The following is a 71403-nucleotide window of genomic DNA, read 5'->3' on the forward strand; positions in this document are numbered from 1 at the left end:
GAGGACGAAGCAGAGAAACAAACCTGCACCAAGGTGAAGTGGGGAGCACTGCACGGGGCTGCTTTCTGCTGCAGCACTGCTGCTAACGGCCTGCTGACAGCCACTGCAGTCGGACACAAGTGATGCTTGTTGGGTCCCCCAGCACCAAGCGTGCCACAGTTAGTTAACTGATGGCGGTGGGAAGGGCTGGTAACACCCAGCAGCAGCACAGCCTGGCTGCCTTAGTGCTGAGTTCAGCTCTGTACACAGCAATGGTCAGAAACGCCCCAAGTTTTGCAGAAAGGAACCCCCTTCCTCCCCTCTGCTTGAATGCAAGTGTAATCTAACACAGGTGACCGTCACCTTGCAGGAGACTGCTGTGAAAACATAAGTGAGCAAGGCTTCCTCACAGAGCAAGAGTTCTCCTCTGCCTTCATCTGGAGAAAAGGAGAAGGGAAAAAAAAAAAGACAAACTCAGCACACAGCTGCAGTGGTGGCAGCACCAGAGCACGGGTACTGCTGGCTCTGTGGGTCTGTGAGCTGCTGGGCACTGCTGTGCTGTGCTTTGTGCCAGGCAGCAGCCAGGGAAGGAGCAGAAAAGCTCGAGCTGAGCACAATGTGAGAACTCCTCGTTGCAGTGGGGAAACAACGCTCACTGGGCAGCAAAGGCTCATTCTTCCTGAAGAGCACTTTCCCTCCTCACCAGATGCAATCGGTTCCTATTTGACACAGGAAACACCCAGTTTGAGCATCGATGCTTTAATATTAATGCTGCTATGATATTCCGTATCGTATCTCCAAGGCAGGCTGCGGTGTGCTGGGAACACAAGGTGCCATAAATCAGCGTTTCTGAGCGCACAAAGGCAGGCAGCCCGCTGCCCAGCGCCGGCTGGAAAAGCTCCCGTGGATTTCCGTGTCACTTCAGCACTCAGCCCGGATCGCTGCCCACGGCCATTGCAGTGCTGCAAAACACTCGAGACAAGGATGATGACAGCAAACATTTCCTGACATATTGCTCGCACGGCGCAGATTAGATAAAATTCAGCATCGTGGTTGTTCCCCTCCAGGGTACCGGCACTGCTCACTCCTGGGCCAGGAGGGGCTGCTGGGCTGTGCCCCACACCCTCAGCACTGTTATCACAACAGGGGAACGGCCCTATTGGGAGGGGAAATTCAAACCTATAAAATGATATACAGAGATTGGACCGTTTGTGTTAAAAGTGGTACCAGCTTTACTGATTTACTGAACATTTATCAGCACGTGGCAACCTGGGGCGAACCTGACAGGTGAAACGATCCGAATAGATTGTGAAATCTCTTCCACTCATTTCTATTGATTCCAGTTAGGGTAAAAATCCATCGGTGTGCCGAGCAGCGCTCAGCCTCAGGTCTCAGTGCAGACAAACAGCTGGCAGGACAGCAGCGCTGTGCCACACCATGCCTGCTGCTGACCCCTCACCTTCACATCCCCACACAGCACGGAGATCTGGGCTCAGGTGGGAAAACACAGTCAGGGTGATGTCAGGTGTGCTGACGAGTGCCTGTGTGAGCATTCTGCTTCTAAGGAAGTTGTGCAGGGCTCGCTGGAGTTGTTTCTGAGCCGCCGTAACAAACTGCCCGCGAACGGAGCGCCTTTCATCGCTTTTATTGATTCATGCGTTTGGTTCTTCCCCAGTCAAAAACAAGGCACATTAAATACATCCTCTTATTGCTCTATAAATGCATGCGGCTCATTCTGGATATCAAAAGTAATAAATAACGGCAATAAAACACCAGGACAGTTACAAAAACGACAACCCAGCCTCAAACACAGCGCCGCACAGCTCAGCACAGAGCATCCCCCCAGCACAGCACAGTAGTGCCAGGGTAAGACGTGTGTACACACACACACACACACACACACACACACACACACGCTCCCCAGCCAGGCATGCAGCTCTCCAGGCACCCACCACCCAGCACAGCTTCCCCACCCGGGATCAGAACAAAGCAGGGCAGCAACATCAGTGCAATCACATGGAGCAAAGCAGAAGAGCAAAGAAAAAAACCCAAGCAGATCAAAACCAACAACCGACACCCCCTCTTCTCCCCCCCCATGACATTCCTGAAAGCAGAGGCAAGGTGCTGCACTAAGCAGCTGTGCCTTCCCTGCGTGCAGGCACAGTGCTGTAACCAGCACTCAGCCTTGTCTGCACTCAGGGCAGCTGTACAGGATCCTGCTGTGCTACACAGGAGCAGAGATCCATGACAGTAAAGCACCCACGATGCAAAGCAGACTCCTACAGAGGACATGTGCGTAGCCAAGTAAACCCCAAAGTCACATTCTGCGTGTGGCATTACCAAACCAGCAAAGGACATAAACCTGGGTGCAAAGCAGAACATCCTGGCTTTACAGGGAAACTTGCAGCGTTCGTTCTTAACAGTTCCATTTACAGAAGAGTGGAGGAGAATTTTTCTTCAAACCATACAAATGTTATTTAATATTTTAAACCTTTTTCTTTACGTGGTCTGGAAAAGGTCTCACTACTTTCACAGATGCATCTGTTTAAATAATACAGTGAACCATGGGCTCCCACCCTGCCCCCCCCGCACCTCCCTCCTGCTGCTGAGCCCAAAGACACCCAGTTCCACTCCACGCCGTGCTGTGTGTGATGTAAACTCTATTGCCATGTTCTTATTTGAGAAGGGTTTTAGAAAAGCGAAGCTGCATGGAGTATGTGCACACTTTACTTGAATCTTCTGGAACACACTCAAAAAAGTTAACAGTAGCACAGAAGCCATTCATAAAACACCTCGTCAAACACTCACTCACCGATCCCTCTGGGCTGCGCCCAGTGCTACAAATCTCACAGCAGAACGGCCAGAACCCACAGCAGCACAGTTCTGGTACAAAGCAGCTCTACGACATCAACTCAACATGCAGAAACCATTTGGAAAGCATCTGAGCCAGTATTTCTGGAGAGAAACCTGGAGACGTTTCACCACTCGTTCAGACTGACAGGAACTCAGGTGACGCTCAGCCCATCTCTGGTTTGTGTTCGTTTTAAAGATCTGCTTCTCAAAGCTTTGTGTTTTATTTATTCCTAAAAGCACTCTCCCTGTCCAGCCCCGAACACCCGACTCGCTCAGCCACCAACACTCCTCAGTCCCTCCATTTCACACATGCAGTCATTTTCCCTTAAGATACAGAAGTAATCTTTGCTGGCTGTTACCACGCCGTTTCCATTAGTGAAAGTGATGACATCAGTTAAAGATCAGATTTTACACAAGGAGGAATCCTGAGCCCTTGGAATGGAGGGTCCTGTTTTGTCAGCTGGTATTTATACTCAAGAAATCTATGAAATCTAATCTGAGTTTTTAAATAAATTAAGACTTATGTTATCAAAACCATCATATTTTACATATTTGTCCCAAACTGGAAACAGTACAGAGCACTTTACAGCATAAAACACCCCCTGCAATAGAATGCTGCCGACTGAAGGAAGCTACTTGTTATTAATGTGGAGAAAGGGAAGCTGTCCCCTAGCTGCTCACTGGGTTATTATTGGAGTGTTGGTTATGTGTTGTTTTCCAGCTTTGTACTGCTGATACTTGTGTCTGGCCAAGTACTGTACTGCTGAAATAACTACACACCCCAAGAGAGCAAAGCCCAGCACCTGTGGAAGGGCAGTCACTAACCAGCCTGCTCCTTACTGTACCTGGTACCCTCAGCAGGTGAGTTTCTGCTCCTTTTGTGAAGCTATCTCAAATCCCAGGCACCAGCCTTCCCTCTGCTGCCCTTTGTTGAAGCAGACAGATCAGCAGCTTTTAAATACTAAATGCCTATTTGCAAATCTCAATGCAACGCTCCCTTTAAAGGCAGGAATCACTTTTTTTTTTTTAAAGGTAAAGGTGATCTAGAAGTTAATGAGCAAGGCAGTACATGCCATGTGCTTGTGCGTGCACCAGTGTTTCCAGACCACATTCCAGAACCCCCGTTGATAAACTCATATGTCTGAAGCGTACCCCATCCAAAAGGCCACATACTGGAGTATTAAGAGCTGTACAGAAAACCATTAGTACAGAAAACAAACGCACCCACGTGTTTTTACAGATATCAGTCACCTTGAACGAGCAAGGACATTCGGGAGCACTGGAATGTTTGTCAGCACACGCAGCTGTGCTGAGCTACAGCCCTCCGCCGCTGCGGTCCACCGGGATCACCACGCGCTGCCGCAGGTTCTCCTCAGCTGTCTTCATGAGCACGGCCAGCCTGCTGCCGGAGACGTAGCCCTTCTGAATGGCACTCATCAGCTGGAAGAAAAGAGAGAGCAACTCAGCTTCCCTTCCACACAGAACAAAGGTGGGTGGCACAGCCCCAGCTGCGCTCCCAGCTCCTTGGCAGAGCGGCGGGGACGCCAGCCCAGCCCCACAGCACGGGCTCAGCTCCACACAGCTGGTCAGTTTGTCCAAGGGCACGTGGTACATGGCAGTGACAAAACCATTTGTCTACCGAAGAAGAGAAGGCTCTGCGGAGACCTCATTGTGGCCTTCCAGTACTTGAAGGGAGCCTATAAACAGGACGGGGAACGGCTGTTTGTGAGGGTGGACCGTGATAGGATAAGGGGAATGGTTTTAAGCTGAGACAGGGCAGGTTTAGGTTGGATATGAGGAGGAAGTTTTTCACACACAGGGTGGTGATGCACTGGAACAGGTTGCCCAAGGAGGCTGTGGATGCCCCATCCCTGCAGGCATTCAAGGCCAGGCTGGATGTGGCTCTGGGCAGCCTGGGCTGCTGGTTGGTGACCTGCACACAGCAGGGGGTTGGAACTCAGTGATCACTGTGGTTATTTTCAACCCAGGCCATCCTGTGATTCTATGATACCAATAAAGCAACACTGCTGCATGCTTTGAAAAAAATCTCACATCAAAGCCCATTTTCATTTTCCAGAAATACCAACAAATGTGACCTGTCTGGAAGCAGCAATGCAGCATCCATTAACAGCGGTGCCATTTAACCACGTGGGATAACCCAGCTATTCCACAGGCTTTCCCCCACCCACACTTTTTTTCTATTCCCCTCTCAGTCTGGAAGTAACAAACAGAAGAACATCACTGCTGATCCAGCACTGACCCCGGGTTGCACCCCTCATATTCACAAACCCTTCTTTGCAGTGACAGGATACTTGACTTCCACAACTCTGTCAAATCCAAATTATTTTATAGACTTTAAAACTAATTTGCCTTTAAGTCCTTGAAACTGGACACAGCACAACCTTAACGAACACACGCTAGTGCTAGGGCTTTAGTTAATTCTTCTTTATCCCATGGATAAAGTGAGCATTAGACTTGAAATTGCACATAGTCAGCTTGCCAAAGACCACTATGCGAAGCAACCAGCACTTACAAAAAGCAGTTTCTGAGTCACAGTGAATGCCAGGAATCCTTCAGATTTCTTCCCTTCTGTAGGAAAGTCTATTACTTCTGCAGCCAGACCTCTATAGGTTCGTACTGCATCTGAGAAACAGGAGTGACTCCCCAGGGAGGGAAAGGGACAGATCCAGCCAAGGTTGAAGAACCTCCAAGGCTGTTGGGGACATTCTGGCCACCCTGTGAGCCCCGAGCAAAGGCAGATGCTGCAGTCAAGAAGCAGAGCCCCAGAGCTTCCCTCCAGCTGCTCCCCTTCCCCTGGTGACCCACACCAACACAAAGGCTCCAAGTGGGGCAGCCCTTCCATCGCATCCATTCATTCTGCCTTACCACGCACTCCACAACCAACTTGCTGTGGTTTTTCCCACTACGCTGCATGCTCTGTGGGAAAGGCACTCCTGGAGGAGCAGGCTGACCCTTCGGCACCACCACAGGAACAGAACTTTCATATGCAAGCCTTCCGAGAAGCAATCGCTGCCATCAGACAGCTGCCTGTGCCAGAAGGATCCCTGAGGAAACGTGGGCAGTAACGCTACAAAGCAGGTGTGAATAAAAGCAAAACTGGCTCGAGTTCTCAATCAGAACCACCTGTTTGCACAAACTGAAGACCAGTTCAGCCTGCGCTCCATCTGTGAAACACCTGCAGCACCTGAGCAGTTCTCCCAAGGCGACCCAGGCAGGCTGGCAGGCTGCAGTGGGTCAAATGCAGCCACTTGGCATTGCTCTGCTCCCACCTGGATAGGGAAGCAGCCACTCTGATACAATGTGTTCCTATATTCTAATATAAACGTCCACAAATATTTGCACACAGCTTTCCACAAGCGTTCTGGCAGTACAATGTAATTACTTGAAAGTTTTCAGAGAGCAAACACGAAAGTATTGAGAACTGGCTTAACAGATCCATTAAAAAACTAAACAAACACCACGTGTATTTTGTTCTTTCCATGGCAACCCGCTGTTCCTCTTATTACCACGCTTCCCACTGTGCTCTGTGCAGCACAGCAGCTCCCTGTGTGCAGCCCTGGCTCCGCGTGAAGGAAGTGCAAAGTGCAATGCAACCTCGCTGCAGTGCTGGGGGAGCAGTGGGAAACACTCAGGACGAGCCTGCAACCACAGAGCCACTCAATTTAAAGTAAAGTGACTTTGAAATGACACCAAAACAGTGACCTGTCACTTGTATTTTAGAGTTGGGGCAGGAAACTCCTCATGAGACTGTTCACCAGAGCAAAGCAAAGCAAAGCAATCCACAGCAGGCTGTGTTAGTTGCTTTGACTTCTTAACCACAACGTCTCCAAGTGAACCCAATTTTCAATCTACCCATGCCATTACAGGCAGTGTTTTGGTTTCCCCCCTCCCCCCCCCCAGTCTGAAGTTTTCACATGCAAAAGGACACAAGAGGGAGACCCTTCCCAACAGTCAGAAAGCCACCTGTGATATTCACTTATTTCAGTCAGATGGCTCTGGGGAGCTTTTATTTCATTTTACAACTAATGCACATTTCAGTTAGCCAGCTAAATCGCTGCATCTTAGGTAAATAAATAGTCCTTTTTTCTAATGCTGGACACAACCTGTGAAAATTTTCTGCATTTAGATTCAACAATGCTCCTCTTATCTACAGCTCATCTCAAGAGAGACAATTACCATTTCCTCTGCCTTGATCTTGTTTGTTTAACTTGACACAGTGAAGAAAGGGCTGACATTGACCAAAATCCCCAGCATTAATTTATCTCATGTTCAGCATTCATCATTGCCACCACGTAGCAAAGACATGGCACTCACTTGAAATACCACACCAAGAAAGACTCCACAAAAACAAAGCTGATTAGCAAACTGCTTATGCAAGAGGAGGACAAACATTCAGTAGCACCTTTAATTTTCTTATTTTAAAGCCCTGCAAAAAGCAGACATACAGGTTGCCAATGCAATGTCCATACAAATGGGGGTATCGTTTCTCAACCCAGCAGTTACAGTGGGATAACATGGACTACATGTCTTCTGACCATAAGCTCCTCCTTTGCCATTTTCCAGGCTATTTTGAACACCGCAGTCATTTCTAACAGGTCAGGTATGTGTCAGCATGCACAACTACAATATATCTTCCAAACAAACAACCATCTTACTTGGAAGGTAATTAAACATAATTTCTGCATAAAAAAAGCCAAGTTCAGATCTGCACTGTGGCAGACTTTGAAAATCTGACCTGCTCTTTGGGTTAATTGCTTCTGCCCAGAAAATATCCTTGAATTTGGAAGGTGCTTAACACTAGCTGTGTGCATCATTCTGTGCTGCGCTCTGGCAAACTGCATCACCAGGTCTGTGGTACCCAACAGCACCCACCTCCCCCCCAGCACAGCTCTTCTGCTCGGGAGGAGGAGGGGGACTGAGCACCTGTGCCTACAGCCACAGCACTTACAGTTTCTTTGCAAGAGAGAAATTCTTACCTGCAAAAACTCAATGAGCTCCACCTGCCCGTTCTTGTTCAGATCTACTTCATTCAGAATATCGTGGAGTGTTTTTTCATCAATCTGCACACTGATGCTCTAGACAGAAAAAAAAAAAGACAAACCCAAAAAACCCAACTTTTAGCAGCGTCAGGTAAGTGTCAATGTACATAACTACCACAAACCTTCCAAAAACCAACCATCTTATTTTGAATATAATTAAACAGAATTTGTGTATTAAAAAGCCAAATTCAGATCTGCACCATGGTACACTTTGCAATCTGGACCTGTTTGATGGACAAAGTACACCAGCTGCATTGCTCAGCACTACTTAAGCCACGCTGCAATTAAAAACAAAGCAGAAGGAAACTTTACCTCCAAGACACGCTGCACATCCAGTATAGTAATAAATCCTTTCTTGTCCTTGTCAAACATGTGGAATCGCTTCTTGTACCTGCAAGATAAGGATTATCAGTGGAGAAAAATGACACTCGATGTTGCTAACTCCCAGCAACCCAGGAATCCCTTATTTCACTTACCTTTCAATATCTGAAGGCACTAGAGTGATTTCAGAGCTGTCTGTTAATTGGTCAGATTTCACTTTGTAGCCCATTTCATAATACAGAAATTTTCTTGCAGCTTCAAGTTCTTCCTACAACCAAAAGGAAAAGTCTTCTTGTATCTGAGGAAGAACAAGTTCTTCCTTACACAATTTATTTGCTCCTTCCACTTCACAAGAACTTTCCTAAGGTCCAAAAATTGAGCAAGCAGTAGCTGAAAAGTATTAGAGAGTTCAACTTTGGCACCTTTTAATCTTGAAAAGGGATATCAAGCCTAGTAAAGACTTGTAATTGCTGTGTAAATGCTTTTAGGATTACAGTGCATGCACGAGCACTGAGCAGAGGAAGCAAATGGGGACCTTCCAAATAATTTAGAAAATAAAAGAAGTTAAGGAACTCCATATCATCACTTTTCAAAACTGCCACAGGCTGCCCAGTGAGGCTGTGGATGTTCCCTCCCTGCAAGCACTCAAGGCCAAGCTGCATGGGGCTGTGAGCAGCCTGGGCTGGATGGAGGCGTCCCTGCCTGTAGCAGGGGGTTGGAACGAGATGATCTTAGAGGTCCTTCCAACCCAACCATAGAATCATTCTGATTCTATGAAAAAAGAGTGGTGCAGACTGCAAAATCCTTCTCTTCTGAGACAGACCTGTAAGAAGTGACGCTGAACTAAATACTCACTAGAAGTAGGACTGTAATGCCAAGTCTGCCTCATTTTTAAAGTTAAGGAATGCTTTCACTCTTCCCTCCACCTGGCCAATACCAATTCATTTCACAGCTATTTCGATGAAGACTTCAAAACACCAAATATATCCATTCTCTCAGGAAGCAAGCATCACTGAAATTTTCCATTAATTTCATTTGTTAACATGGAAACGACTTAAGAAAAAACAAAACAATTCCAGATGAAAAAGGCCCTTTGTACCTTTTTTTTCTGCTCGTTCCAGTTAAGTTCTTTCCCCATTATGTCTACGATCCTTGGCAGAGCTTCCTCAGCAGCCTGCACGTTCAGGAAGGCCAAGCGAGTCCGCCGGGAAATGATATCCACAGCAGTGCGGGCATATTCCTTCACACCATAGATGACCTGCAGGAACAAGGCAAGGAAAAAACATAGGTGAGTCCATATTAGATATATTTCATGTTACGTTATGTATTTGTAGTAAAACATTTCTTTCACGTGGGATATTAGAAAAAAGTTCTTCTCCGAAAGAGCGTTCAGCTGCTGGAATGGGCTGCCAGGGAGGCAGTTCAAGAAATATCTGGATGTTGTACAAAGGGAAGTGGTTTAGTGGGAAATACTGGTGGTAGGTGGGCAGTTGGACTGGGTGACCTTGGAGGTCTTTTCGCCTCGGTGATGCAATGGTTCTACAGAAAAACATTAAGCACGATCAGGTGAAGTGGAAAAATGAAAACATCTGAATCTCAAAGGAAAGGGCTTGTGAAGGTGTTTTTCAGAGCGAGATGGCCCTGCTCTAGAATCTGCTTCATTCCCAAGTAGCACACAAGCATGATGCAGTTTTTCCACATACCTCAGCTTCGATATAAGGAAATTCAGACACAAGACGTTTTCCAACAATAGGCCATCTCTTTCCTGTAACTTGGGCTATTTTGGCCACCTCGAAAGCCTTGTCACCATATGTAGAAGCCAGATGTTGAGCCACCTATGGAGTTGAAAACAAGTTCAGTACGCTTTCGAAAGCACATCAAATATATGCATTTTCTATTGTCTCTCATCACTAATAACAAAGATGCTGAATTGGGTTCTGATGGTGTGAGAGGAAACTGCTAGACCTTTGAATGAGTTAGACCTATGCTGATGAGGTTGGTGGCCCAGCACGTGGCAGGGGGTTGGAGATTCATGGTCCTTGAGGACCCTTCTAACCCTGGCCATTCTGTGATTCTGCGATGCTGCTATGTACGTATCCAAATAAATGACCATGGTGCTTCAACTCTTCTGCTTCAGATGTGATCAGAGAGCAGCACAGGTTTGTCGTGCCTAAGGAAAGGAACATTCTAGCACCTCATAACATTTTAAAGCAGAAAACAGTTAAGACATTAGGAAAATATTGCCTTTAGGGAAAGAACAAAACCATCCAACACAGAACACACGAACAGTAACAATGGCTCACCTCGCTTTCAAGTCCATAGTCCTGGACCAGCCTAATGTAGAGCGTGGGGCTCCAGTCCTCAGCCCCTTGGAGCAGCAGCCCAATCGTCCTACTGGAACCCGCAGGCAGATCGTGTGCCTGAATAGCAGCATCAATGGTATCCTGAGCCATGGCACGGTACGTTGTCCATTTCCCACCTATAAGCACACATTTACTTCTTTATTTGGGGAAAGCAAGGGAAACATGACGTTGGCACAGGCCATGTATTTTGTCATATTACTCTTACTAGAGTTGTTCTGACAAGCCAGTCACACTGCTACAGACAGATCACTACCTAGCTGTAGCAATGCAAAGCGTCACCCTGCAAGAAGAAAGATGTTTGCACATAATGCAGTGGGGAAGCCCAACAAAAACAACAGCTGAAATGAACCTCCCCTACCTGCTATGGTGACAAGGCCACTGTCACTAACAGTAACAACGTGGTTCCGGCATATCGACTGCGTGTCTTTGGAGTTGGGGTCGGTGACCAGAGGACGAATGCCACTCCAGGCTGCCAACACGTCTCCTCTTCTCACTGTCCACAAGAAAAAGGTAACCAAAATCAGTCAGGAACTTTGTATCTGTATTCATTTCCCACCGTCTTATGGTCTCTGTAGCATTACCTCCAAGCAGTGTGACAAACAGCACTGCCCTTCTCTGTATCAGTACTGCTGTCTGACCCAAAACAAAGCCCAAGAGAGACAGACCTGTCTGTCACACTGGTTAAGAATTCGACAGAAAAGAGAGATTCTGGAACTGATCCACCATGAGACTCAGCTATCAGAGTCACCGATCAGCTCAGAAAACCCTCAGTCCAGGACAGAAATCCCACCACAAACAGCACCTAGTGCAGCACCAAGTCTTATTCTCCTTGCTTCTGTGGGCAGGGCAGTCACAGAATCACAGAATCACAGAATCACCCGGGTTGGAAGGGACCTCAAGGATCATGTAGTTCCAACCCTAGCAGGGCCACCAAACATACACATTCAGATCAGGTTGCCCAGGACCCCGTCCAGCCTGGCCTTGAACACGTCCAAGGACGGGGCATCCACAACCTCCCTGGGCAGCCCGTTCCAGGCCCTAACCGCTCTCCTTGGGAAGAACTTCCCCCTAACATCCAACCTAAATCTTCCCTCCTTCAACTTTGATCCATTTCCCCTAGTCCTGCTGTTGTCAGCCCTTCTGAAGAGTTTACTCCCCTCCTGGGTGTAGGTTCCCTTCAGGTATTGATAGGCTGCAATGAGGTCACCCCGCAGCCTTCTCTTCTCCAGGCTCCGGTCCTTACATGGCACTTCAGAAACCAAAATAAAGTCTGCTCCTACGACATTTGCTTTTAGGACTTGAAAGCTTTTAGCATAGTGTGGAATTTATCAAGAGGAGAATCTGGAAAAAATAAGTGATCTTTATTCACAGCCTCTGTCAGAAGCACGCCTGCATCTGCTAGGCTATAGCACATCCCCTAGGCCTGTTGCTCCCCCAGGTCCCCAGCATTAGCACAGCAATCCCAGAGGGCCCAGGTGATCTGTCACAGATCATCCAGAAGCCCACGCTGTTCTGAGCCACCTCCTCCAGCCCTACCTTCCTAACCATACCTCTTTCAGAAGCATTTTCCCTCTTTGCAAGAAGCCCAACTCAATGGCCATTTTCATGCCCCCATGCTACTCCTCTGCTCCCTGGCAGTTACTGCATCCCAACGGCCAATCCTGGCCTTCCACTGAATGTGAAAGAATAAAATATGAAGGCAACAAGTAGTAAAAAGAGGTCCTTAACAGTTGCAGGAAAAAGCCCTAGCCTCTGAAAGGGACTTTCTTCAGGAATATATAAAACATGGAACCAATAATCTCATGAAATTCATTTTGTTGCTTGTTAAATTCACAATAGTAAAAATTGACCAATTTACACCGAAGCCCCAAAACAACTTTTGATGCAGCTTTCAAATAACTGATAACTTCAAAATCAGTAACAGGGTGTAAAAATATCCCCCAAGAACACAAAATAGATTTCAGAAATCAATGGTGCTCTGCCAGCATGTTTAACCTGCCAAAATGAAGTGTTAATCACAGAAATAAGATACCATATTACATTTATAAACTAATGAAACTAGAAAAAGCAGCATGCGTGACACTATAATTAAACAGTTGGAACACATCCAAGCCTGTGTAAGTTGATAACCCTGGCACTGTCTCTGGCAGCAAAAAGGCAGGTCTGCAGTGAGTTGATATGGCCAGCACAGTTGTTAATTCAATAACAGGCAATCTATAAACACTGCTAATTGCAATGTGAAAACCAGTGTGCACACCTAGGTAGTTTCCTTCAAAAGAACTGAACACTTCATAATGCACTTCTGTGAAAAACCTTGCAAGATTTCTGCCTTATTCAGTCTGAACACCACCAGCTACCTGCCTGCCCCACCGTGCTGACTGGCATTGGCTTCTGCACCAGAAAAGTAAGGGTACATTTCCTCAAGGCTGTTTGTCCCAAAGCTGTACAAGAGAGCCACCAAACTGTTCATTTCAGGAATCTGGTAATCTAATATTTCCAGCTGCTGGACAGCAGGTTTCCTAAATCCCAGAGATTGCAGTGCTGCTGACAAACAGTGGTTTTCAGATTTCTTTTAGCACTACTACAACAGGAGCACAGATGTTTTCACATAACCATTAAAAAAACAACAATAAAAAGCCCCAACAAAACAGTAAACCTCACTACAAAGTAAGGAAATCTCTCACCTTTAAACTAGCACTAAGGCCAAACAAGCCAGCACGTTCCAACACAGGTGTTCTCAGCTCAGTTACCGAGGTCAACCATCACCAAGTGATTTTGATGAATTCCCCTTTCTGCCCATCATACTTCCCTCTTCAACCAAGAGCTGAACTATCAGGTATTTACCACACCAATAAGTAATTAAGAAAGCATCAAGAAAAATGGAAGACAGAGGAAAAGCCAGAAGAAGTCTTCCTACAATCAAAGCAGAGGATTCTACAATACAGCCGTATGGACATACAACCAGCCCACCCACTTCAGCCAAGCTTTGTATCTGCCACCCAAAAAGGCCAGAATGAGTCATCTGACAGCAGCTGCCTGTTAGATGAGAGGCACATGAAATCTGCTCGTTCAGATATCAACTGATTTCCATTTAAATGGTCCAAGTAGAGAGAGAGTATCTGGAAAAACATCAGCGATAGCCCTGAAACAGATTGAGATGACGCTTACAGCTCACAAGTATTAGAGGGGCAAGAACACAGTTGTCAATCACTGGAGGAACTTGAGACAGACAGCACGCATTCAGACTGAAATACTGCAGCTATCCCTCCCAGCACAACTGACACTCCTACCTTCAACATCAACACTGAGGTAGTTGCGCACTTCACTCAGAATGAAGTTGATATCTTCTTCTGTCGGTATGGGATGGGAGGTGACATCAGTGGGGCTGTCTGTGGTCCCTGCAATAGTCATCTTCTCCCAGGGCAGGAAGAAAATCACTCTGCCGTCGCTGGTGGCTGGGTCGAGCAGACCCATGTTTTCAGGGCTGAAAAAGAAGGGACGTGATTCAGAGCGGATGAGGCATCCCCAGGGTCTGTTCCTGTACACGTTCAACTATTACATCAGCACCTTTGCTCCTGTGCAAAAAGAGATCACCACAACCCAACCTTAAAATGTATTTCTCAAAGCTTCTGTGGCTAAGGCCTTTAAATGTGATTCCCAAAATGTAACTTCCTACATCAGACAGCAGGACACATCCTTAGTGAGAGCAATCTGGTACCTCCCTCCTCCAGTCACTGGGATTTCAAAGATAAGGATTTGAAATTTAAAACAGCATTTACTGGAAACCCCTATTGTGGAAGGAACAACTGGTTTTAGTATTAACAAACAGACAATGACTTAGTGTCACAAAGAACAGCTAAGGCTCAAATACTGCACAGGCAAAAACAAAAACAGAACTCTGGTTTGTTTGTGATGTGTCTAAGAGGAGAGACAATCTCAGACCAAACATTAGTAACCCCATTTATCAGGTAACTGATGTCACTTACTTAGGGAGCAGATAAGACACCCAGTGACTTCTGCAACCTGTATTCACAACTATGGTGGGGCGGGAGGGAGAAGGCAGAGTTAGGAAGAAGTAGAAAAAAGGAGAGAACAGAAACACTGAAATCATAAGCATTATAAGTACATTAAAACAGGAAACTTCCAATGACCCAACAGCCTGAATTCAGTAAGCACCTGCCATGAGAACAGGAACTGAAGCCCAGACTGCCAAGGGATTCAGACCAGAAATACATTCCAAATGCTTCCAGCAGCATTCCTGAACTAGGAACCATCTTTGGAGGGGAAATGGCAGAAGATACACCTCCATAATGACTAATCAGATGCCAGCACCTTCATTCATTTGTGCCAGCGCTGTAGAATGATTCAGGAGAAAGATGGTAGCTCTTTGCACATGAAATTTTAACTAACTTATCAAGGTTTCTGGTAAATAATAGTAAAAAAATAATAGTAAAAATATCCATGTGAACAAAAGAAGAAGTTGTTTTAATCACTCACTAAACAGCACTAGGAGAATATTCAAAGCTGCCCCTTCTTCTATTAACTTCTATTGAAAGGAAAGACACTGACTTTGCTACTAGGTACTGGAAGTCCTTGTACAATCATCTGCAGGCAGTTTAGCAGTCTCCAGGTTTTGCACCTATTGCTGGTACTGGAAGGAGGATACAGGAAGGATCAGCAGAGGGGATAACTCAACAGACCAAGGTAACCACTAACAACAAGCTGAAGGGAGACAAAGACTGGAGGTTGGATAGAATTACCTATTTAAGAAAGCTACAAGCTGAAACACTGAATATTTCATTTTTAGGAAGTCCAAACTGATTGCTGAAGGTAAGTTTGCAATATCTGGAAAGGCTAGGAGCAGCTGAAAATTTCATATATAGCATGTATATTAGAACATTTTTTAGATGATATTTATAGACAGCTTAAGCATACAGTTGGAAAAGTACAATTTAATAGGGGAAGTCAACACAGGTTTGTGAAAGGTAAATCACGTCAGCCAAATGATTACTTTTTAAAATGAAAAAGCTATTGATTTAGAGACAGGAAACGAGAGATTTAATATACAGCATCAGAATATTCAGATAACTTCAGACATTCTCAAAAGAATAATATATATTTTTAACATGATTTAAGTAAAAAACTGTGAAAGAGAAATGAGTAAAGATGAAAGCTAAGCTTCACCTAACACCTACAGACTGAAGTACGTACGATAGGGCGACAGCAAGAGATGAGAAAGAATGAAGAAGCCTTCTGTACGTCAATTCATTTACTGACAGTGACCACCAGCTGTCCTGGGAAGTTCTTCTCAGCCTGCCTTTGCTCTGTTTATTCTGTCTTATAGAAGTAACTGCAGAGCAACCAAAAAGAACCAAAGCATCCGTCGACAAGCACTTGGAACACTGCTCAAAGCGTGTGGTTTTAGCACACAGCTTCTGATGGCAGTGGAACCGGTGTGACCACGCAGCACAGCGCTGTCACCCACTGGCACGTTCCTCTGGCGATCCTTCAAGATCACTAAAACGGGACAGATTAGGGTCTGTAAACTCCAACAGGAGACAGAAATATAGTGGCAAATAGACAGAGCCTAGGAGTCTAATACAGATGGATCAGAAGTGCCTGTTGGCAGAACAAACATCAGCACGCCCACCCCTCTGTGAGCTAATGACACAGCAACAGCTGACTTCACCGAGCACTCGGAGCCTGCCTGCTCCTCAGCGTGCTTCTGCCTCGGGAACAGCAGCACAGCTGTACTGAGCAGTGCACAGAGCATACCACGAATGAGGAAAGAAACCTGGGTGCTGATTACTGAAGTACAAATAAGATGGGAGAATACGAGCTACAGACTACCAAATTAAACACAACTTCATCTCAAAGACAGATCTGAACTCTCGAGCTTGAAGTCAGTAAGTTATTCATTCTGGGCGTTACATCAGGAACATGGAAGATTCCTCGTGGAAACATCATACGTGCAATTAAATAGAAAACAGGTGACTTCCAAGAAAGCAGAGCTAAGGTTTAATAGAGGGGATATAAGGAAAATGTTCATGCTAAGGGCGGTGAGGCACTGCACAGGGTGCCCAGAGAGGTGGCAGTGCCCATTCCTGCAGACACACACGGTGAGGACTGGGCTCTGAGTGCTGATGGAGCTGTGGCTGTCCCTGTGCATTGCTGGGAGTGGGACCAGATGGCCTTTAAGGGTCCCTTCCAGCTCAAACCATTCTCTAATTTGAATTTAACTGGAACCTGAAACACAGAAAGGATAGGAAAATCTAAGAGGACTGTAAATACCTGAAATTCATGGAGAGGAAGTTATTATTACTGCACACACAGGCTTCCTGCCTGAGATGTGCTAATCAGAACAAAGGTGGCCAGAATCCTCTCTCTTTTTGCAGATATTATGTTTAAACAATAGAAAGTGAAAGAGTTATTGCAGCTACTAGAGCAGATACGTATACTAAAAATAGAATTAATGAGAGGAGGAATACTGGGACTATTAATGAAGAACACAAACGAGCAAGGATCCCATGGGAAGTGAACGCATTACATTAATGTTAGTTTTACAGAATCTTAGCTGTGTCTAGATATAAAACTCTCTTTTATACAATATTGGCCCAACTCTCACAAATTTTACAGAGGCAAGCAGATGCAATTAATTAAGTCTTATTTGTAAGGAATATCCATCCACTTGGAATCAGGAATAAAGATTCCATACAACTGAGGTTAAATACCATGAGCATCTCTACGCAGTTCCTTGCATCAGGCTTCCCCACTGAACGGAAATCGGTTTTATTTCATCAGCTGCACTGCAGAGGCAGCACGTGGGCAGCCACTATTTTACAAGAAAAGCAATGCCCACACGCTGACACACACAGGGGAACAAGGAGGAGAATTTTTCTCCACATTAGCAGTTACAGTTATTAGGTATTTACAAAACACGTAATTAGAGCCCTCGCGTGTATGAAGCCATCTTCAGCTTGGAATCTTCAAAGCCATTCCAAGCCCAACAGCTGACTTGGTGGCCCTACACCAAAACCATGCAGTTGTGCACCTGCTCAGTACTATATGTGAACAACCTTGGATTGATTACAAAGCTTTTATCCTCTTTGCTGTTGCTTTAAAGCAACTGTCAAGTCACTTCCTGATTGTCATGGGGAGAAAACACACAAAAAATAGAGATTGCAAGAGTGATTTTCCACTAGGCCAGAGATGCCTCAATTTTATAGTCTCTGGTCATGTCCTATTGGGACAGCTCAGGCAACAACAACACTCTGTGCACTGAAGTCTAGATTTACATTCACAGAGGATTGCAACAGTCATATGGAAGGCATTACTGTAAGTGCACTGTATCAACAGAACTGGTATAAGTCTATAAATGTGAATTTCCATTAGGATGCTAATGACTTCAGGAACCAAAGGTAATATTTGAGCTTCAACTGAAACGGCTTACGTGTGTTAGAAGGGGATTTGGTTTGGCAGCAACAAATAAGGAGAGAAGCAGGAATGAGTCTGCAGAGCAAGCTCACAGAGGGCCCCAGGAACCTGTGGTGAGCTCAGCACAGGTAGAACGGTCCCCTTCACCTGAACCAGCAAGGGTGGGTGGGCACCTGCCCATCAGCACCCATCAGTGCCCATCAGCATTTAATGGTATTCTGAACTACATGCTACACTGTGTACATGTTGCATTCCGAACACCAGTGGCGTCCATCCATACTAATAGCAGGGGCAGAGCGTAATGGCAGATGACTGCCTAGATAGTACGCTATTTTGTAAGACAGAAAGCTTTCTAAGAAGGCTGGAAGCTCTCAGGAAGGCTTTCTACATTTCCTGTTCTCTTAACGGGATGAAGAAACAGTCAGCGTGCCCAACTCACCCCTTGTAGGAGAGGCACCTTACAGCAGTCCCTGCCTAAAGGCCCTTCTGCTTCAGCAGTTCTGCCCTGCTAAGGCTCACCTACAAAGCCACAAGGCTTCACTCTTCTCCACCTAGATAAAGCTGGTGTTTCAACACACGTAGTACCGGAGCCTTCTAAATAAGGAATAATAATTACTAAATCATCAAGCATGCATTGAAAGCTACCATAAAAACCACAACCACGTCCCCACAAGCTTATTTATTACAGCCAGCAGCAGAGATTGTTACAAATGGTCTGGGTTTGGAATATCGTTACCTGTAATAACCTGGCATCACGATGTGCACGCCCGCGCTGGGCTGACAGATGTTGGGTACTTCCTGATCATCCATTTTGCGCACCGAGTCTGTGAAAGGTCCTGTAGCATTGATAACACATTTGGCTTTGACATCAAATTCCTGCCCTGTGAAAGAAAACAGCATCAATCACGAGCCCCATTTGTTTCCCTGCTCGCTGACACTCGGCGTTATTAATCTGTGAACCTAACTTACTGTAACGCACATTCTGCTTGTCTGAAGGGAGCGGCTGCGGCTGTTCCCAAAAATTAACCAAGTTTGCATTTAAAGCCAGACTTCAGAGGAAGCACTTTGCAGAAAGTTCTGTGCAACCTGTGAAGGCAGAGCAGGAGGTAGGGGAGGAGCGGGCCGAGCTGCACCTCTCAAAGAAGAGGAATTGGCCGGTGGGCAGTATTACTACCATACGGCACACGGCATTTTGCAGCAGTGCCTCTGCTTGACAGGAGGGCTTGGAGGTGAGGCTCAGCCTACCTTGCCAAAACACCACGATCCGAGTGAGAAGCCTGACACAAGTTTGGCACAAGTTTGGGCCTGTCCTCTTCAATATCTTTATTGATGACCTCGATGAGGGCATCGAGTGCACCCTCAGTAAATTCGCAGATGACACCAAATTGGCTGGAAGTGTGGATCTGCCTGGGGGTAGCGAGGCCCTGCAGAGGGATCTGGACAGGCTGGAGAGCTGGGCTGAAGCCAATAGGATGAGTTTCAACAAGGCCAAATGCCGGGTCCTGCACTTTGGCCACAACAACCCCAGGCGACGCTGCAGGCTTGGGGCGGAGTGGCTGGAGGACTGCGTAGAGGAAATGGACCTGGGGGTATTGATTGATGCTCGGCTGAACATGAGCCGACAGTGTGCCCAGGTGGCCAAGAAGGCCAATGGCATCCTGGCTTGCATCAGAAACAGTGTTGCAAGCAGGAGCAGAGAGGTGATTGTTCCCCTGTATTCAGCACTGGTGAGGCCGCACCTCGAGTGCTGTGTCCAGTTTTGGGCCCCTCACTGCAAGAAAGATATTGACGCCCTGGAACGTGTTCAAAGGAGGGCAACAAAGCTGGTGAGGGGTCTGGAACACAGGGCTGATGAGGAGAGGCTGAAGGAGCTGGGAATGTTCAGCCTGGAGAAGAGGAGCTCAGGGGAGACCTCATTGCTCTCTATAACTTCCTGAAGGGAGGCTGTAGTGAGCTGGGGGTCGGCCTCTTCTCTCGTGTCATCAGTGATAGGAGCAGGGGGAATGGCTTCAAGCTACGGCAGGGGAGATTCAGGCTGGACATGAGGAAGTATTACTTTTCAGAAAGGGTGGTCAGGCAGTGGAATGGATGCCCAGGGAGGTGGTGGAGTCACCGAGCCTGGAGGTGTTCAAGGAAAGACTGGATGTTGTGTTGAGGGACATGGTTTAGTAGGAGCTATTGGGAATAGGTGAACGGTTGGACTGGATGATCTTTTAGGTCTTTTCCAACCTTGGTGATTCTATGATTCTATGATTCTAATGCTGCCCCACTGCACTCTGGGAAGACGCCCCTTTGTCGGCTCAGCGATGGTTACCATTAGCGCTTCCCACTCCCACCTCCATCCCCCAGCACAGCTCCGGGCCAGGCACACACCTGTGATGACGTCCCTGCAGCGTGCCCCGCACACGCGCTGCTTGCCGCTGCCCGGCTCCGTCTTCTTCAGCAGGCGCAGCACTTCAGTGTAATTGGCGGTGGCAGCGCCGTACCTGGCAGCGGTGAGGGCGATGGCGAGGTTCATCCGCGCGTCGTTGTGCTGTCCTGCAGCGGGAAGGGAGCGGGAAGGATGTGAGTCACCTCCAGCCATGGCCGCGCGGTACGGAAGCGTGTCAGAACCGATCTGTCACAGCTGTCCCTGTCACATCCGATAGCTGTGATGGCTGCTCGCGCCCGACATCGGTATTTAGAAGACACGTCCTCTGCACGGCCCCACCGTGCTGCACCCCTCATCGGTGTGGGGCCGAGGGCGATGGGCTCCGCCGCCCCACGGAGCGCTGCTGCTCCAACGTGAGAGCCTACTGCAGCTGCACTGCTCCTCAAAGCGCAGCTCAGCAGTGCCGCGGCAGCCCAACACCGGTCCCTGCTCCGGGTTGTGCAACACTACGTGCAAAACCCAAGAAATCTTTCAGGCTGCCCTAAATTAAAAGTTTCCCGTAACTTTCTTTTGTGTTATTATTTCAATAGGTATTTTAGCTTTCCAACGTACGGCACAAAATCGTCGGAAAAAGAAATAAGCAGACAAGAATTAATGAAGGATTCTTAACACATATCATTAAAGATTTATTACCGAAATTCCCTCGTTAAAGAAAACCAAGAGAGAGGCAGAGGGACCATGAGGGGAAGATGATTAATTACTTTAAAACACGGGCTTCACCTGAGACTTTTCCTATTTATTATCACCACTGAAGTTAAAGTCCAGGATGCTGGCTGGAAAGAATTACTATACATTGAAGGGGCCAGGCTCTGTGTGTCCCGAATAATTAATTTACAGCAGGGCTAAACTTCCTCAGATGTGGTTCACTTCCCCACGTGCCCGGACCAGTTCTATCAAAGATAATACAGGTAAAGTGATGAATTTGTAATAGATATTGTTGTTGATTTATGTTGCCAGCATTCTGAACGTTCAGTACAAATGGTTTATGCAAAGTCTGGTCCTTCAGATTCTGCCTGCGCATCTCGTATCGCCGCACACATAATCTGTTCCCAGCTAAAAGGGCAAAGTTATAAAGATGGGATCAATGGCCTGGAGGTGCCACCTCCTCTCTCCTCACCCTCATTCCAACCCAGCTGAGGCGATACAGTGCCATCAGTCTTCAAGCACAAGGCAAGCTATGTGAAGTGAACAGAAACAGTGATATGATGAAGCACCGATGAAGAAACAAACAGTAACTCTGATTCAGCTACGCAAACAATGCCCAGAATAAACTGCAGAAAAGAACAGCAAAACAACTTAGCAAGATGTCAAGAAAAGTTGCAGATGCTCCAACACAGCAGATGCATGAGACTAAACAGCCATCTGTCAGAAGTGGCAGGCAAATCATTAAACAAATGCATCAACATTTCTGCTACAGCAGTGTCAGGGAAGGGATGAAGTGACCTTACAAAGTCTATCTCAAAACTGGGCGTTTTAACAAAGGGCTGAGTGTTCAACATCTTGTGCACACAGCGAACACTGGGGGAAAAAAAACAGAATAGCAACAAGCTGCATTACAGCAGCTACTTTAATGTATAGCACATCCAGAATGCTCTTCTAGACCAGAGCCAAAGGCACGCAGAAGCAGGGCAGCCTGTAGCAGCTCTTCTTTGCTTTGATGCTTTGTTTGAGGCTCCCCAGCCCATGGGGTGCTACAGGGCACTGTTGTACAGGGCAGTTAACCCAGCACAATAGAACTATGGAGGTGCTCAAGGCAAGGTTGGATGGGGCCCTGCGCAGCCTGGTCCAGTATTAGACATGGAGGTTGGTGGCCCTGCCTGTGGCAGGGGGGTTGGAGCTTCATGATCCTTGAGGTTCCTTCCAACCCAACTGTTCTATGGCTCTAGGATTAATTGCTACCCAAGAGAACTGCCATCACTGCATGCAGGAAAGCCCGAAGCAGCAGCCCTGCACAGCACTCCTTCAAGGTAGCCCTGTTGTACTTCTCATCCATATCCCTCTCATCCCTCTCTGCTGTGAGAAAACCCTTGCTACTGCTTAGCTCTCAGCTGTCCAAGGGAACCTGAGTGCCTATGCAATATACCTGCAGGAAGAGGACTGGGAAATAACCGGTTGCTGATTAACTACACATTGAGAAATAACAACACTGGTTTCAGATTAATGCAATCCACAGAGCGGAGTGCTGGAGTTTTTCACAGTATAAACAGCAGAGATCTGTGCAGGTCTAGATTAGAAAGCAATGAGGAGTGACTTACTGGCTCATAAATTTATCATCTATGAAGAATAATACCTCAACAGTTCGGTAAGATGGGGTCACGGTCCGGTGGCCCTTCCACTCAGGAACAGGTTTATTTGTTGGGAGGTGTGTCTGTGCGGTTTTAACTTTAACTTGTATTTGCACATTTTCCCACAAACAGTGACATTAAAACTCTGTGCAATCATCTTCTGCCTTGACACCCGAAGAAGCCATTGCTGCTCCTCCATGCAGAGCAGCTATTGCCAAGGTACTGCAGAACAGCTCTCACTACTGCCGTGGTGTATGGAATCACCGTTCATGATTGAGAAAGCATTTTTTGTTGATGAAATAAACCTAGTTACTTTCAGTCACGTTAGTTTGAAGTAACAATCACTCCCAATTTCAAACAGGTTGGAATGTGTTGCGGCACTTCAACAATCCTTACCACTCAAGAGGAACAGAAGGAGAGAGAACAAGAATGCTGCCTCTCAGTCTTCTCATTTTTTCAGTGAACTATCATCCTCCTTTTGCCATATTCAGGTCCTTCAAACCCAAGATAAATGCCTCCAAGCTCAACTTTCTCCAAACAGAGATGTAAAGCTTTCTTGACACAAGCACTATTAGCACGCTCAGAAAACGCCCAGGAAACCCAAGGCATAGGTGTGTGTTAAGGACAAGGTGACCAAAGACCTCTGTGGGAGGCTCTGCATCATCCACTCCAGGCAGTTCTGCATCCATTGTCCTCCACATCACTGTCTGGCACTCCAAAGCAAACACAGAGCTTTCCCTTTGCTCCCCCTTGTGCTCTGTCATGGGTTTCTTCTGAATGTTGTTAGTGATAAATCCAAAAGCTGTTTTACAGTACCACGGCAGCCACGTCCAACTAATCTGGCATTCCTTTCCATAACAAGCAAGCAGCCGAAGATCTCCTAACAAAGCTCAGAGCAATACAGTGAGTATCTAACCAGGACATCCACCGAGCACAGACGTGCCCCATCACCCTGCCCCAGCCCTGCTGCTCCAGGCCAGGCGTGAGGAGCTGGTGGTGTACCTGTGGTCGACTCCGTCAGCAGGATGTATCTCCAGGGGCTGCACCTGGCAGCCAAATCCAGCAGCTTTGGAACAAACATCCAGAAGCCACAGACAAACCTGCTGAGCTCTCCCCACAACTTCTCCTCCCAAAGTACAACTCAAAAATGGGTGCTGAAATCCTTTAAATAACTTTTGAGAAAAAACAAAGAGCCGCCCATCTCATTATTGCTGCTGTCATCTGCTCAATGTACAGCAATGATTGCAGTAAGCTCATTTTCATTAAGGGTAGCCAACACGGCTAACAAGACAGTGGCCTAACTGCTTCCAATAAAGTGACACTTAATCCTCTCAGAAAGAGCCAACACTATTCTTAGAAGGCATACTGTCAAAGACATTTGGGGCAAGAAGACATTTTAACAATGTGTTCCACATAATTTTAAGATAAACCAAATGGCATCACTGTTGATAATTTCCTTTTTCTTTTCCGTAATTTAGGAAAATTCTATTTTCATTCCTTGGTAGCAAATGCTGCATTTCTTCAAATAAGAACAGACAATGCTTCCGTTGGCACTAAAAGAATCCTCCTACAGAGTGCACAGTGTACATTCGATTTTATTTTTATCAATGCTGAACCACAGCCAGTAGTGGTAACAAAGCCCACAGACCGTAGATTTGTGACTGATTTGGCGGAGCTGTGAAAGCCACCACGCCAAGGAGGCACACCAGTAGTTCCAGTACCTTCTGCACTCTGTCACCCTGACACCCGCTGCTTTTCTACCCATCCCTGCCCTCTCCTCTGCAACTCTGTGCAGCTGAAAATCAACACCACTCAGCAGCCAGTGACTGCAGAGAGCGGAACTTCTTTTAATGCCGAGAGTGACACATGTTATCCACCTAACTTTCTTATGCTAAGAAGTAGTGCTTTGTTACATGGCTGTCATGCTGCAACTGTATTCACCAACAGTGCCCCCAAACACTGCAGCCGTTGCACCCAGAATTGCTCCACATACACTTTGCAAAACCCTGTGAACATCCATGCTGTCGCAGTACTAAGCCAAACTTCTTGCTTTAAGGAGCAGGCTGGTGGTCCCTGCAACAGACATGAAAGCTTTCTCACCTCGTGTCAATTTACAGTCTTTTCCTATTAGGCTTATCTAATTATTGCTGTTGAGGTCAAGCTAAATGGAGAGCTGGAAATTAGCCATGCAAGAAGCTATATGACAGCCTTAATGCACTTTCTCAAGAGGGCAGACCTTTCTATAGAAGTATATACCAGGCTCCTTTTGGAAGGAAGAAAAAAAATATATATATATATTTGGATGAGAAACTAGGCAACGATTTTGAATTGCCACATAATATAACAAATAGTTAGGGCTTGTTGTTTTCTTTTAAAAAGCTCATGGGATAACAACTAACAGCCTGGGCATTGCTTCCTTACTGGTATCACTGAGCTCCACTTGGTTAACTGGAACACAGCCTGCAACTCACAGGGTAGCCCCTTGGATCTGGAACTTACCCCAAGGCCTGCCCAGATGGGACATTACTAGATTGTCACAATATCGACACCCACTGTCCCCAAAAGCACCATTCTAAGGTCACCTTAAAATTATATGTTATATTCCTACATAAGTATTGCACAATTGCATTGATGCTGTAAAAAAAAACCCAACAGCACAAGGAACCAAACAACACATCTCACGTGCATAAAAGTGTTCCTGTTGTGTATATACAAAGCTCACCAAATTTGAGGCTGATGATCTGTAGTTACATACAGTGATATATAATTAAGTTATCGGAGCTGCCTGCATCCACCAATTTTTAAATAGAAAGTGCTTAATTACAGGAACAGTTTTATTACAAGCATTAAAATGGGAACAACATCTGTTGCAGTTGCTGGAACCAGTTGCATCCAAATTGAGTCACTCCAGCTGATTCATGATGCCTAAAAGTTGTTCCAGACTTCTTTCAGGAGGAATGCAGTAAGCCCTTCTCCCCAAGCCTACGTCGAACAAATTGAGATGTTAACTTAAGTTTTGACTCATACGTCAAGTCGTTAGAAGCGCTTTGAGGCTTGAACTATTTCTTAACTCTCTGAATCATGCGAAACTTTGGCCAGGTCAAAAATTCACCAAAAACTAACAGGCTTTCTAGGACACGCAGTATACACGTATTTGCTCTTGGACTGCTGCAGAGGGAAGAGCGTTCTGACTCAGATCAGTACCACCACACCCACAGTAACACAGCAGTGCCTCGCCAGACTGCTAATGCTGCTAATGCAGATCACATAAAAATCGTGTTCTGCTTCGCACCTGGCTCTCCGTGTGAATGAAGACAACCAAGCACACGGTCAAAAACTAAACAGGATCACAAGGAAGATGAGGAAACAAAAATGCAATACACTCCAACTTGCACACAGTTATAAAGAAATGAATGCATAGAAATACCCTGCTGGAGCATCACCTGGTAGGGACCACAAGCTAAAACTAACTGAAACTAAGGTACTGGCACATAAAAATAAGCCGTGCTATCAGGGCATGTTGGGAAACAGAATTTGGAATTACTGTTCAGCGCTGCTGCTTTGTAATTATGTTGTTTCCCACTTCCTTCTATCAGCCTTCAACTTGTCACCACAGTCATATTGCGGTGTCAGCGTAAGTAAAAGCACAGTGTTAAAATGAGACCAAACACTGTCACTGTCACTTTGTGGCAGCCGTGCTGAGATGTCACAGCACACAAGCATCAGGGCCGGCCTGCTGTGGCCTGTGGGATGGGCAAGCAGCTCTGCAAGACCTGGGGGAACCCTGTCGGGGCTGAAGGCTGAGGGACAGAACCACAAGGGGCTGCAGCCAGCCAGGAGTGAGCACGCTGCCCAGGGACACCGCCGCCAGGCCCAGGCCCAGCATGAACCCTGCTTGACGAGGAGCTCCGGGCAGTCCCAGCCCAGCCTCACCGCTCTGCACCCACAGCTGCCCGAGGTGCATGGGAACACATTGCTGACAGCCCCTAGCAGCCCTGCCGACTGTACAGAACCAGTGCCTACTAATAACCCGCCATTACGTTCACAGAAAACAACGTGTATAAATTACAGCAGGGTTATATGCTGTGTCGGAGCCCCCCCTCTAAAAGCCATGGCGCACTGGGGCACACCGAGATGTTGGTGGCACAGTGTGCAGCTAGCATTGGTTATAACCTTTTATCTTTTAGGTAAGGTGATCTGAAGAATTATGCCCCGTTCTCTTCTTAAGGGCCATGAAAATCATCCTTTGCTTACACGAGCATTAAAGAGCAAAGAAACAAAAAACAACAACAAACAGAGGCATAGAATTCACTCGAATATTCATCACTCCCAACCCTAAACCCTCAGCGTACAAACAGATGAATCCAGCAAGTCAGAGAGCAAAGCCAATTTAATCTGTGGCTCCCCTGAGGTAAATGTAGTTCACAGTCCTGCCCCCACCCCAACCTCAGCCATAATCCCCGGCTCCTGGAGGTAAGAAAGCACTGGAGTGAGGAAAATTCTGCAGCGGGATATAATGATCCAAAATGACAGGGACAATAATGACAATGAATTTCATGTCTCCCAGTCATGAGCCAGGGATGCTTGACTGGGCTGACTTACACAATTAAATTGTTACAGGTACAGCAGGAGATGCAGTTATCATCCGCGCGCAATTGGGAACGACGCCTCCAGCAAAAAGAGAACAAGTGCTCTGGAATGCACAGCCTTTTGTTGTGGCACTGCTGCTCCCCTAGGTACTGCCGTACCCTTTGACAGAGGGAAAACTGGGTTAAAGATGCAAGCCATTTTGAGCGATTGATTTTATCCCTTCTGAAAACGACAGAGAGCCGCGGCGGATAAAGCACTGCTTGATTCCAGTCACCTCGCAGGAGAAAGAGAGCCGCCCCACTTTACCAGCAATGGGAAGCGCCGCTTAGAACAGATTCCCCGCTAATACTTGTAGGAACGGCAGCAGAGAGAAGCACCGCCGCTGCTCTGGGCTCAGCCTCAGACGTGCATTTCGTTCTGCACGTATTCCACTAGAGGCAGCCCGGATCGCCTTACCAGCCTCCTCGCAGCAGGCTGCCGCTTCTCTCCAGGATTTCGCATACAACTCTATTATATAAAACATGGGACAAAACGTATTTGGAAACAACTGGATATGGAGAACACATGTAGGCTTTTCCAGGTTGTACCTACACTTAGCGTGCCTGCAAGGCTTCTCTCATTCACCTCCTTTCAATTTTGAAATACCAAGAAATATGGTTAGCGGTGTATTTCACCTATAGAAAAACCCTTTTAGTGACAAACTGTCAAAGAGTTTTCATATCCAGGGAAGGAGAAAAGTCATACAGTCGTCTGCATCTGTAATAGGGTAATACCCCTATTACGGCTCACAACATTCTCAAAATATTAATTTGTCAAGTATGAATTATAAAGCTGTAACATTTCATAATTCAGGACACACTCAAAAACTAGGAAAAATAGCTACAAGACCCTAAATAAAAAAAAAAGCATTTATTCCATTTTTGACAGCTTAACGAATGCTCTACTCTTTTGCATTGATTTTTGTGCGTGTCGGTGTGTGTGCCTGCGTGCCCAGGAAGGATTTCTCATGGGGTTTGCTGTACACAAGGAAAGCTAAATCCTTTGCCAATGCTTTTTTCCCCCCTCCCCCCCCCCCTTTATGTTTAAATAACCTTCATATTAAAACATTTCAGGAGAGAATAAATACCAAGAATACAAAGAACAGCTACTTGCATCCCAGTAAGCATACTGGAAAGCCGCAGAACAAGACATGAAGCAGTCAGCTCCCCTGAAGCCACCCAGTGACAGGAGCAGCGTCTGCTAATTCCTATTTGCAGAAAGTAACAGCAAATTCCAAGAGCAAGGTCAACAACAACAAAAAAAACCCTAAAAATTTTTAATTCATGACTGATTCAAGAACAAACATTTTCCTCACACACCTAAAGGCTCATCTTGAAAGGCAAAATATGTAAGCAGAGAAGTGTGCAAGCATCTAAAGATAGAAAGCAACGCATCTTAAGGAGCTCTGCGCCACTTAGAATTTCTAAATAAATATTCTGGCCACTTGCATCTCCTCTTTAATGTTTCTCCTAGTTTTTAACATCATGCACTATGTATGATTTAAATGGAGATTAATTCTTCCATTTAAAATGCTTTAAAATAATTCTGCATATGATCTTGAGATCTCAGGCCAGCTCTCCATAGTGCCTCCCTTCTAGTTTTCCTTGAGCTACATAAATGGAACTGACAGATCACTGCTCAGATAGCAGCCACATTCTTCCCCCAAAATGTTGCCTTTTTGCTATTCAGGAGTATCCTAATACCAACAAATGCTAAATGCAGTCTGACATGTACCCCTAAGAAACAAACTTGTAAGTTGTGGCTTCAAAGAAAACCTTGAATAAATAGGACACATTGTGTACACCCAGGCTAACATCCAACATATGCTTTAGTTTCCCGATGCTGAGACGGAGCAAGAATAGCCTCTGGTAAAGCCTCTGATTTGCTATTGCTGGTACTTCCAACATTCATAATGCACCATCTTTTTTTGCCTGTACAAACAATTTTAAAAAAATGTAATTAAGACGACCGTGGCAACACTGCAGAATACAAAATATTCTGAATAATGGATCACTTGACACGCCACTGGTTTGATCAACAATTACAGAAAAAAAAGCAAAGAGCACTGCTGTTTCTTGTCTTTGCAAGGCAGTATTGGTGGCAATGCTAATATCACTGGAGAGGTGGTTTTATCAAATTAAAAAGTAACCCACACAATGAGCAGTTTAAATTCTTCCCTTTGATGGTGGCAATCAACATGCCCAACAGCAAGATGCTGCTAGCTGGGGCTATTTACAGCCACAGATACAAAGGTGCTACAATAGAGACAGGAATGATGATAGAGGCAGGAACAGAGAACACAAGAATATGAGATAAGAATTTTATTTGTTACTTACACAGGGAAAACGTGGATGAAGAGGAAAGACACGACCTATTTTAAGATTCAAATGTTCTGAGCGTTGTTGTTTGTTTTTTTTGCCATGACTTAATGCTCTTATTCATGACTAATTCTGGTGAAAGAATTAAAGTGAGCATAATTCAACCATATCTTTCCCTTCTCCACTTTAAGTTCAGTTTCCACTCCCTTCTGCGCTCCATTCCTTTGGACTTGTTAAAATTCCAATTAATAGATTTACAATGCAGTGCGCAGGCTGACTCGTGTTGACAGAGCACAAGTTAATTGATCAAGATAAACGAATAAACGCTTCATAGAGTAACGTGAGCCCACACAGACCATGGGCCATAGGCTGACCAGTGGAGAAACACTGCGGCACACACCTACCTGTCAGCTCTCATTCTGGATGGGGGACCTTAAGAACTGACATAACGCTGTCATTCTCGCTTTACCCTGCATACACACAGCTCAAAGCTGCATCACTCAGCTGATGACACCTCTGCCTTTCAGAAGCTCCTCTGCATTCAGCTGAGGCTTTAAGGAGCTGCACATTTTGTTTGGTTGGTGCTGATGTTAACTGCCAGTAGTATTTCTTAGAGAAAAAGATCGGTGTGTAACCTGATCTATAGCAGCCCACAGCTTTAAGAGAAAAGCAAAGCAAAGCTGGTAATAACATGAGCACAAACAAATTTCACCAGAGGCAAAACCTAACACCTGCTTTTGAGATCTCACCCCATCAGCCTGGAAGTCCTGCCAGCATCACTGTGTTGGAACAGCTGCCCAGAGGCTGTGATGCCCCGTCCATCCCTGGAGGTGCTCAAGGCCACATTGGATGGGGCCCTGGGCTGCTATGAAATGTGGAGGTTGGTGGCTCTGCCCATGGCGGGGGGTCGGAGCTTCATGATCCTTGAGGTCCCTTCCAACCCAACTGTTCTATGATTCTATGATCTCTGCTGCTGCACAGATGTTTGCCACGGAAAAACCACGTGGCATCTTGGCACCGAATGTTAACATCTATTGTAACACCGTTTAAAACAATTATTCAGAGAAACTCCAGAGATTATCTTTAAGGTTATCCTGTGACTGTATACTTTCAGAATGCTGGAGCTGTACAGGGTCATGGTATGTCCAAATTATCTATTTCATCAGGAAAGGCTTCAATGGATTATAGATTATAGATTCCCAAGCCATAGTGCTCTTTTGAGAAGCTAATTGCAGTGTAATTCATTGTTCTTATGAATTCCTGGGATCTCTTAACAGCCTAAGAAAAGGAATAGCTTATAATAATGAAAAAATAAGCCTGAATTACTTCTGTGCATTATTTACAGCAGCTCTCGTTATGGTACGTGAAGGTTTTCATTTCTTTCATTTGACACAGTTAAAATGCCACAAAACCCCATTAAAAGAATCTTGTTTTCAAATAACCACTTATTTCCTCTGTATCTTAAACTAAAAGTAAGTTTTTACCTCTCTCAGAAGAATTTAAGTCCATCTTTTAACTCTCACTGCATTCCCAAATAAGAACCTATGCACACAAGCATCCCAGTCTATTTTTCACTCCACTGGCCTCAGCGTCAGACAGCTCACAGTCACCAGCATGCACTTGTGCCAGAGGCCTCGCTAATATTACTCAAGCCTGCATGTTTCAAGAGGCCCTCCTACTTCTTCCCAGTACAAAAGCCCCTATTGATAAGCCGATGAATAGTATAAATGAAGTTCTAAAAAGAGAAAAGTACAGCCTCTATCATCAATTGTGTGTGAAGACAGTCCTGGTTTCCAAAAGGTCAAAAAGCAACAACATCTCCAGGTAAAAACTGAGTGGAAGTGTGCCACTACTGAGGCACGTCAGCATTTAAGCTATTTATCCATCAGAGGGCTCCTCCAGGCCTGCAAGGAATCCGGCACCTTCTTGTCCTCCTGTCCTTGACACACTTCTGCTTTGATATTACCAAAACAGCCTCATTATGGAGAAAGTTTTAGGAGAACTTTCTCTTTTGGAAGCAAAATAAGGGAAATGGAAAACAGGGAATAAACAATCCACCTAAACGTGCTACAAAACAGCATGCAAATCTGCTACAAAATAAAAGTGCTCTATCTTCTAGATATGCTATCAGAACCCAGTGCATCAAGAAAGCAGTTACGACAGTATACTCCAACTCAAGTCTTTCCAGCATTTAGAATCCATACAAAATCCAGTACCTAAGAACACTGAAGTTCTGTCAGTTCAGGGATACAGCTTGCATAACAGTAGAAAGCACTGAGATGTCACAGTTTGGACAAAGCTCAAGACACCTGACCCAACAAAAGTGCTAATATTCTGGACTGCTCTTGGAAGCAAGACTTCCAGGTAGTTCTATGCCAAGGAAACCAACTAATCCTTTACCAGTTTTGTTTCAGACTGCCTCCAGTATCTGCAGACACTGATGAGGCATAAACAGGGACTCTGCTCAGAAGACCTGCTGTGGCACCTATTGCTGTGACACTCTGCTAGGGACTTACCAGTACTTATTGCACAGAACAAAATAAGGAGACTTACCAGCATTCTTGCATCACATTCGTGCTCCTGAGTAAGCAGAAACACTTCTGAACACAAGAACTGCTCTTTCAAAACAAATGCAGCATCAGAAAACTTGCAGCAAGCATCTGTTCTCTCTAAGGCTGACTGTGTGTGTATGTTATACAAAAACATATCAGAATCTATTGTAACCAACAGTCTTCATAACAACTCAAGCTGGAGGCAACTTTTTCCTCACATGATTCTGTAACTCTACTCAAAGGTGTTTTGGCAGAAATCTTAAGTTTGAAACGCTTTCCAAACCAGAAGTACTACAGTAAACTATCAGAATGACCACAATCGCTTGACATGTAATATCGTGGAAGATGTCAGTCTGAGAAGAATGCTTGCAAGTAGTGCTACACAGAGTATGCTTTATACTGGGGACATAACTTCCTGTTAAATAAAGGCAAAGTCTGAAGTAAGCACGGGATTTGGAAATCCAACAAGATATGACTTAGCTGATCTAGAGTAGCTTTTATTGCTCTATCAGTCGTGAGGATGTCCAACTTAAAACAGGCTGAGCAGCAAGTACCACATGTGTAGAGTATTTGCAGCAGGAAGAGTCTTGCCTCTCCAGCACAGCTGACAAGTTGTTGGGAATCACCACAACATCAGGAGGCTTTCACATATCACCACAACTACTAGCTGGAAAAACAAACATATCCTCTTCTACATCCCATAAATTGCTGTAGTGAGCAATGTAAGCATCAATTCGATAGATATAAATTAAGATGTGAACTGAATCCTTCAAGTCATTCTTCCCTTTGGAGAGTCAGTGCAGCTGATGTACATGTGTTCCTCCCTTCCCTCTCTCCCCAGACACAGAACAGTGCAGTAAAAGTCACGTAAGGGGAACATACCATCATAATAGACAATAGCTCCAACAAGCTTGTCTTTGCGCAGCATTGGGAAGTGCTCCAAGGCTCTCGACTTGCTGAGGACATAACTCCTTTTTAGACACTGACTTCCTGCCACGAGGTCATACAGTTTTATTCCAATCCAGTAATATGGCAACTGCCACCATCTGCAAGAAAAAAATAATTTAACCTCACAGGAAGTTAAGAAGTGAAAGCTCACACTTCTTGTAATACTTCTCATAACCCAGCATGCTGCATTGGGCTGGTTTTACTTTTGTACTATTGAACAAGTGCACAACATCACGTGAAGTGAACGTTCAAAAAGCTACATGTTGTTTGCTATTTTCAGCTGGTCTCCTCACTGCAGGAAGTCAACTAAATTCAGCACTTGTTTTTTCTAGAATTCAGACTACTGTTTTTTTACGTCAGCCTAAGATGAGGGATCAAAGCTGAGCACTGAAGGAAGAACCAGACTGCTTCAGCACATGCATTTTAGAAGTCAAGATAAGCTGGAAGACCTAATGCCTCCTACACAAGTAAGACCAAATAAATGTAGCCCACTGCCGACCTACGTGAGCTCCAGCTATTACAGGCCTGCTCTGTAGGACAGGAATATGGCCACACGTTAGGAAGATTCATCAAAAGCTCACTGCTTTGAGTAGCCTGTTCTACTGAACAACTGCTCTCACAGAGCTAAAAGCCTAACCCAAATCACTGAAAGTCTTCCTCAGGAGGAAGAAACTGTCCTCTTAACACCAAAGTGCCACGTACAGTGGAAGGCAGCACACTAAATTACTGCAAGAACACTGGTAGCTGTCAGGACTACACAGTACATTTTGAAGAAAACGTTAATAGCGTGCACTGAAGACAAGGATGAACTGGAAAGAACAGTAAATACTATCCTGGGAATTCTGAGTTCATTCCAGCTGCAAATTCCCTTCCTCTACTCCAACTGTAATGGTTAAAATGCACCAAGAAGTTGGAGTCCAAGAGGTGCTACTGGCAGCAGTGATACCAGGCTCATCCATGTAGGCAGTTCATGCTTCTACAACACTGATTCACCTCTGGGAAGACAAGAAGGTTGTGACAGGTATAAAGACACAACTGGGAAAAGGCATCTGGAAACTTCTCCAGGGAAATAGCTTGCTTGTCGAAGGACGTGCTAAAGGAGAGATATGATAGTAGAGCTTACTTGTAAACAGGCAGCATGATAGGCAAAGGAGCTGATAGGTGAGGAGCTATTTCTAGTAGGTTTGCACGCTCCTGGAGTGCTTCTTTCACCATCTTGTACTGAAAAAAATAAGTACACATGAATTTTAAGTTACCCAATTGTGCCCCAAAATGCAACGTTTATTGAGAAAACTGTTCATCAAAATGTATTTTAAATTAGAGAAGTCTCAGTGAGACAAATTGATTTCTAAAAGCAAGAACATCAACATCAACTTCCACCAGACTGAGGCAACACAAAAGTACATGAAATGTTAATCACATACATAATCACATAATCATTTATCATATGTACACAATCACTTATTTATCATATTTTCCTTACCCATTTCAGAAGCATCGGGACAGCCCTCACTCCCCCAGATCCTGCAGCCTGACAGCTAAGAAGCTCCTATTTTCAAGTCAGGGTTTCTGCCCTCCCAACCCAACACACCCACAGTCTAAAAGGTACAGCTGTTGGATTGCCTGTAAGTGAACTTGGCAAGAAAGGGCACCACCAATTTCCCTGTTTTGGAAAGCTCAACTGGAGAAGACATTTTCTGTGTTGCAATCCAAAGCCACTCGTGCAGTCAAGTATTAAAAAAAGAAATAAAGAACTCTGATGTAATTGGGATAGGGAAAGTGTCTACCAGCAATTTTTGCTTAACAACCTGCATAAACAATTACCTGCTCAAAATCCAACTTCATGATGGCCTTCTGAAGATATCTCACTCCACCATGGATCAATTTAGTACTCCTGCTGCTGGTCCCTGATGAGAAATCATCTCTTTCTAGAAGGGCTGTTTTTAGTCCTGTGTTACCAGAAAACCAAATTAACTTCTTAAATTACACAATTTGTATGTAATTCATTAAAGACACTTCTCTAGGGTAGAGACAATCACAAGAAAAATTACTCTGTACATGGATAAATTTGTATTCAAAGTGTAGTGCACTGTCTATATTGTAATGAAAAATTTTAGCCTTCTTCCTGAGGGAAAAGTCAAAACAGAACTTAAACAGAAGCACATTAAAACCTGGATATTTCACAATAGAAAGGCATTACAGTACATTATAGGGGCCACGCTCCCTCAAGCAAATTATAGTTTGTATTCATGGCAGGAACAGAATATTTTCATGAATCCCCTTAACTCTTTGCAGCAGAGAGCTCAAACTATCACACTAATTATTTCAACAGCACAGCAGCTAGACAGATCACTGGCAACCCTGCCTTCTCCCCAAAGTTTGCTCCAGAGGCTCCCAGTGCCAGAAGTGGGCCCACCTGCAATGGGTGCACACTCAAGGAAGAGCTTATGTGATTGATGCTTCCAAGTCATCCCTGTGACATCTTGTGAATGTGGGCACTGCCATTATTTGCTCTCCAGAAGGTTTCCCAACAAGACTGCTAACACCCCAAACCAGCCAACCAAACCTTAAGGCTTAAGGTTTAATGCAAGTAAGGCTGAGCTCCAGCACAGCCTTACTTGTTTCAGAGACTGAATGAAACAGGGAAGGAGGGAGGAAGGTTTTCCTCCATCTAGAAGGCAGATACCTAAGTGCAGCACAAGGCTACATAAAAGTAACAGAGCAGCAGACAATACATCCATTCTGCAGGCTGAAAACCTGCAGCCCTTTCCAGCGAGACTACCAACAGCCACAGGGTTAAGAAGGATCATGCAGAGCTCCAGAGCTTTCTGAATCCAAGTCTGAGCAGCCTTTTGGGATTAAGAATTCAGCATTTCACCTCTGCCTATCAGCTCATCCAAACCCAAGTGTATGCCAGCCTTAAAAGCAACAATCCAAAATTTCAATCCCCAGTGTTCAAAGACAAACCAGCTCCCACTGATTGTTACTGTGAAGCAAATGAACTACTTCTAATATTCGAGTTTCTCACTCATAACTGAAGAGTTTGTCCAAACATGAGCTTGCCATAAATTGATTTTACTAACAAAATTAAAAAGCCATTATCAATGTACAAGTTACCAAATCCCAGCTTCCCTGGTCATGAGTGCCACTAACCAGACAGACCTCCTCCATCTCTGAAGATGTGCAAAAGCTGTTTCACTTCATTATTTTTCTCCTCTCCATTTTCATCCAGGAGAGCAAAGGAGAGCACGATATACACACACACACACTCTAAGGATACACATCCTTATATACATATACATGAAGTCTTGTAATTAAGACTTAATACAAAATATAGCAACTTCGCTAGGAACTGCAGGAAAGAAGAGTTGATCTGCAGCTTATAATGCACATACTGCAACACAGACATCCTTCTTTTACACCCTGTACAGGCAGAGGGCCCACGCACAGTGTTAGCTACCAGACAGCACAGAGCCTTGCAGACACTCAGACAGGTATGAGGCTGCCAGCTGCTGTCTTTCCCTAGCACAAAGGAGGGATGACCACGGGGCTCAGAAACATTCTCACTGATCCAGAACACAGAGTGCCTCAGGAAGAACGCTTTGCATTATAATGCATATTCTGACAAACACTTGGAGAGGGGTTGCAGGCTTGCTGTGTCCCCAGCTGCACTGCAGGACAGGATGCAGCTCTGCGGGTGAGGGATGTGACAGCACTGCCAGCAGTGCTCCTGCACAGACACAGTGTGGGACAGCAGCATCGTTGTTAGAAGGCTGGACCATGGGAAATGCATGATTAACAGATGCTTCTCAATGATCCAGGGCAGGCACGAGGCTGGATTAGGCACACAGCTGCAAGCCAGACATCAATACTTGAGCATAAGGAAACCCAAGGAAGAAAAGCAGCGCAGGATAGCTTTGTGGCCATCTTCTGCTTACAGAACAGACATGAACACAGGGAGGTGGCAGTCAGTTACAGAACTTGCTATGGCAGATCCCTCCAACTGGAGGAATCTGAAAATCAGGCAGACAAGGAGAGAATGAAACTCGGTGGTCCAGCTTTGGGACCACCAGCGACACAGTGACACGTGAGCCCAAGGAGCATCTGCACGAGCAGTCGGCCCTTGGGTCCTTCCCTCTCCATCTTTCAGGGCTCCTTTATGCCATTTTAACATCTGTTGGTCTCCCAAAACTTCTGTCCTTAAACTAATTATTACTGGTAACTTCCAAAGATCAGAGTAATTTATTTTTGTCAAATGTGACTGAAGATTAATGGATACAATCAGAAATAATTTGGCGAAAATATATCAAACTCATGAAAAGCAAAATTTGTTGTTAAGTGAAGCAAACATAATAAAAGAGCAAGTTCCATGAATGAACAGCAACAACACACAATTCATTAACCAAATGCCTAGGAATATTTCACACTTCAGAAATCCACTGATATAATCAGAATATCTAGTAAAAGGAACTATTACCTACAATAATTTCTCTATGCTTTACAACTGTATTTTCCACCACGATATGGCAAAGGGAGAAATGAAAAGGTCCAAAGTTACTTTTAATGATAAATGAAAAAAAAAACAGTAACTTGATTTGTGGTAGCTAATAATGAAGAACAACGAAGCAGGCCTTGCTGCTCAATCTGTTTCAAAACGATCACACCTTCTGGCCAGGTATTCTCCAAATTAAACTCCATGTAACATTCCTGGAGTCAGGTTTTACCTCTTCTGACATATATTTACATATTTAACAACCTTAAGAACTTTATGACTATTTCATATTTTGCATTTCAGTTAAAAAAAAAAAAAAAAAAAAAAAAAAAGGAAATAGCAAGGTCAAAAATACAGATACCAATGAAGGCCTGTTCTCCTTCATTGGCTGATTCCACTGAAAACAGCAACCGAAAGAACACATCCCACGGTTCTAATTCTTCTGGGTTTTTAAAATAAAAATACAGTACAGCATTTCAACTGAACAGAAGCTGATGCTCCAGCCTCTCTCTCTCAGAAACCTGTGCATTTTTACCTATGCATCTGGAGATTTATATTCACCAAACTTGTAAAATTACTGATTCCCTCCAAGAGCCATTGAGTTTGAGTAGAAGCCAAAGTTATCATGCAGGGAGGACAACAGTAGGTGCTCATGCCTTGCATTCCCCCCAGAACCAGAGCTCTGCACAGGACAGACGAGCTGCCACACATCTGTCAGGCAGCAGCCCACAGCCATACAGACATTCTCAGCCCCTTGCAGAAGTCAGGTAGAAAGCATCACCCTGAACTTATTTTATCTCAAGCTTTCTGACAGAAGGTTAACGACTTGTTTTTCTACTTAGGTAGCTTCTTAAACCAGTTACACAGCTAATCTCACAAAAGAGGAGCCAGGAGAGCACAAACCTACTGTATGCAGCTGCAGACTGAAGGCTGGGAGTAGGCTCCCCAGTACATTCAAACAGCCTTCCCTAACCCTGCAGTGCCACAGGCAGTACAGAGCATTAGCAGAGGTTGTAGATCTCACGTTACAGGAAACATGAGCTTGAGAGCCATGTGCCTCATTGTGAATTCATGCTTGCTCCATTCAGAAATAATGTGTGTACTGCAACGTTGTGTAACTGCTGTCTTCTCTGTTGCAGGCATGCAAGTGTAACTGCAGGTAAACCCACTAAGCAAGAGAGGAGAAATCCATCCAAGAGCAGCCAGCAGAGGGTCAGAACTGATGTGAACTGCATGTAAGCATTTAGACAATGAAAACTATGCTGAAATAAAATATAACAAGATTTTTTTTTTTCTTCAGGTTCATTTCTGCTCCTGAGATCAGAAGGCAGTTTTATAACCAGGCATTCAGACGACAAATTCTTTACCTTCAAATGGCTTTTGAAAGCCAATCTGATTAATGATTATAAACCATGTAAGCCAAGAATGAAGTCTTACCTCTAGTGACTGCATCTAAGGCACAACCACTTCCTGTTGCTCCTCCACCTATGATAAGAACGTCAAACTCAGGTGTGTTTTTTAGTGTGGAAATCTGCTCTTCTCTTGTAGGAAAATCACTCTTTATGGGAACAGTCACTGCTTCTGCAGCTTGAACATTCACCAGGGTGCCCTACAATGATTAAAAGCAAAACAAAGATCCTCATTTTATGTGTATCCAACAGCCACACACACTTAAATATGCATGCAACAAATCACAGCACTTCCTATTACCCAGAAGGTAAACTGAAACATTTCAAGTTGCTTTACCTTTATGTAATGATAATACTGTATTAAAGCATTATGGAGCAAATACTATTAAAAACATACAAGATCAAAAAGCTATGCTGGCTGTCTCTTTGCTTGGAGCTCCAGCTTTGCTTTGCATTCCAGCTCTCTTCCTCCCAGGTTTCCCTCACTCACCATTGCCCCTCACACTCTGCACACAGCTAGGCACTGAGTTCCTCTCACTATTTTGCCTGTTTTTTGCTTGTTTATTCTGAAGACCCAAGGGACCCATGTTTTCCAGCTGCACTTCCAGAAGATGCCTTTAAACCACTGCATTTTAAAAATATGCACTGCAGAGACTGGGACACCGGGGTCAGGGTAACTAACTGGAAGATGCAGAATGGACCAAAATAAACAGGAAATTAAGGCCACTCATTTTCAGACTATTTCCTGGAAGTTACACTTCCTGCACAAGCAGAAAACAAAAACCCAAGTGTTTGAGCCCTATGCCCTAAGTCCCCATCTCTTGGGGGTGTTCCAGAGCTGTGTGGACGTGGCACTAAGGGACAGAGTCAGTGGGCATGCTGGGGGTGGGCTGAGCTTGGGCATCCTAGAGGTTTTCTCCAACCCTAACGATTCTATGAATGCCGTGCATCTTCAGTCCAAGCAGCAGATTTAATTGATGTGAGACAGCCTGTGCCCAGGGCTCCTAGAAAGGACAGAAACTACATTTGAGTGACAAAGCCCACTACAACCCCCCCAGCAGCATGCCCTGCCTTGCTGCTCTCCCCACTCCCAGCAGTCCCGCAGTGCCGTGAAGCTGCAGAGAGCTATCTGCATGTACAAGCCACCTTCAGTTTTAAGAACTCCAAGTGCTTCCCTGGCATTTGCAGAGGGAAGGGAATATACACCTGCCATAGCGAAACAGCTTGACTGACAAAAGGTAGCTCTGTCACTTGCAGCCATCTGTTCCTATCTGCAGCTGAAGAGGTTTCCAGCAGCTACCGGCCAAATGGTGCAGCTCCTCTTCAGCCAGCAATTCTGTGCTTCTCGGAGCTCTGTTAGCAGACCTGGGGAGCCTAAGGTAGAAGGGATTTTTGCAGGACCTCTGTAAATTATCGGTGAACTCAACCACGCACTGAAGCCTTGACTTGGCTTGAACTGTAAGTGAAATGTATTATCTCTCCGTGTTGCGATAAACGTATCACTGCAACTGACAATGTAATCTAGTAACCTCTAGGCCTGCCTAAACAAAGAGCACGTTCAAAACGCACAACTAATGACCAAGCTCATCTCAAGCATGGATCACATAGACTGAAACACAAAGGCTTTCCTTCCACTTCCATGCTGGCTAACTGCAACAGTGCAGCACAGGAAGGTAACAGCCAGCGCTGCCACTGCCCTCTGTGGCACTACAGACTATTTCCTAAGTGCTTACCTTAACTTGAGGAAAAGGAATACAATAAAAAGTCAGAGTTTGTGAAGCACTGACACCATTTAGTTTCTTTAAAATGCATTATCTACAACAAATACAGTAAAAGAGAGCTCCAAGCAAACAGTCCCTGGCACAGCAAAAGCTCAGAGATCAGCACACGAGTAACTGAAAGTAAGCACAGTGATTAGCAGCCTAGGAATTGATATAGATATGATTCATCTTGCTGTCAATTAAATGTGAGACTGAAGAAAAGCTGCATACAGGGATTCCATCTGCAATAATGTGATTAGTTTGGCAGTGAACAAGTGTGTTTACTGAAATAAGCAATTGCTGTTTATATCTACAATTTCTCAGGCAAGAGTTCCTTGAATGGTTTTGATTACGCTCTTAGTGAGAAGAAATGTAGTTTGGCAGTCTGAATTCAATCATCAAGTTATAAAGTGATCTAGTAATCCATAAGCAAGCATTCTTGTTAATTTGGCTAATGTAAATCTCCAGGTAGGTTCACGGAGGCAAATTCATCATCCCTATTCATTAAAAAAGAAAATGAAAGTAATTAAAAAGCCCAAAGCAAGCTCCGATGCATTATCACGTTATCGCTGTCTGCACTGGACTCCCTGCAATGAGCAATTCCTGCTGCCCCACAACGCTCACCAGAACAGGGCTGCACTCAGGCACCCAGCACAGCCCCACAGCAAAGCAGCGCTTTTGCCTCAGCGGCTACAGAAAGTAGCAGTGGCTCAGGGTCAAACCCAGAAAACCAAACAATACCCCAGCGTACCTGCTGCTAGCCCACCGGGCTCAATAAACAGGCACACAAAGTAAGAACTCGGCAACTGTCACCAGCTACAAAGTGAGAGAAATCACCATTTCCCTTCCTCTGGCACCATTAACCTTAGAGGTGCTTGCAGCAGAGGTACCAAGGCTGGCCGTGGCACCTGGGCCATTACAAGTGCTTGTAGAAGGGGCACCAAGGCAGGCTGCAGCACTGGGGCCGTTTCTATCGTTCAGTTGTCTGAATACACGAGGCCAGAACTCCCACACAGGCAAGCTGTGTATTTTAAGCCCTGTGTAGGCACCCAGCTTCATCTCAGACAGGATTTTCATTTCCAGGAGCTCATGATTCAGTAGTGAACGTAGCGCTTCCAAGCTGGAGAACTATCTGCATTGTTCAAGATGAATTTAATTTACAGAGGTGGCACAGAAGGGAACTAAGCCTTCACATTAATTCAGCAAACATCCCAGCGATTGGGTTACCATCCGAAACACAGCAGTGCAGTACTCATCTATCAGCTTCTGAGTTAAATTCAGCAACTCTGTCATGTCAACACGTTCCCATGCTCTCCCCGCTCAGCTCAAAAAACAACACACAATCAGAGAACTGACTCAACCTCTGGCATGCCTGCATATGCCATACACAATCAGGGAACATATAACTCTATTGCCTCAGTTGCTGTTGCAGAAACAGTCTCCCAGGCATTTGTATCTGTGTGTTACAGGAAAAGAAGTTGGGATAAACAACCTGACATTGGGACAGATCAGAATGCACCGTGTTTTATTTCCAGGGTGTGAACACCTTCCAGTTCTTACACCCATGCAAGGCTAATGGCACTAACCAGGCCATTCTCATCCAGGCTTTCACCCTTAAGCCTAGCAAGAACAACTTCAGTTCCCACACCAGAAAACACCAACACTCATCGCTTTCAGCAGACCAGCCACGCACTAATATGCCCAACTAACAGATCCAAGGATCTCCCACCCCTTCTCCAGAGCCAGCAGCTCACCACCCCTTAGCTTTCCCTCGGGGCAACCTGGGACAGCTGAGTTGCACAGGAGCATCCAGCATCAGCTGAGCAAACACAGAACAAAGACAGATAAGTCAACCGCACTGCGTGCTCAGCGTTACTGACCAAGGGAGGTCTGCATTCCTTACCTGGGGGCTCTAATCCCAGGATGCTAAGCACAGCACAGACACACAGAGTCACTTACAAACCAAGCATGCTGCTTTACTTGCATTTTATTTCTGTCTTATTATGTGATGGATTCTGATCTTGAAATAACAAACAGACTTCTTACATGCAGCCAATTAGTGCACATCTTGGGGCAATATCCTTCCCTGGCACAGGAAGACGAGATCTTTGCCCTAGCATACATTTGATTGGCAGGCATTATTAAAAAGAGGACACTTGGGCTGGGGGACATGCCCACAGCTTAGATATGTCAACACTACAAATGGACTGTCCCCCTGTGTGTCAATCCCTGCAGTCACGTTCCACCTGCTGCCCTACATTAGGTGGTTAAGGCAGAAGCTTTAAGGGACATCACGTGGGAAATGTGCAAGTTAGTACAGCATGAAAACAACACGCTGTTCACTTGACAGATCCATTTGCTTACACATATGCTAGAAATTTTTCAGATCCTTTGTAGACAGACACTACACAATAGGTCCAGACATCAAGGGACAAGTGGATGTTCTCATTTTGACACCACTTTCTTTAAAGTGTGTTGTTTTTGTTTTTTAATTTGCCTTTGGAAATTGGGAACGACCATCCAATAATGGCAGTGGAAATTCTTGAGTTTTGAAATATTGCATATATGACAAATTATCTACCCAGATCAGTTGTGCCTTCCAACTCCTTCTTTTATTTAGCAGTCCTAAGATTTGAAGCTGCAGTTTCCAACAGTAATGAAGCCAGATTGTAATATCCTATGATAACGGCTCCAGAGAGAGTTAGATTAGCAGCTAGGCTCAAAACAGGCAGTCCAATGGGAAGCTCACTTAAAATGCTAGGCTTTATTTTTTGCAACAGTATCTGAAGCTATAAGGATCCTGGCTTATCCACTTTCCTGCTAGGCTCCCTGGGAATGACTCATCTCATTGGCTTTACCAACATCTCAGCTCTACTCCTCTTCACAGGGAAACAGCCAAAAGATTCAGACTGTCATTTATCCACACCCATTCTGCACACCTTCATGAAGTTAAGATCTACCTGTATCCCTGGGTTTCAGCTCTGGTGGTCTGAATGGGAACCCACAGTAAATACGTAGCTAAGCAGCTCGTGGTAACTTGCTGTTGGTAAGGAGCTGGCCAATTGCATTTCTAAGGTGAGAAGCAGAAAGCACCCTGAAAAATGAGCACCCGCTCACCTAGCTGCTGGAAGGCAGGATGAGGTGCCCCTCTTAAGCCTTAAGCTCTTTCCAAACCAGATGGAAGTAAATCAGGCCAGAGCTCTGACTGCACCTACGTGCAACACTATGGAACACCAATTGCAGTGCTGGCCAGGAGTGAGGTAGCAGCCTCACTGCCTACACCTAACAGATGAGAAGATGTGTTCTTTACACACATAGCATACAAATATATGAACTTCTGAAGCACAACACAACTGCACTGAAATAAGAGGTATGTGCCTAAAACCAGTAGCTGCTGATCAGCACCAGCTCTGCCTAAAAGCAGTCCACAGCTCCTGTTCCTTCTGCTGATGTTTTCCCTAGGTTTTTGCATAAAGAAGTGGCAAACGAAAACAACAAAACATGGCTGCTCCAATTCACCTGGAAGAAGCTCCTGCAACAGTGACACAGTCTAGAACCAGGAGCTACTAATCTGTCCCTGCTACTACTATCTTTCTTTATCAGTGTATTTTCACCATCTTCCTTCACTGCTCTGGGAATCCCATCAGTGTGCCTTTATTACCCAAAATACAGCCTTACACCATGTCCCGAGCATATCTTTGTCTAGGTTGTGCCCACCCAGTGAGACACCAGGGCTACCAGAAGCAGAAGACATCCCACAGTTTTCTGAACTGCCCCAAAGTTGCCACAATCACTGTATAAAGCTGAGATTCTCAGGTAAATCTAGAGTTCCTACGTACTTCAAGCAACCTGTACTTCAGCTGGTACTTCCCACTTCTCCTGCAACTAAATGACATCCCTTAGTGGTATCCAAAAGGCATTTTTTAAACAAGAAAAACGATTTATATGAATCATATTTTGCCACTGGTTAAAGACCTGCAATGGTGAAGCATCATTGAATGCCATCCTCCAGATAGCACACAGCAAATCAAGCTGAGAGCTCTTGGCACCCCTTCCCAAACAAAGCTATTCGTACAAGCCTAACATACGCTTAAACAGATTTTAAGCTTCATATTTTATCAGAAGTCATAATTAATACTTACGTGTTTGTTTCTATACTGAGAAAATTGAGAGAGGCCAAAAACTGTTGCTATGGCACCTCCTCCAATGAGAACAGTTCCTTTCACTGCCTTCTGAAATGCCATTTTTTACTGTAAGAAAAGAAGATAAAAATTAATAGGCAGTTATACCATGTCAGAACGTAGGCAACACAGAATAGACCATTTGTAGAAGACGAAGATGATGTTGTGACAAGTTGGAACTTAAGAGTAGCAATAGATTAATTAACGATTTTCATCGCAATAGCAGCGACTTCTAAACAAATGTAGACAGAGGCAAGCCAGAATGCTCTGGTATTTGCAACTCAGGCAGAATGACAAAAGAGTATTTAAGCACACGGGGAGATGTGTGGGTACACACATACGTGGTGCTGTACGTACCTGCATACATGACAAGTATTCACAATACTGTGGCAATAGCAGAGTAAGAACACTGCCATCAGCCAGATGGCCACCACATCCTTATTGCAGCAGAACAGCTGATCTGCTTGCAAGATCACCTTCAGCTCCCCTCCATCCCCTCAAAACCATTTTTACAACCAATTATCCCAACAGCACTCCATCCCACGTCTCTACCAGGCATTACAGCCCTGCTCCCACAGCTCCCCAGCACAGCTCATCCTACCCAGGCACAGCACAGAGGCGATGAGCTGCCAGCCAGGAATGGCTCCTCCAGCGCTGAGCGGCAGCGGAGGCACGGGACAAGACTGAGTGGTTTAAAACAAGCACAGAACTCTATAATCTAGCTTCAGAGGTATTAAAGCCAGGCCTATGTAGGTCAGGAACATTCTTAAAAGGCCCAGTGTTTGGGGCTGAATGAAAAATTTGCATGGAACTGACCTGAATCTTAAGTAGGCACAACCCAACCCATCCTGCCAGGACCAAAGCAGCTCGCATCCCATAGAAACATGTGTCAAGTTAGAACAGCTCAGACAAAGCTGAGTCCTGAGGTGACAAGGGCAGCTTTGTGCCCCAGCTCCGCACAGCAGCCCCAGCACAAAAGACAGCACTGCTGCAACACGGCACAGGCAGCACACACAGCCCTGAGAGCCCCTGTGCATCTGCAGCATGGCAAGGGAGGCTCTGGGCATCATTCCACCCTTCAGTTGGCATTACAAGTGGCACCAAAGATCTTTAAAAAACAAAACAAGTAAGAAAACTTGCTTTAAGAATTGATACCATCTTTGCTTCTGTTCACTGTGCTTGCAGCATGCTGGGGGGAGAAAGCACACCAAATTACTGCAGGCTTTAGGAATGATGTATGTACTGATGCACAGATTGTTGTGCAGGAAGAGGACTTGCACCTTCCCCAGCGTTTTTGGGAAGAGCAGCACACACTCTGCAGGGTTCTCATCACAAAGACAACCTTTATTGGACCATAAGTGGAGTACCAAGTTTTCCACCGACTTTATACTTCAATCTCAAAAAAGACCAACTTCACCTTTCCTCTATATTGTGACTGGGAGGAGGGCCCCAAATCCCCCCCCCCACCCGAATTAACAGAACTACAAAGAACACACGCAGGCAATGAGCATCAGGCCACACACCTGTGGCTGCACAAAGCACCTGGCAATGGCAAACACACACTGAGAACTCTGTGTACTGTGCACTGTCACCATACGGCCTCTGCAAGTCATTAGAATAATAACTTAACTTCCAACTGCAAGCTGGAGGCAGCCTTCAAGGAGTTCCACACACCTTATGCAGCAGCACAGAGTCACTTCAAATAGGGCTGCAAGACCCTGCCTCACAAACGCCTGCTCTGGGAACACAATATGCTTTAGAATCCAAGCAAGTTTCAAAAGAACAAATTAGCATCTTCCAACAAGCCAACTTGCATGACAGAAAAAACACTGGCTTTCAAGAAAACAAATGGAAGTATGTCCTAGCACTTGTTTCTCCTTAAATCACCACATTTAGCTGTGAAGCCTGGGTACAAGCTATCAGAACCAAAGCCCCACATCTTTGCTCAGCAGGGCCAAAGCAGAAAGCTGGAGGTGCAGGGGCTGACCGCCAGCCCAGCTCCCCAGAGACCTGCACTACTTCACGTAGTTATACAAATTCCTGACAATTACAGCAATTTTTTTCTCAAAGCAAGGGAATTGTGATACCAGAACTGCGTGTCCTGCTGGATCATACTAACCAAGTTTTTTTCATTAGCCTGGAGCCACAAAGACGGTGAAGGGATTGGAGCATCTCCCTTACAAGGAAAGGCTGAGGGAGCTGGGTCTGTTTAGCTTGAAGGAGACTGAGGGGTGACTTCATTCATGTTTATAAATATGTGAAGGGTGAGTGTGATGAGGATGGAGCCAGGCTCTTCTCAGCGACATCCAATGACAGGGGCAGTGGGTGCCAGCTGCAACATAGAAGGTTCCAAGTAAATAGCAGAAAAAGCTTCTCCATGATGAAGGTAACAGAACACTGGAACGGGCTGCACAGAGAGGTGGTGGGGTCTCCTCCTCTGGAGACATTCAAAACCCAGCCGTGTGCCCTGACCCGGGTGTTCCTGTGCTGGCAGGGGGATTGCACTGCATGGTCTTTTGAGGTCCCTTCTAACACACACTCTGTTATTTCTGAAGAAATCCAGCTTTTTAAAAAGGAAGGAATCACATCACATCTTGTAACCAGTTGACCGTGACATGTTTAGTTGTGTTAAAGAACTCCTGCTGCACCAACCAAAACTAAATTTTCTCCGCCCGTGAACCAAACCAGAAGTATCACTGCATAAATGAAGAAGCACAAAAATCTGTGTGCTACATTTCCAAGCTGTTTGCACAAATTTATGAATATAATAAAAGAAAGACTCGACACTCAGTGAGTTACATAAATAACTACATGGTATTTTTTTTCAGTAGCTTGAAGTACTATTTTCTTCTGACTACATTTTGCTGTTAAAATCCTCAAGCTACATACTCACATAAAGAATAAAAGCCTTCTAGGACACAGCTGGGAAATAAGATACTTGCAAACATTACACCTATTCTTCATATTTCAGAGACATACCTCACCTGCTTCCCTTTCCAGAACCAGTGGGCACTGACCCAAAGTCTCCCACTCGCAGCTGCATTGGTTCAGGAGCTCCCAGTGCCACAGCTCCCAGGTCTCCCAGATGGGGGAACTGGTCTGAGCAGCCCCAGCCACCACAAGCAGCCCCCCACAACAGCTGCCACAACCCAGACAGCATCAAAGCAACTCTGTCACCAGCACTAACAGAGCACAACACAACCCTTCATATGCGCAAGCAGCTTCTGGAGACCAACCATCCTTTAACAGATTATCAGAATCACACAAAAGCTCGACTCAAAATTGGCTTCTTGGATGAGGCATGCAAAATCTTCAGAATGGTGTCTTTTAAACCACTGTTTTTAAGCACACTAACCTTTCCCACCTTCTCCACTGAAGCTTTACACCCTACAGGAGCAAGGCCTCCAGCAGGGCACAAAGGCGCTGCCGCCAGACCCCATTTCACCCTAACCAGTGACGTTCCATGTGCCACATCACAGCTCTGCCGCAGTGTGACAGGAATGGTGTGGCACCTTGGTGCCCTTCTTATGGCCAACTTCCAGCCCCTGCAGCTGGCTGTCCCCTTGGGAGGGGAGAACAGCTCTTGGAAACAGTGACAGACACCATTTGTGTGGACAGCTGTCACATTTTGGGGTGCATTGCACCGTGACCAGCAGGGCAGGGAGGTGCTCCTCACCTCTGCTCTGCCCTGGGGCAGGGGCACAGTTGGAGCACTGCAACTGTACAGGGCCAGTTGGGCTGGGGAGCTCCAAAGGCCCCTTCCAGCCCCAGCACCGCAGCTTCCTCCAGCCCACACAGAAGCTCCTCACCCACACAGCCCTGCTCTGGGCAGGAGGATGGCAGCAGCACGGCCCAAACATGGCCTGGGCAGCCCTGTGGCTCGGTGCCAGCACAGGCAGAGAAATGCCAGGCTCGCTAAGCATGCACCTGTGGAGGTGTTCCCTGTGTCCCAGAGGAGCTTCAAGGGCTACTGCAAGCATCAAACAGGATGAACCAGAGAGCAGAGAGGAAACAGGAAAGAATGCAGGCCGTGTAATTATGGCAAAGATTGTATGTGGAGTGCCACAGATACAGACAAGAACCTAAACTCGAAAGCCCTCATCTATTCCAAGCAGATAATAAAACTTGACTCTCTTCCAAGCTGCGATCAACAACTTGTGATGGAATCTCAGAATTTTATATTAAGACATATCGTAACAGCATGCAGCACACGAAGCAGCACAGTCTGAAATAAGTCATCCTTCCAGAACACAAATATTCTGAGCGGCCTTTAAAAATGGCTCCAAAGTGTACTCCAATGCTGTACATCTCCAGGTTGAGCAAGCCTTACCCCTCGTTTCAAGGCATATTTTGATGCGCAGCACCTGTGGGTCCATGTCCTCAGCTACAGGGCTGGGGCAGCCCTTGGTGGGCCACAGATCAAGCTGCTGGATGAGGGGGATGAGGGAGCCCTCTGCTGCCATAGGGCACAGCACGAGCAGCAGGCACCACGTGCAGCGTGATCTGCCCAGATGTGGTAAGCAACCCACAGGGGACACTGCCCAGCAAAGCAGCAGAGCACAGTGCACAGGGATACACAGCAGTATCAGCTCGAGTTTGTAGCTATCTTAAGCCTGCCTATCAGAAGTGTGCTACAAACTGCAGAAGGTAGTACAAAGGAGAAGAAAGAGCCAGCCTACAGGAAATGGGAACCACACAAGAGGTTTTATCAGGACAAACTCATGCTTTCGGTTTCCAAGCACTCACTACAAACTGCCTTCAGAGCAGGAATCGCTCCCTCCTGCACTGAATTCCTACCCAGCAACTCATTGAACTGAGGTGGTAGAGAGGAGCGTAGTTTCCCAGCCAGCAGTTCACCATGGGAAGCACACAGCCCAGAGCTGCAGGACCCTCAGCCCAGCCCAGCTCTGCTCCCCAGTAACACTGCCAAAGACAGGGCTCTCCCGCTTTGCTCCAGCCCCAAGCTTAAAATCCAAAAAGCAGACAGAGAACAACTTACTCCTGTTTCTAGATAAACTATTTCAACAACCCGTCCTTGAGAGAAGCTTCCGAGCAGGGCATCCCACACGACAGGTCTCTGCCTCCCCACCACTGGCAGCAGACTGCTGTGATGCCCACGAGGAGCACAGCCCGCAGCGCCCGGCCAGGCACTGAGCAGGCAGCCTGCTGTTGGCTGGGATCTCGGTTGGGGTTGTGTCACTCTGCAGCCTGCCAGCACGCACACCTGTGGGGCTCCCAGCACTCTCCAGTTAGCCTCACTTCTGGGCTCCGGTCCCTTCTAATTACCGAGGTATGGGGCTAGAGCTGCAGAGAGCACAGGGAAAGGAATGGGGGAGGAGGGAGCGAAGGAAGATTCAGACGCAGTACCGCAAGCTGGAGATCAGAGGAAGATGACTACTTTAGCAAAAATGCAGAGACAGATGGATACAAACTGTAAAGCTTTGCAATAAGTGTGACGCCCTGTATGCTGCCATCAGACATGGTGTATGAGACGCAAAACCTGTTAAATTAAGAGAAGAAATCCAATCTGTTATGTTGTATATCTGAGCGCTTTATGAGGCCATTACCATGGAATCTGGGTGCTTCGCATTCCATTTTAAATGAACACATCTAATAAAGTGAGTCATTCAATGGAAGACTCAAAAATAGAAAACTTATAATCACCCCCACTAGGGTTTGCATAACCTGCCATTCGCACGGTAGCATTGTATAACCCAGTGCTTTCCAGTTGTTCCAAAGCTCCTCAGGTGAACACTGGGTGATGCAAACTCCAAACCAAAGATCCCTGCAGGCTGAGCTGGGCACTCTGCGCTACCTCTGCTTCTCCAACCACTGCTACCCCTGTAATGAAGCTTTTGATCCTTCTGGCTGGGCCACTTGAAAGGTAGCTGCAGTGCTGGTGCCCAGGACCGCAATGAGCCAGGCTGTAATCAGGATTCTTACTGCAGGCAGTGCTACTCAAGAGCAGATACTGACAGCTTGCAGAATGCATCCATATAGGAAATGCTCAAAGAACATGGGAAAAAAAAAAAAAAAGGATGTAATGGGATCACATTAACACCCCACACAACACAATCATCTACCATGTCCCATGTAGCTGTTCTTGTTTGCTTCTTAAGTGACTAAAGCAGCTAACACTTTACACAGTATGTCAGACCACGCTAACTAAAGTAAGCATCTTAGAAGGCAGTAATTAAAGCTTCAATCAGCCAGCGCTGGAGATGCTTGCCCTGCAGCACTCCCACAAGCACCAAGCACCTCTGTGCTCAGCCTGCACAGCTCCCATCTCCAGGGCTGCCCTCTGCTCTGCTCTGCCCAGCAGTGAGACACAAAGTGGCGCGCTGAGAGGCAACCAAAGCCGGTTATCTCACAATCTGGGCTCTGACACACGCCCTCATGACTTCTGAATCTCATTCCTGCAAGCCACAGCTGTAAGTGAAGCCACACAGCAAGACAAGCTTCCAGCAGATGCAGAACTTGGCTGTCACCAAAACGCTGCTGAAGATGACACTCCGGATCCTCTCCTAAAGCCTCTGATGGTTACTTCAGGTTCTTAAATACAAGTTACAGCACTTTAATTAAACTAATTATCTCAGAACAACCTCACCAAGCAAGCACAGAAACACAGCCTATAATATCTAAACAGCTGGCAGGGTTAGAGTCCCTTGAAGCCATAGACCGCACTACAAATTTTAAGTTCCTACACCCTAAATTTAAAGCTCCCAAATCCCACAGGCCAACTTCCACTAATTAGTGGAAGCAAAGCAGCAGTTTGCCATATGGGGAAAATGCTGCCCACGCGGTGAGCGGGCCTGAAAGGAGCTGCATGGCATGTCACAAAAAACCACGGCAAAACAAAGAACAGCCCTCCTGTCCTCGTCCTTCTCTTGCTCCCCACTGCTTCCAACTTCCTTGCTGTTTGTGCTTAGGTGACCAAGACCTTCCCACGAGGGTTAGATGGCAGCCCAACTGCTTTAACCCTACAAGGGTTTAACATGGACTTCTCTCTCTCTCCTATTTGTATTTTTCAACTTGACAACTTCCTTTCCCATGTCACACACTACCATCACTCTCCAAAAACAAAACAAAAAACCTCACAAACTCAAAATAAAATAAAAACGTACCAACGAACAACTTGTCTTACAGATAAGGCAAGGAGGAGCTAGACAAAGTTACTGTATAGGTGTTAGCCTTTTCTGGCATTCCTCATTCACTTTGTATTTAATGCAGATACCTGACAGGAGCCCACCAGTTCAGCTTCATCCTAATACTTCTACCTACAGCTCCTTCCTTCACTCCTCCCACTCCAAGGCAAATAGTAAAGGAGAAAAGTAAAACTCTGTGTGTTAAACATATTACAGGACTGGGCATATGCAGACAGGTACCCACTCAAAGGAAGACAAACACATACAAACTAGGTTAATCATGGAGGCGTGTCAAGGAAGCAGCCTACTTTTACACCCAGAGTTGAACTCAGCTCCCAGCCAACAGCAGGGGCACGCAGTCAGTATCACTTTGAAAGAAGAACTAACACTTGGTTTGAGAAACACTTTGCGAAGCAAATGAGTCCCTCTCCAAGGCTCGGTACCCAGCCAGCAGAGGAACGCCAACCCAATCTCCATTAGCACTTTACATTTATAACTCTGGGCGAGTTCATCTGGCATTTGGAATCCTCTGAGGCAGTTACACGTTCGCTTGGGAACTTGGATCAAATGCGGTTATTTGGAGGTAGAAAATGCTTCTCCCCCTGCACCACTAAAAAAAGAAAATAAAAATCAATGCTATGATAACGTAGAAGAGTTCTGATTGCAAATTGTTTGCTCATGGTGTAATACAGGAAGTTTTCTGAAGCAGTGCTTTTTGGAAGAAGCAGAATATACCTGCATTGGCAAGAGCCGCAGCATTGCTGCGGTGCAGCCCTACAGCAGGTGCTGCTGAGAACAGCCTCCACAGTGCATCCATAGGGCACCTGCTTTCAGGAAGCCCCAGTCCTGCCCCACAAATACCCACAAAGCAGCTGAGGTACACGAGGTCTTCCTCATTTAAAGGAAGACCTTCCCACTTCTGTCTGATCTGCTTCAGACCTTCTCCACCCCTAGGCCCCAGCACTCACCTACCAACCGCTCAGCCTTTCCCACTCCTCCAGGAGCACACAGGGCAGGCAACCAGCATGCTTGCAGCAGGTCACTGGCACAGGCACCTTCTTCTGAAATCTGCACCAACAGACTCCCACCAGCTGCAGTGGCACGCTCACACAATGGAGCTACTCCCTGGAAAAACAGGCTTGGACTGCAAACAGAAAGCCAAGCCCTACATAGCTGACATCTACAACTGCACTATCAATCCCCTAGTTTAAACGAAGAGCAGCAAAGGCCCATAAGCTTTAGAAAAGATACATTAATTTTTGAAATCCTATTTGGCAGCATGTAAACTCACCAAAACGAGGCACCTGACAGATGCAAGCTGCTGCTCAACAGGGTTGCCTGCAAATGGAAGCCCTCATTATGTAAGAAGTAAGATATGTACACAGGGAAATAAATAATTGCAAATTGGACATTGGGGGGAAGGGGGGGGAAGCATATTTCTCTTATGTATTTGCTAAAGCATGAACAGCACTGTGAACAGTAAGCACACAGCAGAACCTGTATGAGCTTTCACTTGGAAAGCTGTGCACTGAAGGCCTTTGAACCCATCCAGTTTTCTATGCTTTTATTAGCAAGAGATTACCAGGCAGTAATGGATCTCTAGATTTAACAGTTCATTAAGCAGAAGGGCACAGCCTAGGACACCGCTGTCACTGTGCTCCTGTGTGTACATATATGCACACAGAACTAAGTAAAACAAAACACTCATCCACAGATTGTTACACACAAAGTAACACCATAAAGTAGTCGTAACGTCTACATAATTTTTCATGTTCACGTCCTCACTGAAAGCTTTCACCTGGTGCTACAGTGAATGTGCATGCTAAGTGTCTAACATTAATAACACTGCACTTGTTGCTATTATAGAGGAACCTATACCACATTACACCTTAACTATCAACAGTTAGATCTCCAAATACCACTGAGTCATTACTACTCATCACACATTGCTCCCATTGCTGCACGCTGCTGAGGAGCTGCATCTACATCAAATGAGAAAAGGGAAAGGCGTGATTAAATTCAGTTAAAAATACATCGTGCTGCCAACAGCTGCCTTCTAAGCCCGCTCCTCATCCATGGCTGGGATTATCTTACAGAGGGACCCGGGTGTCTTCAGGCTGGTGGTATAACAAGCCTTGCGTAAGCTTCGTGCTCGGGTAACTCTGGCTGGCAACATGCAATAGGGAGAGCAGTTCTGAGAAATTGCAGTGGAGAGTGAAAATAAGACACAAAAAGCACAGCCATTAACCTGAACGCCTTCAGAAGATAAACACAAGAGCCTGCAGTGGTGACAGCCCCAGGCACAGCTCTCCAAGCCCCTCGGTCCCTCCCTCTGCAGCCTCCCTGCACTTGTAACTAGATGCAAGGCTGGGCCGCGTTCCTGTGCCACTCCTCCCATCAATGCAACACTGTCCCTCGAGAGCTCGTGGCAGCGCGGCCAGCAGAGCCGCAGCCGCCCAACACGCACAGAGGGCCTGCTCTGCTCGTGGCACAGCACGCAGCCGGCAGGTCCGGGTGTTTTCTCAAAGCGTCCACGTGCAACCCCTACCCTTCTGCAGCCACGGGCTTACAAACATTTGACCGATTAAAGAGATAAGGAGCAGAAGAACCTCAGGAGTTCCTTATTACACCCATACACTCTCACCCAGGAGCAATGCCAAGTGTTCAACACAAGCCACAAGTGCTCCAGCCCTACCGTGCACAGCTCAGCATCCCACCCCACCCCCGCGCTCACATCCCGCCGCATCCCAGCCGCAGCACGGCCCCTTCCGCAGTGAGGAACGAGCAGCTGCGGGCCACCTGCGGGACACGCACAGCGGGACGCGGCGGGCCGGCTGCGGCTCCTCAAGGCACGGAGCTGCCGTTCACGGAGCCGCCGTGGGCTCCTCCGCGCAGCAGCCGCACGCCGCTTCTCCCTGATTCGCACCGGCTCCCCGCCGCTCCGCCGCTTACATAAAAGAGCCGAGGATGGGCCGCGGCTCCCGGCAGCTCCGCGCGATGGAGCAGAGCACACGGGATGCTCCGGCCCGCCGAACGGCCGCTGCGGCTGGGCTGTGCCGTGCCGGGGCAGCCCCTCGCCTCGCCTGCCTCACCCCGCCCGTCCCTCCCCGCGCCCCGCCGCCCGTTACCGGCACATCAGGGCCTGGCGGCGCGCAGTGGCCGTGCCGGTAGAAGGGCTCGTTAGGCCCCACTCTCCCGGCCCTTACCCCGTGCCGCCGGCGCTGCCGCTCGCGGAGGCGGATGCCGAGGAGAAGCGGTGCGGTTACGGAGCGGCCAGGCGGCCTCCCCGCCCCGGGCTATATTTGGGCGCGCCCCGGGGCCGGGCCGCGGCTGCCCGCGTGGCGCCGCTCCAACACGGCGCGGCCCGGCCCCTCCTCGGCCCTCCCCCGGCCCGGCCCGCAGCCGTCCCACAGCCGTCGTCCCGGCCCGCCCCGCCGCCCGGCGCTGCCCCGCGCTTCGGAAAGGCCGCGCCGCGACGCGCGGCCTCGGTTCGGGCGGACTGGGAACCGCCGGGACGGCCCCATAGAGAGCCGCTGGGGGCCGGAGCACCTCCCGATGGGGACGGGCCGAGAGCCCCGGGGCTGTGTGGCCGAAGGAGAGAAGGCTGAGGGGTCTGAGCGGCGCTGACCCGCAGCTGAAGGGCCGGGATGGGGCCAAACACACGTGGGTGCTGTGAGCTGCTGCGGGTCGGGATGGCGAGGATCCAGAGGCCGCTTCCACAACCACGTTGTGGGATTCTGGCGCCTCGAGTGGTTTGTGTGCAGTTCTGGGCCACTCGGTACAGGAAATACATGGAGGCCCTGGAGTGTATCCAGAGACAGACAACAGAACTGGGCAGAGCCTGGAATGCAGTCCTAATGGGAATGGCTGAGGGAACTGGGATGGTTCAGTCTGAAGGAAGCCCCGAGAAGACCTCATAGCTCCCTACAGCTCCAGAAAGGAGGTTTAGAATCATAGAATCACAAGGTTGGAAACGACCTATAAGATCATCTAGTCCAACCGTCTCCTCATCACCATTGCCACCACAAGCACTAAACCATATCACGCAGCACGTCATCCAGACGCCTCTGGAGCACTGCCAGGGATGGTGACTCCACCACCTCCCTGTGCAGCCATTCCAGTGCCTGACCACTCCCTGAGAGAAAAAGTTCTTCCTTATGTCCAACCTGAACCTCTTCTGATACAACTTGCGGCCATTGCCCCTTGTCCTGCTCATTGCCTGGGAGAAGAGGCCAAACCCCTCTTCACCACAGCCTCCCTTCAGGAGGTTGCAGAGTGCAGTGAGGTCTCCTCTAAGCCTCCTCCAGACAACAATCCCAGCTCCCTCAGCCGCTCCTCATAAGACTTGTGCTCCAGACTCCTCACCAGTTTTGTTGCCCTTCTCTGGACACGCTCCAGCACCTCAACATCTTTCCTGTAGTGAGGAGCCCAAAACTGAACACAGCACTCGAGGTGCGGCCTCACCAGTGCTGAGTAGAGGGGGATGCTCACCTCCCTGCTCCTGCTGGCCACATTATTTCTAATGCAGGCCAGGATGCCGTTGGCCCTGTTGGCCACCCAGGCACACTGCTGGCTCATGTTCAGCCGAACACCAACCAACACCCCCAGGTCCTTCTCTTCTCCACACTCATCCAGTCACTCATCCCCAAGCCCATAACGCTGCATGGGGTTGTTGTGGCCAAAGTGCAGCACCCGGCACTTGGCCTTCTTGAACCTCATCCCATTCACCTCGGCCCAGCGATTCCAATCCCTCTGAAGGGCCTCCTTACCATCAGGCAGATCCACACCACCTCCCATCTTGGTGCTGGGAGTTGCATCTGCAAACTTACTGAGGGTGCACTCAATGCCCTCATCTAAGTCATCAATAAAGATATTAAACAGGATGGGCCCCAGTACTGACCCCTGGGGGACACCACTTGTAACGGGCCACCAGTTGGACTTCACTCCATTCACCTTGACCCACTGGGCATGGCCTTCTAGCCAGTTCCTTACCCAAAGAAGGGTAGACCTGTCCAGGCCACGAGCAGCCAGTTTCCCCAGAAGAAGCCTGTGAGAGACCGTGCCAAAGGCTTTGCTGGAGTCTAGGAAGACTACATCAACAGCCCTTCCCTCATCTACTAGACTGGTCACCCAGTCATAGAAGGAGATGAGGTTGGTCAAGCACGACCTGCCTTTCACGAACCTGTTCTGGCTGGGCCTGATCCCCTGGACACTGCGCACATGCCGTGCAATCTCATCCAAGATGATTTGCTCCATAACCTTCCCTGGTACCGAGGGTCAGGCTCACAGGCCTATAGTTCCCCGGATCCTCCTTGCGGCCTTTCTTGAAGATGGGAGTCACATCAGCAAGCCTCCAATCCTCTGGGACTTCACCAGTTAACCAGGAGTGCTGATAGATAGTGGAGGGGGGCTCAGCAATCACCCCTGCCAGCTCCTTCAGCACCCGAGGGTGCAGCCCCTCTGTCCCATGGTCTTGTGACGGTCCAGATGGAAGACAAGCTCTCTGAGGTTGGAGCGAGGAAGGGTCAGCCTCTGCTCCCGGGTAACAGAGTCACAGAGTCACAGAATCACAGAATCACAGAATCACAGAATGGTTGGGTTGGAAGGGACCTCAAGGATCATGAATCTCCAACCCCCCTGCCACATGCAGGGCCACCAACCTCCACTTTTCATAGCAGCCCAGGCTGCCCAGGGCCCCATCCAACCTGGCCTTGAACACCTCCAGGGATGGACGGGGCATCACAGCCTCTCTGGGGAGCCTCTAACAGCAATAGGGCGAGAGGTGATGGCTTCAGGTTGTACCAGGAGATGTTCACACTGGGTATGAGGAACAATTCCTTCTCCAAAGAGCAGTCAGGCAGCGGCACAGCTGCCCATGGAGTGGTGGTCACCATCCCCGGGGCTGTCCCAGAGCTGTGGGGATGTGGCACTGAGGGACGTGGGCAGTGGACGTGGGGGGTGGCTGAGTGGGGTTGGGTGTGGGGATCTCAAAGGCCTTTCTCCAACCTTAATGATTCTTTGATTCTATAATTTCCTGGGATTTCAGCTGTTGTTTTACTTCAGGACTGAGGCAGTTCCCAGCATATAGAGCTGGATAGCAGGGAGCAGCTCTGTGCTGTATTAACATCATTTACCTACTGCAGGTCCTTCCCCACTACTAGAGTGAGGTTCAGTCTGGATGGCCTTGTGGGCAGAGAGGACCTTTGCAATGCCTCTGATTTGTGGTAGGGCCACTGCATTCCTAATGCAGATGATTCATGAAAGAACTGCTAGAGCTCCTGCCCAGAGAAGTGCGCAGTCTCTGGGAGCCTACCTTCGTAAAAACAGGCAGTGCCTAATAGGTGTGCAGAGACAGGTTCACGCTTTTCATTCCTGGTTGTTCCCAGTGGCCCCAGTGGCATGGAGCTGGCTTCTGTGGCTACCAATCAGTGATCTCTGCTACATCTCATCCTGGAGCTGCGGCTTCTCAGCATCCCTGCTGGTTTTATACCAGGGTTGGCAGAAGCACTAGTGAGCAGTTAGCCCAGTTTTTAACAAAGTAGAGGCCAGATTTCAACACTGCTGCCTCTGAGGATTAGTTAGCAGAGCCTATAGGGGAAGAGGCAGGAAACCTGCAGGACTGTGGTAGAGGTTGTGTTTGAGCTTTGTGGCACAGGGCATGGCAGGCTTGGTTTACCCTACTGAGCATTTCCTTCTCAAAAGTTCTCCGATCCTTTAGCTTTGCAAAATAGCAGATCTTGAACTTTTAACAGTTAAATGAAGCGCTAGGCCTATGAGACTTGAAAGTGAGTTGCATGACCTAGCGGTGGATTGCATTATTTCTGGAGACATTTTGTGTATCTTCTCTCTGATTACCCCTGTTGATTAGCCCCTTGTTCTGTGATAGCCAGGGCAGCCCTGACGGAGCATCTGCTGCGGTCTTTAAGAGCTCTCCATTTCTCATCCCATTTGCCACGTGCTGGGCTTCCAGGATCACAGCCGTCTGCCACAGTTGGCCGGTGTTGTTTTGCACACAGCAGTGATACGCCACGGTCCTCTCCTTTTCAAAGCTCCTGGCTGAACCCTTGGCTGCCCTGTACATTGAAACATGACACTGAAGTCATGTTTCCACGAGTGCTTGGGATCTCCTTTTCCATGCTAGACCGAAGCACCAGCAGACCTATGGCTGTGTCCAAAACCTCGTTCCCACAGGGCTGTCTGTGCCCAGCGGGATCCTGCTGACTGTAAGTCTCTGCTTTCCAGGCATCAGCCTCCAGCCATGCTTGTTGGCTGCCTCCCAGAAACTGTTTTTATTGCAGTTCTTTGTGCTCACTGCTTAGTCAATGTGCTTTACAGGCAGCAAGAGACGTGCTCTCTATCAGGCACAGAAAAACAACCTGCCGTGGGCATGAGCAATGGGCACAACTGCCCCCCACCACTGTCCCTGGGGTGTGCTCTGGCCTCCTGCTGGCAGCTAAATGTCAGCAACAGGTCCTTTCTGAGGGGCCATGGGAAACCAATCCCTCCCTATGGATCATATGTAACCGCAGGAGCTAAACTGGAAGCTGCAATAGTTATGTATAGCTATCAGCTCTCTAGGTGGCATTTAAAGGCTGTAAGCAACTGCATGGGTTGGCTTTCAGAAGTTTTGCAAAGTCAGGGATATTTGGGCTGGAAGTAGTTTTAATCCTAGACAAATTAGGGGATGTGGTCCTGCCTTTTCCTTTGAAAAGGAAACGAGATCCCGAGGGACAGCTGAAATAAGTACTCCATAGACCTTCAGGTACAGAATCTGTGGGAATACCTCAATTGAACAGAAGGAACAGAACATGGGAAGGAAAAAAAAAACAAACCCAGAAGATTATGGTTCTTTTAGGGACCAGGAAACAAGGATTCGGGTGCAATTTGCAGTCCTGAAGGTTGTTGTCCACCTGGATGTGGCTGCATTGTCAGTGCCCATTTATGGTACATTTTGATGGATTCAGAACAAGAAGGGGTTTGGCTACAAAGTCTGTCCACATCTGCTTTTTAAGTGAGTGCATTCTGCATCTCAGAACTTCTATATTCATGAATTCTTCCAAGCCAACACTATTGTAAAGGGAGCCGAAATGAGAGAGCTGTGCTTCTCTTCTCCTCACAGGGAAATCCTGGGAGTGAAACCTCTTGTAAAAGCAGCTGGGATGTTGTCTTGCTTACTGGTTGGTAAAAACTGGGCTTTGTAAAACAAAAGTGCAAGATTTGTAGAAGGCAAAACAAAACAACAACAACAACAACAAAAGAGGTGCTGTGTCTTGGTGTATCACAGAATTCCTTCAAGTCTGTGTTTTATTTTGTGTCAAAAATGTGATCAAAATAGATCAAAATTTTACCTCCCGAGCCTGTGTGCGTGTGCCTTGCTTGCTGGGACACCTGCCAGCCAGGAACTGGGGAAGCCTGGAATCATGTGCTCAGCAGGTGTAAACTGCATGCAGGCACAGTTCACCTTCGGTCCTTGGCCCCAGAGGCAGTTCCTCTTCATTAGCGAGGGAAGATAAAGATTATCGTCGCGACCTGACTGCATGCCAAAGTTATGTATCATAAGAGGAAAATCTGTTCATACATTCACAAATATGTTTTCTCCTGATCTGTCTATAGGAAAATGCCTCCGTGAGGGGAGAGAGAGAGGCAGTAATCGCAGAGAAGCTGAAAGGAAGCGACAGGCAGAAGCAGGACCTCTGCTGAGATTTGGTCAAGCAGGATGCATGGTAGGTCCCACGGCGGGGAAATGGAAGCAGAGTCACAGCTGGGATTGAACGTGGAGCGGCGCTGCCATCTCTGGCTGTGGTGTCAGCTATCACTCAGAACTACCTGTGTGTTGCCTCTGCCATTTGCCACCTGAACCAGGGCTGTGCTGCTGCACTGCTAGTGTTCAAATGTTTCTCCCCTCGCACCCAGCAGATAAAAGCTCTGCTGTCTTTGTGTATCTGTATGTGTGTCTGGAAAGAGGAAGAGGCTCGTTTTTTTTCTGTTAAAACGGAAGTAATGTGTTATCATCATAATTATGTCTTATTGTTTGCTGTTATGTAAAGATAACAAATCAGGGCTGAGTCACAGGAGCAAATGCAAAAATTGCATTTTTAAAAGAATAAGGTCACAGGCCACACGATTTGTTGCAGAACAAGCACAATAATTAATTGGCCTCTCCCTGCAATAGTAGCACAGGCATCTTAACTACAGGAGAACCAGGAAATGGAAAACAGCAGTGTGCAGAGGTGCAGGAGGACCATTGGTATTATTCTGGGGCTTACAGTGAGCTCTAATAAGAAATAAAAATGTCATTGGTAGAGAGAGGAGAAAGGCAATATCTTTAGAATTGCTGCTTCGACAATGCCAGTGTGTATTTCCCGTTGTTTAAAGATCTTTACTGTGGGAAATGTGGAAAACAGATATTTTAGAAAATCGTTTGAAGTTTATTCTTCTTTACATGCTCCAAAGGGAGAGATTACATGCAGAGTGTGGAACAGAGAAAGCTTTTTGGAATCTGTGCTACTTTTTTTATTTCTCTGAGACACTCGTAGACCAGAAGCAGCCCAGTGAATGCACACACATGCCTTTTGTCCAGGCGTTTTCTCCACTGCATTGGTTAGGGAGAAGATCTTAGAAAACCTGCCCAATCATGTACAATCACTTCCAAAGCCTTACCCTGATAGTCCTGTCATCAATGAAGAAATGCAGCACTCTCCTGTTCCTCTTCTAACATCCACTTCACTAGCACTGCTTGGTTGATAGTTTCAGCTCGCTGCCATGTGAATCCTGTCTGGGACAGACGTTTTCAGGGTGTGCACAGATTTGTAAGGGACTTACGCAGTTCACTAGCAATAGAAATCAATGGTTAGGTTGGAAAAAAAAGTGATTTTAAATATCCACATATATCTTGTCAATTTGGGTTTGGTGACCTTTTGTAATCCAGCACTGTTGAGCTGAAAACAAAGGGAGGAAAATCCAGGAGTTCCCCCTTCTCTGGTATTTGAAGCACAGAAACATGACTGGATGTAAATGACTTCTGTTTGTGTCTGAAGCTTGTAGGCTGGAGATGGTGGCTCAGCTGCCTTTCTGCACTGCTTCTGACCACACTGCCATCCTCCAGCTTCCTCAGAATTTAAGACTGTGCCTTTTTATCTACAGCAGTATTTTCCCCGCAGATTTTAATAATTAATTGGGACAAGCCTGGTGGGTCTGGAGATGAGCACAAAAGAGGCAGCAGATCCGTGTGACCAAGTGACCTTTTGCTGTCCTGCCAGTCCCTGTGCTCTCCTGTGCTCAAAGGGATGCTGTCAAAATTGCTAGCCCTTAAAGCTGTAACTTGCTCTGACAACTTGTTCTACATTATAAGTCTTACCTAAAAGATTACCACAATTGTTTTGTTTGTTTTGTTTCAGCAGTCTTTGCTGAAGGCTCCGCAATGTAGATTCGTTTGTCTTTTTAGGTAGGTAGATATTTTTAAGCACCCAACTTCCTCTCTGGCCTGTTAAAATCAAGCTGGTGTGCATGTTATTGTGCACAGCAGAGGCTGCCAGGGATGGCACACATTTTCTGCACTCTGGAAACAGAGGCAATGGCACACTGTGGAAGCCTTTGTTTAAAAGGTTTTTAGAAGCCATTTTAAAAGGCCTGCAGTTATTTTGGGGCAGCATTAAGTGTTGTCTGGACTTTCCTGGCAATATTAAGAATTAGGTACTGGTCTGTTAAGTGTAAGGAGGGGATGTCCAGATGATGTCTGCGTTCAGGTCAGTTTGAGTTATTCCTTAGGAATTAGTTCTACAAGAACTCCATTTAATGCTGTTCAGCATGAAAATGTGAATCAGGGCAAGCAGTCCAGGTACATTTGTAGCATCACACTTCCTTATTTTTACACAGCAATACAGAGATGGATACAACTCCAGTGTAATTGTGAGTAGTGCTCAGCCATGCTGGCATCACGCAGCAGGAGCACGAATGGCCATATCTAGCAGGGAAGAGGGAATGAACAATGTCCACCTACCACACTCCAGGTAACTCACACCTCCAGTTTTAAGCTTGATTTGAGCACTTTTACCACTTCCTGTCTGAAATTCTTTACCTTGTTCCAATTGCACCTGTATCACCTGCACTTGAGATGCTCTCGTTGCCCTGAGCTACAGCACCCTCCTCAGAAGCACACTGCAGAGGCAGCAGCAGTGCCCAGAGCACATCACTCCCACCCTGCAGCAGCAGAGCTGCTAGGAAGGCACTGTGTCAAGCCTTAGCCCCACAAGCAGCAAGGTCAGAGCCCCTTTAAAGGTGACCTGGGATAGAAGGGAGTGCATTTGTCCCTTTTTGATGGATAAAAAGACCTAAGAAAATCCGTTCTTCCTATGTTTTTCCATCTTTGTTTCTGCTGAAGGTCTGTGGCATCTCCTTAACTTCCAGAAAGATTTTTGAACTGAGCTGAAGGGGATGATTTTCTAGTCATTTTCTAATGTCACAGGTCTTGATTCTCTCCATTCAGCACTCTCCCACGTGCAGTCATCCTAAAGGGAAGTTAGGTATGAACCTGTCACCTGCTTGAACAAGTTCTTACAGAGCATGTTCTGGAGCAATGCTCCACCTCCAGGGGGTCCAAACCCCCCTTGTTCATCGAGCTCTGTAACCTTTCAGCCAGCATACATGGATGTTCTGAGCAGATGCAGAGCACTGTGATGCACACGGGAAATGATTCTCTTGGCTGCAAACTGCGAATGCAAGGGCTGGTTTCACTTTCACTCTGGAGATGGCATGGGGTTGGTAACACTTTGTTCATCTCTAATTGGGGGGTTGGACTCGATGATCTCTGGAGGTCCCTTCCAACCCAACCATTCTGTGATTCTGTGATTCTGTGAAAACCTTTCTCCACATACAGTAAAATAGGAAGTTATGCTCTTCTCAATACGGTTTTCCACCTCTAACTTCTTTTGGGATTTCTTGTTCTGGAAAAAGTGTTTCAGGGCTGACTGGAGATATTGTAAGCATAGCCTAAGTAAGAATTACTACCTGATGTTTTTTCTCTGCTACTTTCTGCCAGTGTGAAATGAGAGGTTGCAATCTAGGGGAACAAGGAGCCTTGATGGCACTGCTGCAGTGGCTGCCATCGTTACATCCCTGTGCAGGCACTCCTACACCATTACCCATTGCTGCACTGCATTCCATGCTGTATCAGTGCCTGTGGGCTGTGTGCCTCAGAGCAGGGCTGTGCTTAGCAGAGAGCTGTGGCCTCTGCTGGTGGCCTCCTCTGGCAATGTCCTCCCAGCACTGGAAAGGTACAAGAAGAAACCTGCTGTTATTCAGACTGAATGCTGTTGAATTTAAGGGATGAGTTCAGTAGAGAAAGCTAACGGGTTTTTAATCTCTTGGGGCAAAGTATGTATACAAATGTTGCCAACTTTCTAAAAACGTTTTCTCCTGGAAGTGATGGCTGAAGCACCGATCTGGAAGGAGGTAAAAGGGGAGGAAATGGGAGCAGAAACGCAGCATTTGCTGTATTTGTAGGACAGAGCGGGAGAATACCAAACTAAGTCGCGCATTGGTGGTTCAGTGGTAGAATTCTCGCCTGCCACGCGGGAGGCCCGGGTTCGATTCCCGGCCAATGCAGCGGAAACCTTTTGTTTTCTCTCTGTCATTTTTCTCTTCCCTTGCAAGGCTTCATTTATTTACTCGTTTGTCTTTATTTCGACAAAAAGCAGTTCGCTTTTTAGCAGAAGCTGCAGCTTCTGCTGTCCCGGCCTCCCCGAGGACTCGCCTGAAGCGCCCAGCGGTGCTGCGGGGCAGAGCCGCACCAATCGCCGCGGCGGGAGCGTCCCGCAGCTGGGGAGAGAGGAAAAAAAAGCAGCATTCGAAGCGAAAAGAAGCCGCTGGAGATGCCGGGGATTGAACCCGGGACCTCACACATGCGAAGCGCGCGCTCTACCACTGAGCTACATCCCCGGCTATGGGGAAATTCCTGCGGGGCGCTATGAGAGGGTCGGCCGCTGCGCGGGGGCCGAACCCAGCCGGGAGCAGCGCACTGCGGCCAGCTCAGCCCCTCGAGCCGGCCCCGCTCGCCCCTCCCTGTGCCTGGGCTTCCTGGCACAGCCCCGCCGCCCCGCTCCGTGCCCACGCCCCGAGGGCCGGCCGCCCTCCGACTGCTGGTGCCCCGCGGAGGCTCCCGACGGGTGCTGTCCTCCGGGATCCGGGCTGTTGGCCAAAACGTTCCGCTGTTTGCTGGGCGGTGCGTTCCGACCGGCTCCCCTTCGTGCTGCCTGCAGTGGTCCCGTGTGTTAGTGCATCTCTGTCAGCATGTCTTGTCTCGGACTTCCCATACAGGGTGCTCCGTCACCCTTACCTGAGAGTTGTTCTGCCACATGTTAGTATGACGCTTCCTATGTCCAAGTTTTAGGCCATTGCTCCTTGTCCTGTCGCTACACACCACCAAGAAGAGCCTGGCCTCATCCTTTTGCCTCCCACCTCCCTTTAGATATTCATTAACATTAACCAGATCCCATCTCAGCCTCCTTTGCCCCAGGCTGAACAGCCCCAGGTCTCTGAGCCTTTCCTCACAAGGAAGATGCTCCAGGCCTTCCGTCGTCTTTGTGGCCCTCCGCTGGACTCCTTCCAGGAGATCCCTGTCTTTTCCCCCACGTTACACAAAGAAGATCTGATGTGCAGTTGGTATTAAAGCAAAGCAACGTCTCTACTGTAGCTAGATCTAAATATCCTCCAGAGCACCACCCACCAAATGCAACATCAATCGAATTATTCAGGAAAGGCTCGACGTGAGCATCCTACACGAGGAAATAAGACGCCTTGCGCTGAGCTATAAAGTAAAACAGAAGGAGTCCTTTATGGACGTGAATCTCCTCAAGCCTACCAGCACTGCCAGCAGTGCCCCCGCACACAGCCCTGCCTGCTGACAGCTGCCTGCAGCCCCTGCTTCCAGGAAACACTTGGTCATCCCGTGCGGTTTCTAATTCTGCTGGGTGCCCTGGCACAGGCCCAGCATTCAGCTCTCTCAAGGGCCCTCTCATAGCACTACATTCACCTCTTTGTGTTTGGGTTTCTTTGCTGACATCAGGGAAAAACAATGTCGCCGTTCTCAGCCATCCCTCCGCTCGCTCCTCAGTGGCATTAACTCGTTCCTGTAGCCCAGTGCCATGTGTGGCAGGATCTGCCTCCTCCCGCAGGATCCCATTTCATTGCATCTGTTTGCAATTCTGCATTTTCCATCAGTCCCTGTTAGACACACATTGACATTCACTCTGTATTTCCTGCAGCCATTTTTCCCCTGATGGAGCTGATGGACCCCTCTGATTCAGCCCAAAAAATGCTCAGTTCCAAAGTTACCTCAAGCTCAGGCTGCTCGAGTGACTGCAACACAACTGTGGGAGAGGGGCGGTTCTTTCTGGTGCAGTTCCCAATGACTGCGCTTGCTCCCAGGATCAAATGTTTGCACTCAGAAGACCTTTTTAAAATAGACACATTGGTTCAGTGAAAGACAGGGCTGAAATGCAGCAGCATAAGACAAACAAACGAACGGTGCTCATCTCATCGGTGCTGTTTGCCATCCCCATCCATTGCCCCATACCACTGCAGACTGGCCAGGCCCAAACAAGCTCTGAGGACGTGCCTTCCTCCCGTATGCCTGGGAACCAAAGCACTGTGTGCACTGCCTCCTGGAAGCCTTGAGCTACTGCTAGATGCTGTGCTACCGGCACCAGGCATTGATAAATATGCAGCTAACGTTATTTTTCTTCTACCATATGATCACACTGTCCACTCGTTTTCAAGCACTCGGGTGATTATTCACGGATCTCTTGCATTATTGATGCCTTATTTAGCATTCCTGTCCTCCTGCAGAAAACACTCCGTCAGAGATCAGAAAGATGTAACCGAAGTGACAAATTTCAGGGCCCAGGAACACTGCCTGCGTACTTATGGCACTCACCAAACCATCTTTCGATAATAAATGTGTTGGCAAAAATAAATGAGGACAGATTTGTGATTTGCTGTTAAACAGCTACAAAATTTTCCAACTTTTGCACTTAGCAAATAGTTCCTACCTGATCAGAGAACGCAGTGCTCAGAGCTGCACTCAGGCAGTTCTGCATGTGTGCTAGGCTGGCTTTCAATGAAGTCGCACTCATCACTCCTCCGAATACAAATCACTTTTTCTCCTTTATTTTTATAGCTTTTCTTTTTGTTAAGTCCCTTATTTGTTGCGGTGGACTGCCTGAAATAGAGGAATTCCATTTCAGCTCTGTTGTTGGTCTCCAGGCATTCAGTATGTGCCACAGAATCTACGTGCTCACCTGGCTTTGGTTATTCACACTGAATAGCAGGAACTATGAAAGTTAGAGTGGAAAAAAGGAGATTAAAAGGCAGAAAATGGGATTAAAGCTGCGAGCTGGGAGATTCATTGGGGTTGTAGACAGAGAAGTGATAGCGCCACAGAAATTATTTGGCTGACAAATTAATTACCCAGTGTTACAGTGGTTTTCTCATCCGAATTCAGCCCTTCAGCGAGAGGAACCTCAGCTGTTCTTCAGTATAGTCAGAGGGGGACGTGAGCAGTCCAGGATCTGAAGCAAACAGGAACTGGTTGTAAAGCTCAGACGGATGGGCTGCACCAAGCACACACCTTTGCACAGATTATCAAGCTGATGCTTCCAGACAGCTAAAGGCTGCTCCAGCTCACAGTGCTGCCCGTGAGGCTGGGACAGAGGCTGCTCTGTCAGCCAGCGTGGCACAGCCCTTCATGTTCTGTGCAGGGAATGTCCAACTACAACACCCTGGAAAATACCACAGCCCTGCAAAAGTGCACTGCTGCTGTTATGGTTGAGCACTGACCCCTTCTAGGAGCCTTCTCACTCCATGACCGCAGTTCTCGCTCTGTCCCAGCATGCAGAAGCAGAACATGGAAGAAAGAAAAGAAAAAGTATTTGTTTCGGTTTGTTTAATAAGTGTCATGTTTTTAAGGAGGAGATAGCCTGAATTTCTTCTTGGAACTAGAGTTCTTTGTTGTTCCTGGAGGTTTGGAAATTTAGATATGTGTCTCCATTGAATCCCATCACCTTCTGCTGGTAAGTAGCACACAACCCGCTCACACAGCCAACCTGAGCCACGATATCATTACAAGCATTAGCTAAGGCCTTTTCTGGTGATCTGGCATTGCACAGCAAGAAGGCAAAGCTCCTGTTCATCATCTGAGGTCAAACATCACTCGGAGTTCAGACGGCTGCAGAGCTCTGCAGCTTCCTGCGCTCCATGGTCGCAGCATGGGAATCTCTTGCTTTGCTCTTCCTCCTGTTCTTCAGCTTGTGCCTGGAATCCAGAACAGAATTACTGCTATTATTATGGCTTTCAGAAAAAAGTGGAGGAGGTAAATATCTTGGGAGTAAATCGCTTTTAAAATTGAGGTGTGTAGGTCTTTAAGCTCATAAAATCGTGCAGTCAAACTGACCTGGAGATGTAGCCTCGTATTAACAACGCTCCTTTTGCACTTCATAATGATTGTTCATCACTGCTGATTGCAGCAGCCAACAATTTCTTCGGCGTGTGATGCTGACTTTAAATATCACTAAAAGCTTTGATTCCTGCATGGATAGAAAATGATGCTCAGCTGACGGTGGGTCTCTGCCCCACACCCCTCTCTGCTCTCCCATCCCACTGCCAGGCAGCTAGAGTGCAGCACGGGACCCTAAAAATAACTGCAGAAAAGCAACATCCACTGGCAGACAAGGAGCTGCTGATTGAACTGAGCAAAGCAGAAGTCTCGTTGGCAGTGGATGTGAGGAGCAGGGATGTGAGAGTGAGAGCTGCTGGGACGGAGCTGACTGCTGCTGCCAAGTGAGCACGCTGCCATCGGGGATGGGGTGCATTGGGCTGCTGTTAATCCCATGGCAGAGCAGTGTGTCAAAGCAGTTCCCTGAAGTTACGTTCCCCGTCCCGGTGTGATGCTAAAATGACACAGAAAGTTGTAACAGAAAAAAATATTGAGACCTCGAAGTCAGACAAGAAGGAGTATTTTTCACTTCAGAGCTCCAATGAGATAAATTAGCAATAATAGCGAGATCTGAAAGCAGCATCTCATAGCTCTGAAATGCAGGCACCCGCTACAAAAAGGCCTTAGGAAGGATGGAGTGCACAGACCAGCTCTGCTCAGGAGCTGCCACGTTCAACCCAGCACATAGCCCGGGTTTGGCTGCTGGGTCTCCCTGCAGCAATGGAAAGGAGCTGCCACAGCGACACCCAGCCCTGCACCAGGACAGCCAAAAAGCAGCCATGCCTCGTGCACAGCGCTGTGGGACCCTCCATGAGGAGGGAGACCTGCAGGACACACAGCCCAGGCTGCAGGTGGTGGTCATCAGGTGTGGGCTTTGCTGCTCTTTGAGGACGGCTAATTGTGTTTTACTCGGTAATCAGAGGCTCTTACGGCAATTTTCCCCCTTCATCTTACCTTCCCAGACTCACCTGATTTAGATGCCACTCGTAATTAAGCACGCTATTAATAACAGCACTTGACTCAGGCCTCGAGCTGAAGGTATTTTCCAATTTTCCTCTGATTCCTTCATCAAAGTGACTCCCAGGAGCTGATGGGTGCACAGACAACAGAGGAGGGCAGCCCTGTATATGCCAAACACTGACAAGGTCTCAACAAAAACGCTCTGATCCCATCCACAGTCACTCCCTGTGCCTTTTCCCTTCGCACCATTCTGCACCCTGCATCCCTCCCCTCCAAAATCCACGTTTTTGGCTGTGCTGCTGGCAGAGCCCTGTGGCATCCCCCATCCCTGCAATGATGCTGTATGATGGGGGCAGGTGCTTTCTTCTGTGAGTGTTTTTTAGATAGCAGCATATCCAGTCTTCACCATCGATACATTAATAGGAACCTGGTCCATGGACTTGCCACTGGGAGGTATGGATAATTTAATAGGGATTTGACTAATGGAAGAATCGATTCATTTTATTTTCAATGCTATCTTGGATTGGAATGCTGTGCTCTGCAAACTAATATATTTCTTCCTGCTTATCCCATCAATACGGGCTGATTTTGCTGGCTGTTGCATGGACCAAGCGAGTAAAAATGCAATCTAGATTTTTTACAATGCTTTTTATAATTAAAGTTCTGCCATCCAAAAAAAACCCAACTTCTTTTCACCTGCTAGTAAGTCACAGCGTCCCATTTTCACTTCAGTTTTGAGCTATGATTTTCATATTGAAGAACCAGAGCCCATTCAGTTAGACCTGCAGAAAGACAAACGCCACCAGCCTGCCCCTGTCCCACATGCAGGCCTTGTGGGCAGAATCCATCACTGGGGAGGGCTGGGGCTGCTCTCAGTGCTGGGGCAGAGCGGAATCAGTGCAAACCAGCTCCCTATGGCAGCCTTTAAAAGCGATAAAGGAGCTCCATTTGCAGCTTGGACTTCCTTTTTTTCCGAAGCATTGGAAATAATTAACTTCATATATAGCTCCTTCATACCCCATGCTAGAATCAGGAGGTCTAAAAAGCAAAATGATATTTTAATAGCGGCGTTCATAATTACAAACACCATTCTCCACACCAGCACTGTTTTCAATTAGCGAGCTGTGTGGATGGCTCTGCTCTCCCTGCCCTGTGCCTCCAACAGATGCTGCAGGCACACAGATGAGGAGCTGCACTCTCACTGCTGCACAGCTCCTCGGTGCCTGTGCCACCATCCACAGCAGCTCAGTGGTTCAGTGCAGGTCCCAGGGACCTCGTGAAAAGTACCCCCAAACTGTGGGAAGGGGCTCGCTTAAGGAAAGAAGTTAATTACACCAGATTTCTGTGGGTGTTGGCAGTTAATACTCATAACGCAGGGAAAAAAAAAAAAAAGAAAGAAAAAAAACCCAACAATGTGTAATTGTGCTATTTTAGAGCACTTGTGACATAAACACATCCCCCAAGTGCTGTTATTCTTGGTTTCCCAGGGCTGCAGAACAGCGGGCGGCTGTCAGCGTGCACCGCAGCCCCACATCCCGTGTGCCAAGCAGGCCTGAGGGATGGGAACACAGGGCAGCAGGCAGCTGGGCTGGGACACGAGGTGTGGGGATCTCACTGGCTGCTGGCTCTGTCCCCAGGCTGCCTGGGAACCCAGCTTGGTGGTGCCTAAATGCACCGAGCAGCTCAGTCGGGGTCTGCACGCAGCTCCGTGGCCTGCACACGTCAATGTGGGGAGAGAAGAGCCATTGCACTGCTGTGTGCTACTGGAAGCAAAGTAAGTTGTAGAGCTGAGCG

General features: G+C 47.0%; 1 protein-coding gene, 1 long non-coding RNA gene and 2 other non-coding genes across 7 annotated transcripts; 1 reads left to right on the forward strand and 3 right to left on the reverse strand.

Annotated features, from left to right (window-relative positions):
- Positions 1–1608: 1608 nt before the first annotated feature.
- GPD2 (glycerol-3-phosphate dehydrogenase 2) lies at positions 1609–55521 on the reverse strand. 4 transcript variants are annotated; one of them, XM_052675217.1, is made up of 17 exons: positions 55367–55521; positions 44977–45084; positions 39103–39274; positions 34998–35122; positions 34297–34394; positions 33108–33271; positions 20384–20548; positions 18747–18891; positions 13867–14060; positions 10935–11069; positions 10517–10692; positions 9917–10048; positions 9313–9471; positions 8369–8481; positions 8205–8283; positions 7830–7928; positions 1609–4272 (listed from the first exon to the last, which is right to left on the reverse strand). In XM_052675217.1, exons 2-17 carry the CDS (start codon positions 45076–45078, stop codon positions 4147–4149), a joined length of 2184 nt encoding a protein of 727 aa, XP_052531177.1. In that variant the 5' UTR covers positions 45079–45084; positions 55367–55521; the 3' UTR covers positions 1609–4146. The 4 variants fall into 4 exon arrangements, with proteins under 4 accessions (XP_052531177.1, XP_052531178.1, XP_052531182.1 ...); XM_052675218.1 differs by lacking the exon at positions 55367–55521 and adding an exon at positions 55289–55307; XM_052675222.1 differs by lacking the exon at positions 55367–55521 and adding an exon at positions 55113–55131.
- A 9171-nt stretch (positions 55522–64692) lies between these two features.
- TRNAG-GCC (transfer RNA glycine (anticodon GCC)) lies at positions 64693–64763 on the forward strand. Its single transcript has one exon. It is a non-coding gene; the product is annotated as a tRNA-Gly (tRNA).
- Positions 64764–65024: 261 nt separating this feature from the next.
- On the reverse strand, positions 65025–65096 carry TRNAA-CGC (transfer RNA alanine (anticodon CGC)). The gene has a single exon. It is a non-coding gene; the product is annotated as a tRNA-Ala (tRNA).
- Positions 65097–67075: 1979 nt separating this feature from the next.
- Positions 67076–69850, reverse strand: LOC128076886 (uncharacterized). Its single transcript, XR_008204718.1, has 5 exons — positions 69618–69850; positions 68608–68740; positions 67995–68468; positions 67626–67726; positions 67076–67489 (listed from the first exon to the last, which is right to left on the reverse strand). It is a non-coding gene; the product is annotated as an uncharacterized LOC128076886 (long non-coding RNA).
- Positions 69851–71403: the final 1553 nt, after the last annotated feature.

The sequence above is a fragment of the Tympanuchus pallidicinctus genome, unplaced genomic scaffold, assembly GCF_026119805.1.
Source record: "Tympanuchus pallidicinctus isolate F22 unplaced genomic scaffold, pur_lepc_1.0 scaffold15, whole genome shotgun sequence".
Classification (NCBI taxonomy): domain Eukaryota; kingdom Metazoa; phylum Chordata; class Aves; order Galliformes; family Phasianidae; genus Tympanuchus; species Tympanuchus pallidicinctus.

Bases quoted from the DNA above. Each gene is read 5' to 3' on its own strand.
- GPD2 (XM_052675217.1), bottom strand. From the start codon at position 45,078: ATGGCATTTCAGAAGGCAGTGAAAGGAACTGTTCTCATTGGAGGAGGT. The intron at 34,395-34,997 runs GTAATTGTTTAT...TATTTTTTTCAG, and splicing joins TGAAGTTGGATTTTGAGCAG to TACAAGATGGTGAAAGAAGC. The intron at 4,273-7,829 runs GTAAGAATTTCT...CTTTTCTTCCAG, and splicing joins AGCTCATTGAGTTTTTGCAG to CTGATGAGTGCCATTCAGAA.